Source organism: Mus musculus, chromosome 13 (assembly GCF_000001635.26).
Source record: "Mus musculus strain C57BL/6J chromosome 13, GRCm38.p6 C57BL/6J".
NCBI lineage: Eukaryota > Metazoa > Chordata > Mammalia > Rodentia > Muridae > Mus > Mus musculus.
In genome coordinates, this window is record NC_000079.6 from 52,709,366 (window position 1) to 52,781,454 (window position 72,089).

The window sequence follows — 72,089 nt, forward strand, 5'->3', positions numbered from 1 at the left end:
CTTTCCCGAAAGTCCCCTAAACCGCCCCCCTGCTCCCCCAGCCTGGGATTTTATGAGACCCTGTCCCTTTATAACTCTCAAAGTGACTGTCACTTTGGGAGTTTCCACAATGAAAGCAGAAGACAAAGCAAGCATTGCCTATCCACCTCCGCATGCCCCTTCCTCATTCTTGAGGGACCTCAGACTTGCTCCCGGGGCAGAGAGCACCAACCAGAGATCACGGTGGACCTGGATCTGCTCCTCCCGGTGACACTGGAGTGACCCCTCCCCCACATACTGTTTCCCCTCTGCAAAAACCCAATTACTATTAATCCCAACACTGCAGAAAGCAAAAGAGCTGTGTTTGCAGCTTCCTGGTAGAGCCCTTGCCTAACACCCTGGGTTGGATCAATTAAAAATCAGTCGTTGACCTCTTTCACACGGATCCAGTTCAAATCAGCCCCTGCTTCCCAGTGGGGAACTCCCTTGCTGTCCTGCTGTCCCTGTTAGAATCAGAGGCACACACCCAGACTGGACTCAACCCCTCTTGGTTCTCACCTCCCGGCTGCCTCCTCTATTCAAATCATGGGGCTGGATGTAGCACATGGTTTACTTAGGAGACAATGCCTCATCCCACAGAGGGGAGAGTCCATGTCCAGCTTTTTATGGAGCCTTTGGAAGCCGCTATATACCTGTTCTTCAAACACTCGGGTTCCCCGTCCCACCCTGAGCCATTTATCTACACACATCTGCAGCTGGAAGCCTCCTGGAAGGGCTCATGGACCTAATTCCGAATATCCCACTGCCCCAGAACAGGTTAAACTCCTGGCTTCATGCTGCCACCATCAGGGTTAACTTGCTTCTGGTAAAACACCTCAGTGGGTCACTCTGCTGAGGACCACAGTGCACCTGCCTCTGACAACCTGGACAAACTAACTTCTACCCACCTGCTGTATAATAACCACCACTGCCATCTCGGCCAATATGACCTCCCAGGTGTCCCATACAAATGTGAAAGAATCTATCCCAGGTGGACAGGGGTTGCCTTTGGTCTGTTGTACTCTGGCTACTGCTCCAAGCTTACTTCCAGTCTGTGGTCAATGCCAGGCCTCTGCTGGCCTTGCAAAAGACACGTTCCTGTAGTCTGAAGGTCTGGCCCTTAGGCCTGAAGGGAGGAGCATCTATTCCATCTAACCCCAAAGAAGGCAGACCTGGCGCCCCTGCCCATACAAAGTCACCGAGGCATCACACATTGAACCTGCAGTGAGCTATGTGTTACCTGTTTTAAAGTACCTACCTAAGAGGGGCGGCCAAAGGCATGCCTTCCTTTTCTGCTTCCATCTTGGGGTATGAGGTCTCCTGCTAAGGTGTTCTCTGCCTCTTCCAAAGCATGGCCGCCCCTCCTCTCCCACCTGACCTCAAGTGTAGCTGAAGATGTCCGAGGCAGCAGTGACAGAGAGAGGCATAGCAGCGTGCTGTCACCCAGGGCAGCCTATGGACACCCCTTAATCTTTTAGGGGCCTCAACTCCAAGCCAAGGTTCCATGCTACTGTCTTCACCCATGAATAGGATTCCAGTGGCTTTGAATCTGCTGTCTGTAGAGGATGTCTGGGAAACCTGACAGGGCTCAGCTGAGAGGGCCCAAGATCACAGAATTACAGAGAGGTAGGATATCTCAGTCTAGTGACTTCCAAAACACACCCAGGGGGAGAGGCCCTGCCCAGGCCGCCAACATTCAGACCCAGAACCTACCTTATTGCTACCTTATCAGTACCTGAAGATGTCTCTGTACCAAAGATCGCTTGTGTTGGCAACCTTCATGGTAAATACTGATTGTGTTGGAATTGTGTGTCCAGCTGGAGAGGGATCCCCCAGTGGATTTTATCCCTACAAGTATCCCTACAGGTTTTCACATCTTTCTGTCCTGCATCATGGGCACCTTGGGTCTCTCAGGAGTAAAGGTGGCTGGACTTCCTGATGGCCTCTGTCTGTCCGCACCTGCTATTCCTGCAGGCTCACCTCAGTTCCCCTGTTGTTTATCTCTGTCTCAGGGACTGATTCCCTTCTGTGAAGTTCTCTTTCAGACTGGAAAGCCACCCAGAATCCACTCCAGCCCCACTGCCCTTCCCTCCCCGAGGTCAGATTGCACTTTTGAGAATATTGTGGGTCATCTTTCTACTGTCTGATACAGGATTAATCCCTGTCTCCGGTTTACAACGGTCCCTCTCCAATCCCAGCCCATGCCTGTACAAGAACAATGTCAAGTCTGCCCATAACTTAAGTTTTTAAGGATTCCATCCCACACTGATCCGTGTGTGGATAATTATCAGCAGGGCCACAGGAAGGCTGTTGTCTTTTTGCCCCACACCAGGGGCTAGCAGGTCCCGGTCTCAGCCCACATAGGTATTTTGCCTGGCTGCCTCTATCTACCTCTAGGGAAGCTCTCTAGGAAGAGGCCTGTTAATAATTTACCCAGGATGCACTGCAGACCGGCAGGTGGCTGTAAGCGGCAACAAATGTCAGCCATGTGCCCTGAAGGCACAACTGCCTGCCAGGCAGAACTCCCTACCAAACAGCACGGACCTGGGGCCAGTCCACAGGAGTGTGCATGTGAGAGTTCTAACTTCCTGGCTGATGCTCATGGGGCATACTTTGCTCCCAAGGCTGTCCTCCAGCTCAGTAGGCCCGGGAATGTCTCTTAAGTCCTGTCATCCTGTCCTTTTCAGTTCTTTCCTTAGGCAGAGCCCTCTCTAAGTAGTAACAGCATCCTTCTTCCAGCTTTGCACTCATTTCAGAAACGGACACTAGGGGGCAGTCATCAGACATAGCACAGGCCACAGCTGGAGTCCTTTCTTTTTTGACTAGGGCACCGGGGTGACAACACTGAACATGAGCCCTTTACCACAGCCAGTAGGTTCTGTTGCCTGTTGCTGGCAGTCTTGATTCAAGCCAGGCTGGGAGAGAGCTTCCCACTCACGGGTCCCATCCCAGGCTCAGGGTTCACAGCCGCAGAGGGGAGTTAAGTGGGTTTAGGCAAACACACACAACTTGATTTCCACGTTGTCTTCTTCTGGCTCCTATGGGATGCAGCAAAAGAATGGTGTCTGGTTTCAGGGCCATAAAATGGTCCAGCTTAGGCTAACCCTGAGGAGGTAGGCAGGTTGTTTACTGAGGAGCCTCTTGGGCATTCTCTGAGGATGTCACTGGTAATCCACCTTCCCACACAGACGCAATGGCCCAGGACAGTGCTGCGGACATTGAGGGCCAGAACATTCAAGAATAGGACACAAGTCCTACAGAATGGCAAGTTAAAGAGAGACCTCCAATGAGGTTCAAAGGCAGCCTAGTGACATAGCCACTGGGTGACTGACTGCCTCCAGTCTGGTAGTTAGGACTTTCAGAAGCAGAGGACACTTGTGGAGAGAACAGTTAAGGATCCTACGACTGGGAATGGGGGTGAGGGTGGGGTATGGAAATGGCCCCTGAGGAGAGGGACCATGGCCAAATGATTCAAGGCTATGATCCCATATACATCATATACATACACAGGCCTAAGTCTCTAAAGGCAGAACTCTCCACAGGGTGACCAGGTTCTAATTATCATGCAGTCCCTGGGATGTCACCCTTGGTCCCCACTTCACTGCCTGCTCCTCAGACTGGAAAGTGCTGTCCCATTGAAGTCTGGCCAAGTTGGAAACATTCTCAAACCTCAGGCCCAGGTCACAGAAGCAGAGCGTGCTGACGGAGATGTGCGTTCGTGGCTATAGGAACACATGTCCTGTTTGCGGGTGTGGAGTGCCACTGTTGTGAATATATGTGCTGTGGGGCTGTGGGTATGTGTGCATACCTGATGTATGTGCAGGTAGTGAGTGGACCTGTCAGGGCTGTGACTGCCTGTGATGTGTATGTGCACGTGTGAGCTGTGTGTGCCTACAGGGTATAGTCACGGTCGTGAGTGAGTGGGTATATGTGTGGGGGTAAATTATGAGAGAGTGTACCTGCGAGTGTCTTCATGTACATGCGGCTGGCATGTGAGTATGTAGGCAGCAGCATATGAAAATAGGTACAGGCAAGGCTTCTGAGTTGGTAGTCTGGATGGGCTGCTGGTGTCATCGAATGCAGGCTGAAGATCCAGCCTGTGCACACCCAAGTGCAAGACAGGTGTGTCTTGCTTGTTGTCAAGCTGTGTCTTCTTCTTGTCCCTTTCCTCTGCTTCCTGCTGGAGTCAACACATCTGCTCCACAGAACCAGCAGCTCAGCTCCCTGTAACAAGACACACCTTCCTCCCCAGGACTTTGCAGAGCCACAGGAGAACCTGGCCTTATATGAGGGCCAAGGCTCAGGTCTGATGAGACAAAGCCAACACACACATACACATCATACACATATACATACAAATCACACATATACACATCACACATTCACATCATACACACACATACACATCATACACACACATACACATCATACATGCACACACATACACACACATATCCATCATACACATACATACCATACTCATCATTTACATACATGAACACATCATATACACATGTACACATTATACATACCCACATCATACACAAACACATACTCATCCACATACAAATACGCATCACACACACATCATAAGCACACACATACACACCCACATCTCTGAAAACCATGCCCACATACATGCACTCATACACTGCATACTCTTCTACCCACTCACATGCATGTTACACACAGACATCTCAGACATATGTTCATATTCCATGTACCATACACACACAGGACCACAGCACACACACACATGCCACTCCTCAATGTGATACCGAAGCTCCAAGGCCTTTCCTCATCTCCTCCTTGCTGGTCAATAAGATGCCTCCTCTGCCTTCAAGGAGGTAAGACAACACTACGGCTGGACTACCAATTTATGTCCAGCATCCAGCAGGGCAGGTTGCTTTTTGTTTATGGCACTACAGTACCCACCATGGGCCATAGACCCAAGGAAGGGATAAGGTTGCTGGGGTCACTGGTCTCACACCTCTGCCACAGGACAAACTCATTGTGGCCTGCCTACACATCACTGTGCACACATCCATTGGTTGGCTTTATATGTCACTCCTGATGGGCAGTGGAAGTATAAGCTCCACAAGGTCCTACAGGTGACACCATAATCACCACTCAGAGGGGCAGATGGTGTTAGGGGTTTCTCCAGCCAGAGGACAAGTGCATCCTGAATGTCCCAGAAAGTCATGTCCAAAGCTAGCATCTCTGTGGTCCAGGTCTTGCCTAAGAGACTTGCTACAAAGAAGATGAAGCCAGAAAGTTTAAGAGAGTGTACATGGAAGCGTACATGCATGCATGTCCGTGTGTTTGTGTGTGTGTGTGTGTGTGTGTGTGTGTGTGTGTGAGAGAGAGAGAGAGAGAGAGAGAGAGAGAGAGAGAGAGAGAGAGAGAGAGAGAGAGGAGAGAGCATTGCCAGGGAAACCAAGGCTTAAGTTCCTTTTAAACCATTGTCACCTTTGGTTTAGTTTGGTTTTTTTCTTTCGAGTCTCAGGTAGCCCAGGCTGGCCTTGAACATATAATCCTCTTGTCTTCATCTCTGGATTTGCTGGTATCACATTTACATGACCACACCCAGTTCCTGTGGTGCTGGGATGGGGATGGAACCTCTTGGATGCAGATGTCACACTGACTGGACTGTACCCTCAACCCCAGCAAGTTGTGATCCAATGCAAGCCCCTACCACTGAGTTAACCTCTGCATCACACCCTTGGACCACTAATCTCTTCAGTTATAATGGTTCTGCTGAGCCGGGAAGCACAGGCTTGCAATTGCAGCTACCTGATAGGCTGGAGCAGGAGGATGGTGAGTTCAAGGTCTGCCTGGGAAACTTAGTAAGCCCTGATCTCAAAAAGATAAAATGTAAGAAGATGCCCAGTGACAGAGCTTCTGTCAAGGACATGAGAGGCTCTGGGTTCAATCCCCACTATATTAGATGGCTTAGAGACCCTGCTATCCTCAAAGGCCTGTGGGAGTTCATTTGGGGCACCCCTGGCTGCACCTGATTCTGGTGCCACCAACCTAGCTCCATGACCAGTTAGAAAGGAATCCCAGCTCACATGACCTGTTCGATGTCTACAAGGACATCTTTGATGACATCTTTGATGACATCTATGATGCAGCTCAAGATTTCTACCTGTCACAGCTTTCATTCCTCAGCAGCGAGCAGTTTCCACACAGCTAGGGAGATGCAGAGAAAGCTTTCCTAGACCTTTCCTTGGCTATTGCTACTGTTTTTTATGTGCTTACATACATGCAGTGTGTGTGTGTGTGTGTGTGTGTGTGTGTGTGTGTGTGTGTGTGTGTGCGTGCGTGCGTGCATGCGTGCGTGCGTGCGTGCGCGCACGCGCGCGCACGCACATGCACATGTGTATACATTTATGTTACCATATGAGGAGCTCTCGAGTGTCTGTGTGCCTCTGTGTGGAGGCCAGAGGTTGACATCAGGCATCTTCAAAGGCTGCTCTCCATTTTATGAGGCAGGATCTCTCACTGAGCCCACAGTTTGCTGATGAGACTGGGGTAGCCAGCCTGTGCATGCCTTGTAAACTCTGGATGACGGGGTGGCAAGCCCACCCTGCTTCCCTGGGATCAGGGACTCTCCATTCCAGGACTCCAGCCTGCTTAGCAAACACATTGTCCACCAAGTCATCAGCCCAGCCCTGTCCATCCTTGTGTCCTGTTTTCTATATTGTTCCCTTAATTGTTGATTTGGAGTGGGCCACATTTGCAGTGTATGAATGCAGGTGATTTAATTTATTTTTTTTTAACTTTGAGAGAGTTTCAAACTAGTGCCAAGCTCTCTTGTCCATGAGTCCTTCCATCTGAGTCCTGCGTTTCCCACATTTCCATTAGCAGAGAGGTCTACTTAGTCTGAAACTCTCTTGTGAACTAGTCCAGAGAAAAGACGCTCTTACATGTGCAGCAGTTTTCACTAGTGTATCACTGTGGTTGTCCTGCTTTCTCGTTAGCTGGTGTTAATCTGCCCCTGGGCCTCATTTAGAAATTAAACTTTATCATATGTATTTAGAGGAATATCAGTGTACGGAGGCCTCAGCACTTTCCCTGGTCTTGAGCTTTTGCTAGGGTCCTATAATAGATTCCATGGATAAGAAGAACCACAATGTCCTCCCAGCCCCTCCTCCCCTAACCATAGGACAGTAGCATCGACAACTCTACAGCAGCCACCGCACTCTGGTTTTAGCAGGATTCCCACTAATGGTCTTCTGTGCCTGGATCCCAGGGGCTGGGACCATCATGCCCTGTGTCCACAGGCTCCTGTATCTTCATCCCCTCGACTTTGGCAGAGAACCAGGCAGCTAATCCTCAGCCTGGCCTGAGGTTAGGTTTGTCTGGTATTTTCCTGATTGGATTAGATTGTGGGGCCTGACACAGTATCTGTATTTCCTCTGCTCCAGGCATGGATCTACTTCCCAATATGTCTTCATTTTGCTTGTGGAACATGACTTTTTAAAATATTGCATCAAGGGCTAGAGAGATGACTTAGTGGTTAAGAGCACCAACTGCTCTTCCAGAGGTCTGGAGTTCAATTCAGCAACCACATGGAGGCTCACAACCATCTGTAATGGGATCCAATACCCTCTTCTGGTATGTCTGAAGACAGCTACAGTGTACTTATATACATAAAATAAATAAATCTTTTTTTTTCCATTTTTTATTAGGTATTTAACTCATTTACATTTCCAATGCTATACCAAAAGTCCCCCATATCCACCCACCCCCACTCCCCTGCCCACCCACTCCCCCTTTTTGGCCCTGGTGTTCCCCTGTACTGGGGCATATAAAGTTTGCAAGTCCAATGGGCCTCTCTTTCCAGTGATGGCCGACTAGGCCATCTTTTGATATATATGCAGCTAGAGTCAAGAGCTCCGGGGTACTGGTTAGTTCATAATGTTGTTCCACCTATAGGGTTGCAGATCCCTTTAGCTCCTTGGCTACTTTCTCTAGCTCCTCCATTGGGAGCCCTATGATCCATCCATTAGCTGACTGTGAGCATCCACTTCTGTGTTTGCTAGGCCCCGGCATATAAATCTTTAAAATATTTCATTAAGACACTATTGATAGTAATGACTAAGGTCCACCTCTCCAGCTGATTTTGTCCTGCATATGATTGTCTTGCTTCTTCATCTTAGTCCCAGGACTGCAAATGGTTCAAGCCCAGGCGCACATGTCCAGTTACAGGTATGAGAGACATGGTGGAAAGCCACCTTTGGGACAGGTGCTCACCTGTGGTTTCTGGTCTGCCTTCACTAACTCAATAGAGATGAGTTGAGTCAGTACTGGATGGCCAGATCTCTTCTGAGGCTGTGTCTCTCAGAGGTGGTGGGAGGGGATTACACTCAAGGCAGAGGCAACCTGGGGGTAAAAGAAAGAGGGTCAGACCAGATATTAGGCAGGTGGTGGTTCAAAGTACTGTTGGCTAGAATGTTCTACTCTGTGCCCTTCTCTGGGGCCCCACAATGATTGAAATAAACGGAAAATTCAAGTAGACAAGAATGCCTGCCTGTCAAAGGGGCCCCTTATAGGAAGAGCCTTGTGTGGCCATCATCTGGGACCCTCCACTGTGGTCCTTGAGTAGCATCCAAGAGCAATGGATTATACAGTACCTGGGGAAAGTATGCAGGGGTTCCAAAGTCCCCGCAGTGTGCAAAAGACTGAACATCTCAAAAAATAAGTTCTTGACTCTCCATCTCTCCAGACTTTCAGACTCCTTGGAAAATGCTCTGACTATGCCCCGAGCCGTAGCCAGCCACCTTGGCTGCTCCACCTTGCAAACTGAAATTCTCTGCAGAAGATCGCAGACTAGAATTGATGACTGTGGAGGGTTGGAACGTTGCAGACACAGAGTCAGATCGTCTTGGGCTCCCTTTAGTCTCTCTATCAGGCTGTTACCATCAACCTGTGTCTGACCTGACATCAGAATATCGGGTAAAATCTCCAGAGGATGAGCTCCAACAGCCTGGAAGCATATAAGGCATCGGGCAGTGGGTGAGCCCAATAGCAGAGTATTTGCCGTAACCCACCTATCATGCTACCTGTGGTTCCCAGCAATGAACCACAGTTTGGTCAAATGCTTTATTTACAGCTTTTACCAGTGATGGGGGAACCTGCCACCCAAGCTCTGCTCGCTCGTAGTTAGCACAGAAGAAAATCATCCTCTTTAGATTGAGAGCAGTGTTTTGTATGGACACTTCTCCATGATCTCCATCCTCCCTTCCAGAAGCCATAGCATGTCATGTCTAAAACAAGGGCCTTCGGCCCCTTGAGCCATGCCTTCACCACCTCTGCCAGTAATCTCTAAAGAAGAGAATCTCAGAGCAAGACCTAGAATGATCACACCCTCTCCAAAGAACCAGGATGAGACACACAGCCCTCAGCTTCGCCTGGATGTGCCCCCCTCATTAGTGGCCATGCCCAGAAGCCTGGAGAGACAGTGGCACAGAGAATGGCAGATTCAGATGTCTCATCAGCCACGCTGGCCTCTTGGCCCCAGGACTGCACTGGGTCTCTGTTTAGCCACAGTGTTCCCATCTGCACCACGTCAGAGTGCTGGCCAGGTCAGTACCCCAAATCTGAGTGAGTACCCCAAAACAGCTAAGAGCTGGTCTCATGGCAGTTCAAAGGTAAGAGGAGGAACAGGACTGGTCATTTCCTTCTCTGACTTCCCTGAAAGCACATGGCCGCCTCTGATAAGGGCATTTGAACTACAGGCTCTCTGACTTCCCGCATCTCAATTCATTCACACTGTAGAATGCTAGCCAGGCCTGCTGTGGTATCCTACTGTAGAGAACAGCATCTAGACATACTGGAAGCTTCATCAATCACTCTGAGAAATTAGAGGCACCCCAAGACTCTGCTTTTGGGGCTCTCTCTTTTCATTGTTGTTAGTATTGGAGTGGGGGAGGTCTGTATGCTTTGAGAAAGGGCCTCACTATATGGCCCAGGCTAGCTTTAAACTCACTATAAATCCCAGCTGATTTCTAATTTCCAATTCTCCTGCCTCAGCCTCCCTGGTGGTGGAATCCCAAGAGTTCACTAGCACAGCAGGTTCAGGTCTGTCCATCCTTGAAGGGTTTGGTTCGGTTTGGTTTGGGTCAAATCCTAAAAAGTACTCCGTCAGCTACAATGACACATCAAAGCCAGGGTTGGGGAAGCCACGTGGGGCAAAGGCACCCCTCCCCCAGGTACAGTTTTTTAAGTTTGCAAGCCGCAACTAAAGCAGTTTCCTAAGATCCTTGACCACTGGGTAAGGTGACTGTCTTGATGTCATAAAACACTTCCCCTACTCTGAGTGTGAACAATTGAGATTCAGGTTTAAATGGGTCAAGTTGCTGTAGCTGGGGCTGAAATGACAGAAACACATATTTATAAGGTGCTACTCTGTAGTAGAAATTATTTAGAATCCCAGTCCAGGGCTTCTACCCAGCCTTTGGTTACTGCCTGAATGAAAGGCACACTCAACAGCCTTTATATTTACAATAAGCCCTGAATAGCACAAGAACTGGGCAGATGCCTACCCTCCAATGCTGTTAGAATCTACTTTCCTATCAATAACCCTGAGTTATTACTTACTATTTACTATGTTCCATCTGGGCTGCTCTTAACTCCAACTGGGCATTCAGCCCATAGGGCAATGTTCTCTTAACCCTTAACCCATGGTGGCTTCTCCCTTCTCCTCTCCTGAACATTCTTCTCTTTCTCTTTTCCAAGCCCAAATCTGGGAAACCTAAAGCCCACCTGTGTCTCTTTTGCCCAGCTATTGGCTGTTGGCAACTTTATTTACCAATCACAATTAACTAGAGACAGGATCACTTAGCTAGTGTCTATGTGTGGACTCTCTCTCTCGAGGGTGGAGTGGGAGGGCATCCAATTTTGGGGGGGCCCAAATTAGCATTAGAATAGAAGTGGCGTCAGGCCAACCCACTACACTACTCCACGGTGGCCTATGCTCCACCACAGCACTGACCCCACAGAGAGTGACCATCCTCCAAGACAGACAGAGACACAAGGCTACATGTTGCTTTCATGGCATGTCTGACACCCGTAGATCACAAGTGACCCCTCTTGCTCAGGTTGGCGCATGGCTCAGAGGGTAAAGCATTTTCCAGAGGTCAGATCTCCTACGCCCACATAAAAGTCCAGTGAGCAGAGCCTGCCTCTTATTCCAGCAGTCAGAGGGCAGAAAGAGTGGATCCCTGGAGCAAGCTGGCTACACAGACCTTCTGAACTGGGGAGGTCTGGGTTCTGATGAGAGACTGTTTCTCAATGGACAACGTGAAAGTGATCCAGGAGAGACTCTCAGTGGCCCTCCTTGTTCTTGAGCTTCTTGGGATCTGTGGGGTATATCATGGATATCCTGTAATATCTAATTTTTAGTGAGTACATACCGTGCATGTATGTCCTTTTGGGTCTGGGTTACTTCACTCAGGGTGAAAATTTCTAGTTCTATCATTTGCCTGCAAATTTCATGGTGTCCTTTTTAATAGCTGAGTAGTATTCCCCTGTATATATGTACCACATTTTCTTTATCCGTTTTTCAGTTGAGGGACATCTGGATTTCCAGGTTCTGGCTATTATGAATAGAGCTGCTATGAACATAGTTATGCAGGTGTCTTTGTGGTATGGTGAAACATCTTTTGGGTATATGCCCAGGAGTGGTATAGTTGGGTCTTGAGATAGAACTATTCCCAATTTTCTGAGAAACCACCAAATTGATTACCAGAGTGGCTGTACAAGTTTGCATTCCCACCAGAAATGGAGGAGTGTTCCCCCTTCCTCCACATTCTCGCCAACATTTGATGTCACTGGAGATTTTGAGCTTAGCCATTCTAATGGGTGTAAGGTGGAATCTCAAGAGTCATTTTGATTTGCATTTCCCTGATGGCTAAGGATGTTGAACATTTCTTTAAGTGTTTCTCGGCCATTAGAGATTCCTCTGTCGGGAATTATCTGTGTATGGACCCTTCTGCTGTACAACCTTGCCATGTGTGTGTCCAAATGACAGGGCCAACCAATCTATCATGGCCCAAAACCACCAAAATGAAGCCCAGAGAGAACCTCATTCTTTCTTCTGTTTGAGCTTCTTTCTCTCTGATGTTTTTACATCAGAGATGTAATGCAATGGGGACTGAGCATCTGAAGTCACTCAGCTGGTGCTCAGTGGAGCCAAGCCTGCATCACTCGGCCGGAGCCTGTTCCACACCACACCATAGCGACGGGGCTGTACCACACCACCAGAAGTTTCACTTTCTGTGCCATGAAGATCAAGCACTGATAGAAAGACTACAGAAGGGAAACCAAATTTGGTTTCCTCTCCTTTCAAGTTCAAATTCATCTACGGAAGGAAACAACCTACCAGTTTTCTTTCTAACCTAAGGCCAGACTTAAATTTCATTCTTGAGTCTCCAGCTTTCTGAGCTGGAGTTATCAGAGAGTCGGGGGGGGGTGTGTCTTGGTCCTCCCAGTACCTGGGGTCTGCCTCAGAGCAGGAGATGTGTACTGTTTTTGTCCCTGCACCACCAGCAGAAGCAGAGTGACTCTCAGCTGTGTGAAAGTGATCCTAGAACTTACGATGCAAGTATGAGAGAGTCTGCCAAGCTCTGAAGCTGTCAGTACTGGGCTGGGACTCTCTGCTTCTCAGCCTTCTTCTGCTGGAGGTTTAAGGTCACCCACGTGTGTCGATGCCCTGACTCCCAGTCCTGGGAAGTCTGTAGGCAATTTAGTCAGTTACTTCCAGCCTTGGATTTCACATCTCTGTTAGATTTCTATTGTAATAAAAATAACGGACATAATTCATTTATAGAGAGAAAAGGGTAATTTGTCTCAGTTTGAGAGATTCTAGTCCATGGTCACCATGTCCTGCTGCTTTGGACCAATAGGAGGCAGATTCACATTCACAGTAGGAAAATGTCAGAGCCAAACCATTCACCTCATGGTCATGCAACCATGAGAGGTAGAGGAACTGGCTCGAGGGCTACTGTTCTCTCTGGGATGGGCTCTCAATGACCTAAAGACCCCCACTAGGCTCTGGGTGATGTGTTAGAATAGTGGCTCAAGTCTGAACACAGCACTCTAGGCCAAAACAGTTCCCCACGTAAGAGGTTTATGGGACAAGGAAGGTGGAAGCAGAAAGAGAAGGGGGGAAGAGAGAGAGAGATAATGAATAATGATATATGGATAATGATGTAACACAGGTAAAGGTGGGAAGTGAGCCAATTGGATTCTGGGAATATGGTGGCTGTCGTCTTGGCAACAGGTCTTCGGGTCCCAACTATGTGATGTTACAGATTTCAGAGGTCCTGATGCCATCACTGGGAACCAAGACTTTGACACACAGGCCTTTGGGGATACCCCAGATTCAATCTACCACCATTTCTAGAGGGGAAGCATGGTAGAAACACTCCACTTGAGACTTGAGAAGTTCAAGGGCATTTGTCTCTGCCTACTACTTCTCAGCCCAGCTCTCCCTTGGCTCAGCAGCTGGAAGCCAGTTTAGGGTTAAAGGAAGTCTGGCTGCATTAGATAACACAGAAATGTAAAACACCACTGGGTAGAACTAAGACTAGATGTGGGACAGGACCAAGTCATAGATTTGGCTTTCTTCTCCACAACCTGAAGAATAGCAATAGAATGGATTCCCGGAAGCGTGGGCATCTGTCCTAGGAAGAGTGCATGACAGGCCAGGAATAGCAACGTGTAAGGAGGTACACAGAGGTTTCTGGATCAGATGGAGTGCTCGGCTGAATCGAAGATACTCTCTGCCCCTCTGCCCCAATGATGCCCCTGCTAGAATTCTCTCAAAGCTGTGACTGTCATCCTTTTTTTTTTACTACATATTTTCCTCAGTTACATTTCCAATGCTATCCCAAAAGTCCCCCATACCCTCCCCCCCCCACTTCCCTACCCACCCATTCCCATTTTTTTGGCCCTGGCGTTCCCCTGTACTGGGGCATATACAGTTTGCATGTCCAATGGGCCTCTCTTTCCAGTGATGGCCGACTAGGCCATCTTTTGATACATATGCAGCTAGAGTCAAGAGCTCCGGGGTACTGGTTAGTTCATAATGTTGTTCCACCTATAGGGTTGCAGATCCCTTTAGCTCCTTGGGTACTTTCTCTAGCTCCTCCATTGGGAGCCCTGTGATCCATCCAATAGTTAACTGTGAGCATCCACTTCTGTGTTTGCTAGGCCCCGGCATAGTCTCACAAGAGACAGCTACATCTGGGTCCTTTCAACAAAATCTTGCTAGTGTATGCAATGGTGTCAGCGTTTAGAAGCTGATTATGGGGTGGATCCCTGGATATGGCAGTCTCTACATGGTCCATCCTTTCGTCTCAGCTCTAAACTTTGTCTCTGTAACTCCTTCCATGGGTGTTTTGTTCCCAATTCTAAGGAGGGGCATAGTGTCCACACTTCAGTCTTCATTCTTCTTGAGTTTCATGTGTTTAGCAAATTGTATCTTATATCTTGGGTATCCTAGGTTTTGGGCTAATATCCACTTATCAGTGAGTACATATTGTGTGAGTTCCTTTGTGAATGTGTTACCTCACTCAGGATGATGCCCTCCAGGTCCATCCATTTGGCTAGGAATTTCATAAATTCATTCTTTTTAATAGCTGAGTAGTACTCCATTGTGTAAATGTACCACATTTTCTGTATCCATTCCTCTGTTGAGGGGCATCTGGGTTCTTTCCAGCTTCTGGCTATTATAAATAAGGCTGCTATGAACATAGTGGAGCATGTTGTGACTGTCATCCTTACGTGACATCTTTCCTGGCCTCTGCCACAGTTCTATGACAGCAGGGCCTTCTCCTCGCTGTACCCCTGGAACCGTGTGCACCCAGGGTGAGCCCTGGAAAGCATTCAGCAGAGGAAGAAATGATTGTCTGGATGCTTCCAAAGATGCCTTTTAATCTGGAGTCTGAGACTTGAGGCCTCCTCGGCTGTGGTTTAGGACACTTTTCTAAAACAGACAGACAGACAGACAGACAGACAGACACACAGACACACAGACAGAGTCCTTATAGCATGGTGGGCAACACACACACACACACACACACACACACACACACACCTATATCCACAGACTGCATGACCTACTGTAGGGAAAATACGGATTAGCATACGAAAGAATCCAGTAGAGCTGGTGAAACAAGAGCTGACCACCGGAACTACCACACACTCAGCACTGAAGACAGGCTTTCACACTGAAACTCGATGGATGGTTGAAATAGCAGCCTGAAAGTTTAAAACTCACCAGCAAAGGTTGACTATAGACACGGGAGTGTGCCGCTGTGTGACATAGAGGGTGTGAATCCTAGGGTACTCTAACACAGAAGTTAGAAGATGAGAACTGTGTAAATACTGAACATTAAGGAGCCACACCAATGGGATCACACTGTGAAAGAGCAACAGTGATGGCTGAAGGTGTGGAGGAGGAGGGGGAGGGAAGAGGAGTGGAACTTCCTGGGTGACGAAAGTGGCTGTCTAATCAAGACCTCTACAAATGAAGGAGGCTGCAAAGAAAATGGCTCTATTTTTGCATGTGTATATGTGTGTGGTGTGCATGTATACATTCATGTTCACATGAATGTGGGTACATGTGTGTACAGTTGTACATACTTATGGGTGCATATGCCCATGGAGTCGCAGAGCCAATCACTCTCGATATATTATCAATTCAGATGAGCAACAGAGAGCGAGAGGGTGAATCAGAAGATCATTTGCAAACAAATCATCCAATCACACAGAGGGAAGAAGTAGGATTGGGGGAAGAGAAGGGGGAGGACTAAATTAATAGAAAACAACTAATAAGGCAGGCGTGGTGGCACACGCCTTTAATCCCAGCACTTGGGAGGCAGAGGCAGGTGGATTTCTGAGTTCGAGGCCAGCCTGGTCTACAGAGTGAGTTCCAGGACAGCCAAGGTACACAGAGAAACCCTGTCTCAAAAAAAAAAAAAGAAAGCAAAAAACAAAAAACAACAACAACAAAAAAGGAAAACAACTAATAAAACTGCCAATAATCCCCTCACTTATCTGTGATTACTTGAAATGTAAACGGGTTAAAATTCCAGTAAAACACACACAGAATAGAGACTGTAAAGGTGACTCCACAGACAAAGGCTGGGCCTTATAAGTCTGAAGGCTGAAGTTCTGGATCTCTCGAATCCATTATAAACCAGGCCTGTGACCCCTGCCCTCAAGAAGCAGAGATGGGCCATCCCCAGGGCAAGCTGGCTAGTGAGATTCATCTGAATTGATAAGCTCCAGGTCCAACAGGAGACACAGGAGACAGAGACTCAATAAGTAACACGGAGGGTGATTGGCTCTGTGACTTCATGGTTATATGCACCCATAAGTATGTACAACTGTACATACATGTACCCACATACATGTGAACATGAACATAAACATGCACACCACACACATATACACATGCAAAAAAAGCCATAGAATAATTAAGTAGATACTTTAATAAAATACCCAGCTATGCATTCTTTAAAGTAACTAATTTCCATGTAAGTACATGAATGAGCACAAAACCAGAGGACAGAAAGGATGTTCCGTGCAAACAGGAGCTCAAAAGACACTGGCCACCTGTCACAAAAGAGGCTTTTGGTCTAAACTGTCACAGGAGACAAGCTGCTCCTGCTGCTCAAAGGACCATAAATTCAGAAGGCCTAAGAGATATTTACATAAAGATAAACTCATAAGGAACAAATACGGAGAGACCTAGGGAGACGCAGCAGCATAAGGCTAGGGGGAGACCTCAGTATGCCATAGCCCATAACAAACAATGCTTGCGTGCCAGGAGCCACTATGGAAACAGCTGACTAAAACAATACAGTAAGCCACGTGGTCCAAGCAGGCGCTGCAACATTCCACCATCAGCAGCAGGGCACGCTTTCCTCCCCAGCTTGCATAGATCCGTGTCTCCTGTGTGTCAGGAAAAAGGAAGAAACTTAACAGCCTTCGAGGGACTCATCTTCGAACTTCGTGAGATGGCTAAGGAAAAGGAACTATAAAAAACAAAACAAAACAAAACAAAACAAAACAAAAACAGTGTGAGAAAGAAGCTGGGAAATTTACACACGTGGAAATTAAACAATGTACTCTTGAACAGCCCTGGATGGAATAAAGTAATAAAAACTAACAGCGTATCAGAAAAGAGGCCCAAGACAAAGGCAAACAACACACAAAAACTTGGGGTGAGACATAAACAGTCCTCTGAGGAACTTGTGGCCCTGACTGTCTACAAAGGGAGAGAGCTCACATCAACTGCCCAACTCCAGCCACCAAAAACCAGAAGGGGAAAAAACACACTGAGCCAGACGAAGGAAACAATGAAGATCAGAGCGGGGTGAACAAAACAGGAAGTAGAAAATGAGAAAATAGCCATGAAACTATGAATTGGCATTTTTTTAAAAACAAAGATTCAACTGGAAAATTCTCATTAATGTAAATAGGAAATTTTTTTTTTTAGAAAACACAAATAAAGTTAGAAATATAAAAACAGCACTGTAACAATGCCACAAGGTTACAAGTGTCATAAGAGAAGATGGATAATTACATACTAGCAAACTGAACAACAGCATAAGAAGCAGACAAGCTCCCAGAACCCTAACTCCTAAAGGAAATAAAAGCTGTGAGGGCCAGATCAAGGTTTAGACAAGATGGTGCCAGTGTGGATTTCCAGAATGGCGTAGTTACGACGGCCACTACCAGATGTTCCAGAACCACGAGTTAGCAACAATGTGCAGCCTGTCCTGTGTCCAGTCTGGCAAGAAAGTCACTTCTGTGTGATTCTCTACAAAATGCCTTTAGGACCGTGGACACCTGGTCTTGTTCCAAATAAAGAGTGTTGAGATGTCAATGGCTATGAACATCTTTAATCCCCCAGCCCCATCAGCCTCTACCTCTGGTTCCTACACTCAATCCCTTCCAAGGAATCATTAGTGGGTATAACAATCAAATAGACCAGGAGTTGGTAAAAACTCTCCACAGAAACAGCTCAACACTGTACCAGATGGCTTTGCTGGCCACGTCTCTCTCAAGACTTAAAGACTATTCCCCAAAAACAGAAGGTGGAAGAACGTTTGCTGACTCCCGAGGCCATAATGCTTTAATTCCAAAGCCAGAAAGAGACATGGGAGAAGCAAGCCTTGTAATTTTATGTTTATTGCTGATGAGATGCTGCAAAAGCCCTTTCCTCCCCAAATGGGAGACAAATCTTACCTTGTTTTGAACATTACACAAGACATCACAGGGCAACCTATAAAAACTGAACAAGTCTATGTGTCAAATACAAATTTCAATTATTTTTTAAAAGCACTAGCAAACCGAATCCAGTAACACATTAGAAGAACCATACCTTATGGCCAAATAGATTCATCCTTTAGGGGCACAGGGATCGAATTATGAAAATCCCATGGTCTGTAGATATAGATAGATAGATGTAGATAGATATTTGAAAACATCCAACCAAGTTCTCACCCAAAACTCTCAGCAGCCTGGTGAACTTAACCACAACCCAATAAAGACGCACATAGAAAGCAGACAGCCAGTAACCCATTCAGTGATGCAAAACAAGAGAGACTCAGCAGCCTTATTCAAGTCCTCGCCAGTCAGGAAAGACATGAAAATGTCTTACAGATTGGAGAACGAAATAAAATAACACCTTATGTTGATGACATACTCTCACAAATCAATGACCCTAAAACCACAGTGGGCAGAGGGAGGAGCTCTGATGTTGCTGGCAACTGTGTATGTGTGAATCCATCTGTAAGCTGTCTAGTTCGCCCTCTGGCCTATATGTTGCCTTCTTGTTTAGTGGGGACCCTTGAGACTTCTCCCATCTACACTGGGGTATCAACTGGTGCTGTCCTTGATCAGATCTTCTTTGAGTAGCCAGTTGTTGAGATTTCTTTGGTGTACGTTCCCTGCCATATCTAGAAGAAACTATCTCACAACAGACTTCCTGATCCTGTAGCTCCTGCACTCTGGCCATCTCATCATCTAAGATGTCCCCTGAACCTTAGATGGGAGGATTCTGTTGTAGATATATCAATTAGGGTTGGGTACCTCTGATAAGTTGTTTTCTGTATATTTCCAGTGATGGCTTTCTGTGACAGTCTCTGCTTCATAAGGAAGCTTCATTGATGAGGTGTTAGTGCTATTTATCTTCAGGTACCAGGATGTGTATTTAGAATGTCATTAGTAATTATGCTAGCTTAGAAAAAGCAGTGGTAGTACACTCTCCTCAGAGATTTGTGACCTCACTAGCTATCGGTCATTGATTAGGTTTCCAATACCAAGTATGATTTCCCTGCTGTTAAGCAGGCCTTCTGTCCAGTCAGACAGCTGTTGGTTACCACCACAGTGTGAGCACCACTATTACTCCTCTATGGCTCTCTTGTTGTGCTGGTCACTGCTGGTTCATAGTCATCACAGCCGGGTTGGGCTATTGATTACTTTCCTGTTGGGCTATTGATTACCTCGGCAGCCAGTTTAGCATTTTCTGGTAACTAAAGCTATTCCTCAGGAAGGAGGCTTTCAGGTTGATCCTTTGATTCCCATGTCCAAAATGCGCTCAGTCTTCAGAGATAGGGACTTCCCTTCGATCTTTGAGAGGCAACCAAGAGCAGCAGCAATTGGCTAAAATGCTTTGAGAGTCTCTCGGAGACTCAACAACTCAACAACCAACAACTCAAAAGGTTTTTCCATACCTGGGTGTTAGTCTATGGACTACAAGGTGATTATCATATACTTTGCATATGTCCAAACCCTCCCCCTCATCCCGGTGTTTGAGTGTGCAGTCCCTCACTTGGGCTGTGACAACAGTCTTGGCATCTGCAGACACCTTCATTTTTTTTTCTGCCTCCCTGGAGATTCCTGCCCCTCCCTTTAACATCTCACAGCAGTAAGAGAAAAGATGGACAATTGACAAATTATTCTCCACTTTTAGATGGTTAATCTCTTTGACTAAGGAGGGAAAAGAGGTACTAAGATGCAATTAGACATGACATGAAGCTGAAAAATGAGATGGCAACGACGTTATTTTTTTTAGACTAATACTCCAACTTAATTGAATGCAGGACTAGATGGATTTCAAAAGCTTTGTGTCATAGTGATTACTACTATTTCCATAGTTATTATTTTTATAAGCCATCAAAGCCATGGCAGTACCCACCACACAAACACGCTTTGCCATTTATTGTTTCAATTTTATATTCACAAACAAATATACTTAGATCTAGGTAATACCATTGTGGTTTGGTTACTAGTGCATGGTCGTGTGTGATGCTCACATTGCTCAAACCCGTGATCGATGATGGCCGCTCTCTTGCGGTTGTGAGTTAGTGTGCAAATTCAAATTTTATGCCAAAGTGCTGGTTTTACTCTGATTTTTACATTAGTGGAAGCTGATGTCAGTCAGTTACAGGTAAACAATTCCTTTGTTTTTTTCTACCCCCGGCCTGAACAAAATGAAGCATTTTCATTATGTAAGGCTTCCCTTTTATATTTCAATAAAAAACAAATAAACAAACAAACTGAGTAACCCTTTTCTTAAACAAAATGCCCAGGGTGTAGATGAAGAAGGAAATGTAATAGGCACATTTATTTAAATCAAATCCTCGGTAAGAAATGGAGAATCTGCTGTCTTTACTTAGAAGGCTACACAAATACTCATCTGTCAAATTTATAGGTGCAGTTCAACGATGTGCCTCACTGGAAATGAGCGTTTCCACTGCACAGTTTCCAGGGGAAATCAAAGGCTCAGATGTTTCCTTTATCGGTGTCTCTCTTCATTCCACCCATGCTTTACGAACGTCGTCATTCCCAGCCTGACATATTCACTTCAGAACGTTCCTTAATCCCGCACTAGGATCTGTTCGCGTCCTAGGAAGGCAGTTCTCTCTTGGCATTCACGTGGTTTGGTTGAGTGTTTTCTTCATTTTTTTTTAAACTACCTTCCACTGAGATGGGGTTCAGCCAATTGTCCACAATCACGGAGTGATTCAGGCCTTTGAGATGCTTTACCAGATCAACTGACCTCTGAGAAATGTACTTGCATTCTCAGTGGGAAAGGAACCTGATGACTCCCGTTAAGATTCCGCTACCCGTGTCCTGGACCACTCGACGCCTGACCCTACCTGCCCTTGGGGGGCGGGGGGGGGGGGGAGATGGAGCAGAATCAACGACACAGACTCCAGGAGCAGAAGAGAAACTCTTCAGAAAGCTCATCTGAGCACTGCTGCAAGCTCATTTAATACGCTCCACCTATGGCCCATTGGTCCCAAGCAAGCATCTCCTCTAAACAGCAGTTCCTGATTGGCTGGCATTGTCTGCAGCAGCAATCCTTGGTCTCTCAGGCAGTCCTCAATTAGGTCCTCCTGCAGGGGGTGCTTTTAGTGGCTGTGTGGCCCCCAGCGTTTACACAGAGGTGGCCCTGCTGTTCCTGCTACAGATAATGCCCGTTTGTACAAACTTACCTGATTGATCTCACGCATAAGGCTCGATTTTCACTGAGAATCCTATTGTAATGGAAACAACCGTAGCAGCTAGCTTTTCAGTGTTCAAGAAGGTCGAGATTCTTCTGTGGCTGCATCGTGGTCTTTATTTCTGTCTCAGTTTTGCAATTTTCTTCTGTAACGGGAATGTTCTTTTCCTGGTGAACTTTTCCAACAACACTTTTACCTCCTTTAGGAGTTATCTCAGAAGCCACGGGCAGTGGGGCAGGCCCTAGCTGCACACACGCACACACATGGGAAGCAGATCGGAAGGATGCCACTCAGAATGACAGGGTCTCATACTTAGCCCTGGCTGTTCTGGAACATACTTTGTAGACCAGGCGAGCCTCAAATCACAGAGATCCTCCCACCTCTGCCTCCCAAGTGCCGCCATAGCTGGCCTCCTGAATTAAAAAAAAAAAAAAAAGATTTTGAGTATTTTCACATAAAGGACTAATAATTGAATATTTAGGTGTTAACCTTATTTAACCATTTACAATGTATAGACCAAATAAAACACAGCAGTGATAAACAAGGGTAAACTTCGGGGTTTCGGTTTTTGGTTTTGTGAAGACAGAAAAGAAAATATTCTAGGGGGCTGAGAAGATGGCTCAGCAGTGAAGAGCACTTCTCACTCTTGCAGAGGGCCTGATCTGAGTCCCAGCACCTACGCAGTGGCTCACAATCCTCTGTAACTCCAGTTCCAGGGAGAATCCAATGCCCTTTCCTGTCCCCTCGAGTACCAGGCACATACATGGCACACACACATACCAGCAGGCAAAACATGCATTAAAAATAATAAAAACTAAAATAAGAATTTGAAACACTCTGATATTTTACTCTGTATGGCCTGGATCTTGGACTGTATGTAGCGGTTTTCTGGAACAGTGAGCAGAGTCTTGTTTCTGTACCCAGTGTCTGGGAAGGGTGACCTACCAATGGCCATAGGATGTAAATGGTTACTGTGGGAAACCATCTGAACAGACTCTCAATGCACAGCCACTTAAATAAGCCACTTTGCCACGGTCCCCTCCTGTAGTACACGGCAGACACATGTGCCACCACGTAAGGGTTTCTGAACTTGAGGGGAGCTGCATATCCATAGTCCAGGAGTGACTCTATAAAGCAGTTCCCCAAAAGGTGGGTCAGAGAGAGACCTCTCTGGAACACTCTGTGTGGGAACTGCTCCTTGGCTGTTTGGTAGAATTCCTGGTCAAACCCTCTGCTCCTGGCACTTATACCACGCTGAGCCGAGAAGCATTTATATCCTCCGTGCTAGTTCCTCACTGGTTTATGGTCTGCTTAGATTCACTCTTCAATTCCATTTTGAGAGGGAATTGTCTGGTTTTTTTTTAAAAGAGTTTCCTGTTGTTGTTGGGTTATCTCTGCCTCCCTTCCTCCTCTCTCCTGCCACCTTCTTCCTTTCCCCCTCTTAATAGCGTCTTGTTTTTGAGACGGGATCTCAATTTGCAGCCCAAGCTAGCCTCAAACTCAACACCCCTTCTCAGCCTCTTACGTGCTAGAATCACAGTGATTGGCCACCACCCCTAGCTTTGTGTTTGCTACTTTCTATTGTTTGGGTTTTCTGGGTCTCGTGTAGCCCAGGCTAGCTCCAACTCTCTCAAGGATGACCTTGAACTCCTTGCCTCTATACACCCCCTACCCCCTGTGCTAGAATCACAGGCCTGGGCCGAAGCCCTCCTAGATTCATAGTTGTGTGCCATTTAATCCTCAGTACAGTCTACCTGTGTCTTCCTGGCTGTCCCTAATCCCTGCCCCAAGTCAGTCCTTTAGTCTTTTAAAGCTGTGTATATGTATGTTCATCTTACATGTATGTGTGTGCACATGTTTGCAGTGCCCCCGGAGGCCTGAAGATTGTAGTTACCGATAGTTGTGAACTGCCACGGGGGTGCTGGGAATTGAGCCTGGCTTCTCTGAAAGCACAGACAGTGCTCTTAACCACTGAGCCATCTCTCCAGCCCCTATGGTAGTCTGTTTGTAATGGTTCATGAAACCCAGTAGATGTGTCAGTCTCTCATGTATTATATATAACAGTGTTCATCTGTATTCAAGTCAAAGAGATCTCGTGTTTGCTGTTTCACTCACCAAGCTGGACATTTCATCTCCATTCCAAGAATTTATTCTCCTCTAAACGTTGGAGCGCAGTTGTTTAAATTAAACACTTGACATAAACCCATGATTATCTGTAAAGAGGAACCTCAGTTGAGAAAATACCTCCATCAGTTGCCTGCAGGTAAGTCTATAGGGCATTTCCTGGGTTAATGATTAATGTGGGAGGCCCCAGCTCACTGCAGACAGTGATACCCTCAGGCAGGTGGTCCTGGGTTCAATAAGAAAGCAGGCTGAGCACGCCTTTAATCCCAGCACTCGGGAGGCAGAGGCAGGCAGATTTCTGAGTTCGAGGTCAGCCTGGTCTACAGAGTGAGTTCCAGAACAGCCAGGGCTACACAGAGAAACCCTGTCTTGAAAAACATAAAAGAAGAAAAAAAAAAGAAAAAAAGAAAGAAAGCAGGCTGAGCAAGCCGTAGGGACCAAGTCAGTGAGCAGTGTTCCTCCACGGTCTCTGCTTCGGTTCTGCCTCCGGGTTCTTGCCTTACCTTCCTTCAGTAGACAGTGACTGAGAGTACGTAAGCCAAATAAACCCTTTCCCCCTAAAATGGTTTTTTTGAGCCTTTATCAGAGCAACAGAAGCCCTAACTAAGACAACTGGCCCAGCTGTATCCCAGCAGCCCCAGTGCTCGCATGCTGCATTCTAATGTGTATTTGATAGGTCTACTTTTGATAGCCTTGGGTTTCGGTATCTCCCTCCCCTGAGAATCCACAGATGCTCCAATGTCGTCTGTAAAATGCTTAGTGTTGCAGACTATGCACGCCTTGTCACCATGCCTCCATTCTCTGTCACACACATAATGAAGGTAAGTACACGGATGGCTTATAAATCGTGCCACCTAGGCAAAGTGACAGGGGAAAGATCTGCACATAATCGAGGCACAGACTTGACCAAACGTTCCCTACCCACAATGGTTGGCTCCACGGGCGTAGAACGCACACAGGAGCACAGTTGGTGTCTTTACCTCTGGCACCCTGAGAGCATTTTACACTTCCTCACAACCAGAAAGTCAGTCAGAAAAATCACCTTGTGATTAGCAACTCTGTGAAAAAAATAAAGACTTGTGGCAGCATTTCTTGCTGTCGTATTCCATATGTACTAACATTAATTCTTTTGATCGTGTGTGTGTGTGTGTGTGTGTGTGTATGTGTGTGTGTGTGTGTGTGTGTGTGTGTGTGAGAGAGAGAGAGAGAGAGAGAGAGAGAGAGAGAGAGAGAGAGAGAGCTCAAACCTGTGCCTGTACACAGAGATCCAAAGTGACCAGGTGTCCTACCTCATCATTCGCTACAATATTGTCTTCAAGTAAACAGGGAGCTAGGGTCAGTCAGCCAGCCCCAGAGATCCTCCTGTTTCCACCCTTCACAGCTCTGGAGTTAAACCTGGCTCTGACATGCATGCCAAGGACTTGAACTCAGAGCCTCATGCTGGAAGGGAAAGCACACTTACCGGTTGAGCCACCTCTAGCTCCCAGTCAGCCTTAAGACCTGTCTGCTCTCCCTCCATGGAGCTTTTCCACAGGAGCCACCCCCTCTGAGAGAGCTGCTTCTCAGGTCTTCAGCATGAGCGCTGCAGGCCACAGGCATGAGGAGGTGCTGAATTCCATACCCGTCCATGTGAGAGTGCCCTGTACCCTCTATTCCCCATTGAGCTCTCCTGAGGCATTCACCTTCCCTGACCATGGGTGCCAGAGTGTCTGTGAAAATGTCCTGGGCATTCCCAAACTAGGAAATGGCTCTGTGGTCGCCATTCTGTTCAGCATCACTTTGAAAAGATACAAGCAAGGGGCTGGAGAGAGAGATCAACCTGTAAAGTGCTTGCCACATAACCATGGGACCCTGCGCTCCATCCCCTGAACCCACGTGGCAATGTAAGTTTGTCATCCCAGCCCTGGGATGACAGAGACACTCTGGCCAGCCAGCACAGCCCATGTAGTGAGCTCCAGGTCTCAGTGAGAGACTGTGTCCCAAACCAACAAAAAAGATGGCTCCTGAGGAAGGATACTGGGCACAGGTGCACACATATCCACAGATAACACAAACATCAAATGAATAACACATCTGAAAAAATTCTTACTCTCAACGATAGCAAACAATATAAAATTTCAAATCAAATTAAGGTTCAGTTCAAGCAAACATCAAGGAAACAACATTGACCTTAGGTCAACAGTAAGGATAATGATGTTTGAGGCTTCTCAGTGGGGCAGAGCTATTTACAAGTTATAAACTCTTCAAGATGTTACCAAAATTCTGTGGCGTGCATCATGAGCGAAAGCCAAACCCTCATCCACCAGGGACATTGACACCACCAACCTGCTTGCTCGCCTCTGTTCCATAGACACATGGACTAATTCAGTCTTCAGGCAGGCAGGGCCACATGGCCTGGACCAATGGGGCTGTGATACTGAAATGCACAGAAGAGTGGGTGCAGAGCAAGCCTGGGTCTCCCCGAAATGCTGGTATGTAGATTCCCAAGTTGGAGCTTCTTCAGGCTCGTTGTTAGCCAACCATGAGACACAGCTGGTACCAAACAGCCCCTGGCTTCAGTGGCTTAACAGGACAAGGCTTGCTTCTTATCCTCTTCTATACCCAGTGAGGGTGTTGATCAGCCCGTGCCAAGATGATCTTGGTGATGTGCCAAGATTCACATCAAATGAGGTTCACTGTAGCATTACTGTGATGGTATAATTTTTACAACACCCTAAATGTCAGAAAATAGGAGCTAGTGAAGCAAATTATGGCCCACGATAGAATACTGTAATAAATACTTTACAACCAAGAGGAGTGATATATTGAAGATCTTTAGTAGCAGTTGGGGAATTTTTCCCCCAATAAAATATTGAGCGAGAAAGGCACACTGTGCGATCACTTCTCTTTTTTTGTTTAAAACAACCGACATGCCCACAGAAGAGGGAGTGGTGAGAACCAGAGAGACGGCTCCAGATGAATGATGAACAGACCATGGGGGGTGGGAGAGGGAGGGGTGCGAGCAAGGGACGGCAGTGGAACGCTGAGAGATGCTCTTTCACGCAGTACAGAAAAGCGAAGAGTGTTTTCCAAAGCCTTGGGAGCAGCGGTGGGGATAAGCAAAGACTAGCTTCAGGCAGACCGTGTTGAGCAAGAGGCCTGCTGGGTGAAATCACTGAGTGGGCTCGGTGCCAGCATAACCCTTCTCCCTTTCTTTCCCCCAACAATGATCTCAGGTTGCAGCTCCCTACCAAGGTTGAAGGTGGATAAACAGAGGAGTGCCACTAACCACGCGGATGGACGTCCAAAAGCCTTCTCATGCTGGCTCACGAGGATCTTAGGCGTGGGTTCCGAGACATGCCATAAAACGGCTCAGAGAACTCGGACTGCACGTCCCCAGGAGTTTGAAAACCCTGCCAGACCTTGGTTGTCCAGGAACATGGTGTGCTGAGGGAGGGTGTTGGCTTACAGACAAACAGGACATTTTCTAAATGATCAGGGCCTGTTCCAGGAAAAAGCCTGAGGAGTGGAGGTAGGGTGGATCTCAGTGTTTTCAGAAGTGGCCAATGGGTTGACCAAAGCACTCTCCATGTCTCAGTCACAGTGACAAGCTCCAGAGAGTCCACCATTAGTCTGAGGAGCCCCTGCAACTACAAGGCTCTTCCTTCACCGTCCCGGAGTTTCCTGAGTCACAGCATCCCTGTCTCTGAACACTCTGGGGTGAGACATTCCTAGGGAGATGCTGAGAAGCCTGGGTAGGAGCCTATGAATGCCTCAGCAGCTACAAATCACTGATGATCTCCAACTCCTATGAGCAGCTAAGGGAATAGTAGTGTAGTCGATAGTAATATACGCGCAAAGAGCAGCCATTGCGAGCACTTGCTGCGCTTGCAGAGGACCTGAGGCCAGCTCTTAGGATCCACAATGGATGGTTTATAATGCCTGTAACTCCAACCCCACAGTATCTGACATCCTATTCTGGCCTCTGCAGGCACTGCCCACTCATGTGCACATAGACCCACCCACAGATATATACATATATGCACATAAATAATTAAAAATAAAATAACTCTTTAAAAAGGAAAGAAACGGACCCTTAATCACAGAGGGCACCTGAGAGAAAAAAAAAACCCAAAGGTAACAGGAGAGGAAGCAGCAGGTGGGACTGAGTTAGACTCCGCATAAATCAACATTTCCCATTCGTTACTCATATGATAGATTTCTATTCAGCACACACTGGATGGGTTATCTTAGTGCCTGGGAATTGCATACATCCAGTGGTAATAAAGGCTACCATCCGATGGAGGATAGATTCAAACTACAGGACTAAGAAGGCCATGGGGACCTGGGCAGGACAGTGAGCTTGAGCTTAACCCTCAATGACAAGAAATTCTGTGCCGTTCAACCAGGAATACAGCTTGAACACAGTCTGCACATGGCTTCTGGTTGGGAAGAGGTTCCCGGAAAAGGGGAAGGTGACACTGAAACACCCCTGGATGGACTGTCCCATGCTCTGTGATAAAGAAAAGTGCTGGCCCGAGAGGCATTCATTCCGTGAGATCCCGGTTCTCTGACTACGGAGATATTGAAGGTAGCTTTCTGTCTCCATTTATCTGATTATCCATCATCAAGCAATGGGCATCTTGGTTCAGTCACATCATCAAGTTAGCCCTTGCAGAAGCGGATGCCAAGACAGTTTGAAATGCAGAAGATCCCAAGGAACACTTGGAAGGAGTTGATAGGAGACACGTTGTTCAGAGAGGGAAGTCTTCCCACCAGGATCCAGCCAGAGATGGAGGGTGAAGATTAAAGTGTGGGCACCTCATCAGTCACAGCAAAGAAAGAGTCCTCACAGCCCAGTAGGAAGCCTGGTGCAGAGACACCAGACTCTGTCTGTCCTCAGTGGTGTCTGAAGAGGCATAGTTGGACCCTATCTGAGAAGGATGCAATCTCAGGTTGACTGTTGCAGAAGAATGTGGCAGCCGACTGGACTCTTTATGGCAGACCAGTTTGCCCCAGCAAAGAGCCAAGCACTGGGACTCTGTGGTGACCTCACAGGACCCACTTTGTTTATTTGTCATCAAAGTGAGGACTGATGCTGCTTGCAAAATTCGGAGGTGTTGACTCAGATAGATTGTGGTAATAAGGATTTCATCCGCGGTCCCTGCCCAGACGGAGGTCTAGAGGTTTTTGGCAGCCTGGCAGACATCAGGATGAAGGAGACTTAGCCTCTGTTCCAGACTGTAGTTGTACTGATACCTGGGAGAGAGACAATCCCATCTCACTGGATCTCAGGGCCCTGCCTGTGCTGCAGCGTCAAAAAGACCGCCTGCTTCTGAATAGAATGCAGGCATGCATGCACAAACGCAGGCTTCCTCCCTGGAATGCAGATTGTTGTGTGTGCCAGTGTCCTGTGACCCTCTCTGCAAATCCCATGGGACATGTGATCCAAAGAACCCTCTGTCCTCTGATTCTGAGCCAGGAGTCTCACCTTCTGCCAAGAAAGTATCTTTTACCCCCATTTGAAAGTGGCAGCTTAACCTGCATGCAGGAAACCACTGGAACTTTCTTTAGCTTGCAAGCACAGTACGAATCTCAGCTCCTGTTAAGTGAGAATCCCTGGAAGGGTGAGCTGAGCGCTATATGAAATCAGCATCATAATTATGGGTTGCCAGGTTCAGCCAACTGGAGGTCAAGGATGCAATTAGGTCTATAACAGTCCTCTATACTGAGGAGGCACAGAACTTTCCAGGACTGTCCCTAGGCAATACAGGTAGTAAGGTAGTACTGTTTGCATAGAACTTATAGTGGGCATTTCAAGCAATTAAGAGATGATTTTTAGCCCATGAGATTACATAAATTCTATACAAGTACATGTAAGTTCTAAAAGATTACATTGTAGCATGTGTGTGTGTGCAAATACATCATGGTACACATGTGGAGGTCAGAGGACAATTTATGACTTAGTTCTCTTTTACTTCCATGTAGGTCCCAGGAATCGAACTCAGGTTGTCCAGCTTGGCAGCAAGCACCTTTACTTGGTGAGCAGTTTCATCAGTCCATGCCATCACAAATTACGGAGCATTATCACCACACAGTTTGTTATCTGTGGAAGATCCTGGAGCCATTAGAGCATCAAAGCAGAGAAGATGAGGTTTTATTTTTAGCTGGGTAGCCAGGCCATAAAGGGGGCGGGATGAATCTGTCCTCACTGAAGCTGAGCTCCAAGAAAGGGAGGTCACCAGGCAGGGCCTTGTCAGGCTCCATTTCCTGAGCCACACTGGGGGAGATAATGAGGTCCTGGGACACAGTGGCCACCTCAATAACCTGGCTGTAAATCACCAATATTTGTTTTAATATAGTAATAGTGACAGGTTGTCCCGGGACCTCATTCCCAGGGTTATTTATAGGCTTTGTAAAAGACAGCTTAACAGGATAGATCACATTTTAATGTGGCAAAGCTCCTGGTCATAGGAGTGTCTGTCACAGAGGCCAGTGTCTCCCTGAAGGAATGGTTTCACTGTGAACGAGATGAGCACAGGTGAGAGATGATATGTACTCTCATAGAGGTCTGTTTCCTGGACACCAGAGACGGAAGGACCACAGCCCCCACAAGCACACTGCCTGACCCTGGCCACGGCTCAGACCCAGCATCCCTGGTCCATGTGCCTCTCTTCGGACCCATCATCTTCTATCACTTTCCTCCGCTGACGCTGCAGGTGGCCGTCCCAGCTTTCCACCCACAAACGCTAAGTATCACAGCAGGCTGTAACTGCCAGGCTGATCTCACACGCGGCTTTGGAAAGGTGGTGAGCTTAGCACTGACCTTGAGCTGTAGTAATAAAAACCACACGGCGCTGGCATAAAAACCAGACAAGTGTGGATCAATGGAACTGAAGACCCAATGTAAATCCACACACCTGTGGACACCTGATTCTTGTGGGGGGGGAGGGTTATTTCTTTTGTTTTATTTTTTATAAAGATGCCATAAATACACACTGGAAAAAAGAAAGCATCTTCAACAAATGGTGCTGGTCTAACTGGATGTTCCTATGTAGAAGAAAGCAAATAGATCCATATCAATTACCCTGCACAAAGCTGAAACCCAAGAGGATCTAAGACCTCAACATACAACCACATACACTGAACCCAACAGAAGAGAAAGTGGTGAATAACCTTGAACTCATTGGCACAGGAGACAACTTCCTGAACAGAACACTAACACAGCCACAAAGAGGGGCAATGGTATGGACTTACTTATATACGGATTGGCTTATATTAGAATGGCTGTAAAGCATAATCATGCTACAACAGACAGACCTAGAGAGGCTAAGCAACAAAGGAGGGCTCAACATGGGACGGATGGATCTCACTGGAAAGGGGAAACAGAACAGATTTCAGGGTGGACAGGCAGTGAGTGGGGATGGGAACAGGTGAGGGGATGGGGGAGGAGAGTACTGGGAGAGACACCTGGAATTGGGGATCATTTTGGGGGTGATGTAAAAACCGAGTGCAATGGAAACTCCCAGGAATCTACAGGGGTGATTTTAGTGAAAACTCCTTGTTAATGGGAGACACAGAGCCTGAACTGGCCACCTTCCCTAGCCAGGCAAGGCTTCTAGTGGAGGGACTGGGAAACCAACCCAGCCATAAAACCTTCAACCTACAATTTGTCCTGCTTGGAACCAGAGACCTAGGATAGAATGAAACACTAACGGCAAAACAAACAAACAAACAAACAAACAAACAATAATAAAAAAGTTTAGAAAGTCAATTCCTAATGATACTCTGCTACATTTGTAGACTGGCTCCTAGCATAATCTTCATCAGAGAGGTTTCATCCAGCAACTGATGGGAGCAGATGCAGAGACCCACAGCCAACACATTAGGTGGAACTCAGGGAATTCTGAGGAAGAGGAGGAGGAAGGCTTGCAAGAGTCAGACAGGTCAAGGATACTATAAGAAAATGACTCACAGAATCAACTAAGCAGAGCTCATAAATGCTCATAGACTGAACTGACAAGCAGGTAGTCTGCATATATGTTATGGTTATATAGCTTGGTCTTCTTGTGGGACTCCTAACAGTGGGAGTGGGAACTGTCTCTGACTCTAAAGTGGAAATTTCTGGTTTCTTTGGAGACTTGATTAGGTTATAATGATGGTTTTCTAGGCCAGACGGGTGAAAGAATGCTGAAGCAGACACGGGTGAAAGAATATTTTCCTATAGGAAACACATGAAAGAATGAATGATGCTTAGAAGGAACATTAATATGACCCAACAGACAGTGGGAGCTTGAGGTTTGGTTTGCCTCGATCCATTTTGCTACTCATTGCTGGTGAGAAGCTTGTATTGGTTCACGTTACAATTGCCGAGCTTCACCTATGGAGTCCTCTTAGAGAGAAACTCACCAAAGAACTTCTAGTGAGATTCCTGAGGCTTCTTGTGGTTTCTGAGGACTTGGGCAGGTTGGTGAGCCTCGGGGTTTCTTCTGGATTGAATTGCCCTTGCTGATTTGTGTGTGCTGTCAGCTGAATTGGCTGGACTGCAGCTGCTGATTCATGTTTGATGTTTGCTGGTGAATTGGACTGAGAATAACGAAGATTGGCATCACCCCAAAGAACAGCTTCACTTCCCCTGTATCCTATTATTCTTTCTTTTCCACTCCCTCTGTGGTGGCTGGTGGGCTAGAGGGGAAGTTGAAGCCTTATTAAGATAGGTTGTGAAAAATATATGCCTACAGACTCTTGTTACCTGTTTTGGGGACCCTTTTCTTCCTACTGGATTGCCTTATCCAGCCTTATTGTGAAAGGATATGCATAGTCATCCTGCAAGAAGATACACCATGTTTGGTTGATGTCCCTGGGAAGCCTGCTCTTTTCCAAAGGGAAACTGAGGAATGGATCTGAGGAAGAAGGGAGCTGGGAAGGGGTACTGAGAGGAGATGTGGGAGGAAAAACTGTAGTCTGGATATAATGTATGAGAGAAGAAAAAAAATTTTTTAATGTGGTGAGCTAAATTAGGTGGTGGTTACAATGCACACCTTTAATCCCAGCACTTGATAGGCAGAGGCAGGGGGATTTCTGAGTTTTAGGCCAGCCTGGTCTACAAAGCAAATTCCAGGACAGACCAGGCTTCACAGAGAAACCCTGTCTCAAAAAGAGAAAAAGAAAAGAGAAAAGGATGTTGATGTCCTAAGCTGTGCAGACAGTGCATCCGGTGAGGCGCTTGCCTTACAGGTGGGAAGACTCAGGGCAGGCACTGTGGTGCACACTTGTGATCCCAGGGCTGGTGAGGACAGAGGCAGAGGCAGAGAGGGGTAGAGAAGGACAGAGAGTCAGAGGCAGACAGACTCTCCAGGGCTCGCTGGCTAGCCAGCCTAGGCTGCTTGTAGACTATCTGGCCAGAGAGATCCTGTGCCCCCCCCAAAAAAAACGAAATAAAACAAAACCAGGAAGAAATTCTCAAGGTGGTCAATGCCTGAGGACCACCACCTCTGTCTGCACGCAACATATATGCATGTGCACCCCATATAGGAACATGCACACAAACATGCACATACCCATGTGCACATACATTGTGAGCCATGTATCCCATCTCAGAGTCCCCAGTCAGGAGATCGCAAGCCTGGTCCCTTGCTCTCTATACACCAGCTACTCCCTATACACCAGCTACTCCCTATACACCAGCTACTCCCTATACACCAGCTACTCCCTATACACCAGCTACTCCCTATACACCAGCTACTCCCTGCTACTTAGCTTGGCAAGGCTGCTCTTCAGCCAACCTGCAGTCCAAGGCACATTTCCCTGAGTGGTATGTTCCTTGATGTGGGGCCAGAGCTCTACACAAAGAAAAAGCCTTCCTTGGCTCTTGTGTATGTGTATGGGTGGGGTGCGGTGAGGGGGCCTTCAGAAGATGACTAGAACAGTAGTGACCAAAAGTCCAAAATTAGAAAAAAAAATAGCTGCGATATTGGCCACTATCCTAAGAATTTGTGGTTCACGATCTTGTTTTAAATAGCACCGATGCTTCAATTGATTTTTTTTATTCATAGCTGATGATAGATTTATGTGTTTGACTGTGTTTCTCCAATTTCATCATCTTGATAGAATACTTTCCTAGCAGGGATGTGACATAGGTATGGTCCTCTGCTGCAGCTGGGGTGTGCTGTTCTAGTCGGCTGGCATATGAGCCTTGGTATATCTATACCCCACAGAGCTCAGAGTCTGAATGTTTCAGATCCCTAGCACCTACTGTTCCATAACCACACACACCATTCTCCCTCCCAAAGTAAGAAATATTGACAGGAATATAAGACAGCTCTGTCCCTAGGTGAGAGTGAAACTGTTTCTCATGAAATAAAAATGTGCAGCTCCCAGGTAGTCCAGCCTGGGTGTTCCTGGACATTCGTTGGAGAGCTGAAAACCTTCATACAAAGAAGACCTTGTCCATGAGTGGTCCACAAAAGCAAGAAGGCTGGAAAGCATGTCCTTCAATGGCTGCACTGTTCAGCAAATGATGGTGTGAGCATCCACGACATGCTGGCTGGCCATAAGGAATAACTAGTATATCAAACAGCTTGGGTGAGTCTGGAAGGATTCATTCTGAGCAAAGGTGATGCTCAAAAAGTCACATATCTTTTTCTGTATCACTCTTAAAATGGACATGAGCCGCCTATCTTCTTGTCAGGACCGAGGGGCCAGTCATGCGTTTCAGGCAGTCGGCTCCCTTCTCCCAAGATCAGTGGTGATGCCATGAGGGTGCTAGAGAGGAGATCTGGGTTCCAGCAGAGCATGCTCTCTAGCAATGTGAGTGCCAGCCATGGCAGAGTTCTGCTGAGTGGCTGTGCTCTTTCATCCTCTCTACCCATGGTATTTGTTAGTTGGCAAGATTCCAAGTAGATTTCTTTTTAATTAAAATGTCCTAAAATCTGTCTGCAAAACACAGGGAATTTGCACAGAAAACCGTCCATGAAGAGCCTGTGGCCACCCAGCATGAGCATGAAGGTCTAGTTCAGCAGGGTGTATGTGGTCAGCTCCTCTGAAGGTCGGGAAGATATAACAGAAAGGAAGACCACCACTAGGAGAGCAGGCTTCCCCACAGTCCCCAGTCTCGAAAGTGCTGGCACAGGGACCTCCAACACATGAAGCACTGTGGGCTCCTAAAAGGTCTTCAAAGGATGTTGACAAAATGTGCTGGAGTTGGACAAGACCTGGTTGGATGATGAAATCCCCTCTGTTACAAGGAGAATGTGTTAGGAAGCAAAGACTTGCTGTGTCCTCAGTATAGACCAGTGCACAGAGTATCCATTGCCCAGGTAACAAGAGACTTGCCATTCAGGAAACTTACGCTTCTTAGCACAGGCAGCAAACAGTGGCCTCTGTTCTTCCAAGCAAAAGTAATTTTCTCCTCCCTCAGGTAACAGTGGTCTCAATGCATCCAGACAACAGTGGTTCCTCCGCTCATACAGGTACCTGGCATCAACCGTTCTCAGCAAAAATGGTCTCAGTACAGTTCGTGTAAGATTCCTAGATGACATGGGTAAGACAGGGCTCAGGTCTCTCAGGTAACTGATCCCCCAGGTTTGCTACCTGTCTCAGATCCCTATGTAACAATGGTCTCTGATGCCCTAGATTACAGTGCTCCAAATCCCCAGGTAACAGTGGTCTCAGCTCCCTTGGGTGACAACTCTCAGACTCCTCAGGAAATGATATTCTCAGAAAACAAGGCAACAGGGTCCTCATGTTGCCTGGGTTACAGTGTTCTCAAATGCCCAGGTAATAACAGTCTCACCATTCCAGGTTACAATGCTCTCAGATGCCCCAGGCAATAATAGTCTGTTTTCCCATGGAACAGTGGCCTCAGGACAGCAAGGTAACAGTTTTATTGGTCATCCATGCTGTAGTGCTCTCAGATCTCACAGATAACAGTGGTGTTAGATTCTCTCAGGTAATAACTGTTTTCATATGCAATGTATCAGTGCTCTAAGACATCCCCAGGTTACAACGCTCTCAGATCTCCAGGTTACCAGTGGTATACCTCATGTTCCAAGGGTCTCCAATACCCTGTGTTATTATGGTCTAAGATCCTCTACTTAATACTTGTCTTCACAACTGATACAACAATGCTTTTAGAACCCCAGTTTACAATGCTCTCAGGTTCCGAGGTAATAATCTTTAGACATGCCAAGTAACAATATTGATCCTCCAGGTTACAATCCCCAAGGGTCTTGATCCCCTGGTTTCCCCAAGATCAATCTTAGCTGGGACATCAAGGCTGTTGAGAGCATTGTAGACTATTGTTAGCTTGAATAATCTCAGAACAGTGTAGCCTGGTGTATCAAGACGATTGTTACCTTGGGCATTTGAGAGCATTTTTCTTGGTGTATAAATGCCACTTCCAGATAACAATTTTATCAAATTTCCCAGGTAGCAGTGGTCTCAGAAGCCCCACATAATGTTCTCAGATGCTCAAAGTCACAATGATTTTGATTCACCTGCTAGCAATATTTCCCCAGGTTGCAATGTTTTCAGATCTCCTAGGTAATAATGTTCTCAGATCATCCAGGAGATGACAGTCATGTTCCCTACAGGTAATAATGCTGTCAGATACCACCGGTAACAACGGTCTTACCTCCCCAGGTAGAAGAGTCTTGATACCACAGGTTATAATGTTCTCAGCTTCCCCAAGTGTTGGTGTTCCCATCTTCCCAAAAAAGTGATGGTCTTATCCCCGATGATCTGCAGATGTTATAACCTGGAAATCCAGACCCTTGTTACCTGGGGATCAAGATCATTCTTGCCAGGGGCATCTAAAAGTGTTATCACCTGAAATATCTAAGAGGATTGTCACCTGAGGGATCTGAAAACATTGTCACAAGGGACATTGAGACCATTGTTACTTGGACCACATGAGAGCATTGTAATCTAGGGGATAAGACCATCACTTTTTTTTTCTGATATCATCCATGTAACAATGGGCAGATGTCCCAGGTAACAGTGATCTCAGATAGCCAGTTAGGAGTGGTCTTCATCTCTCCCTCCCCAACACACACACACACACACACACACACACACACACACACACACACACACACGTAAGAGTGCTCTAAATTCCCCAGGCAGGAGTGATGTTGATCTCCCAGGTCAGTGTCCTTGATCTTCTAGGTTACAATCTCTCAGATGCCCCTAGTAACAATGATCCTGTGCTCGCTGATCTTTAAGACTGCAGTATTCTCAGGTGTCCCAGGTAATGATGGTCTTGATTCCCCAGGTACCCCAGGAAACAAATAGCTAAACCTCCCAGGTAACAAGGGTCTTTAGTCGCAGGTAATAATGGTTTTGATCACCCACATAAAACTGGTCTTCATCTCCTAGGGTACAAATCCTCCAGGTTAAAAGGTTCTCAATTCCCCAGGTAACAATTTGCTTAGATCAACCAGGTAACAATGGTCTTGATTTTCCGAGATTACAGTATTCTTGGATCAGAAAACAATGAATGGTCTTGATCCAAGTTACAATGTGCTCAGACCAGTCAGTAACAATGGGTCTTTATCCTTACAAGGTATATAGCCTCAGATCAGCCAGGTAACAATTGTCTTGATCTCCCAAGGTTACCATGTTCTTAGTTCAGTTAGGTAGGATGGTCTCTGCCCCAACAAGTTACATGTTCTCAGATCATTAAGATAACCATGGTCCTATCCTTCCAGGTTACAATGTTTTCAAATCAGTTAGAAAACAGTGGTCTTGATCCCCTCTAGGTTACAAAGTTTTCAAATCACTTAACCATGGTCTTGATATCTCAAGGTTACAATGATCTCATTTCAGTTAGGTAACAACGGTCTTTATCCCCCAAGTTACAGTGTTCTCAATTCAAATAGGTAACAATGGTCTTGATAACTGAATGTTACAATGTTTTCAGACCAGCCAAGTAACAATGGTCTTTAATTCCTACAAATCACAATTTTCTCAGATCAATCAGGTAACAATTATTTCAATTCTCTTTGGTTAAAATGTTCTCAGAACAGTCGGAGAAAATGGTATTTAAGCACAGCTTCTTTGTGCTCCCAGAAAACAATTTCCAGAAGATTTCACCTCAACGTTGCTGGTATCTTCTTAGTCACCACTAATTCCTTAGCTCCAGCTAACCAGCATCAATTTTCCCAGTAGTTCCTTCCATTCTTAACTCTAGAGCCAGAGCCACGTGGCTGAAGCTGCCGAGTTCTGCTGCTTACAGGAACTAGAATATGATCCCCTTGTACTATTACATTATCACTAGCTTTATGTTTTCTAAATCCTTCACTGCCTAAGCTTGGCTATCCTGGTTTATGCTCTGTAGATTGAATCTTGAATGCAGACATCAGCATGCCTGTCTCATTGGATTAAAGGTGTTCTAGATCAGTCAGGTAACAATGTTCTCCCAAGGTTACAATGTTCTCTCATCAACCAAGTAACAATGGTCCCTACAAGTTACAACTTCCTCAAATCAATCAGGTAACACTTGTCTTGATTTTACCAGGTGTACTGGCTAGTTTTGTGTCAACTTGACACAGCTGGAGTTATCACAGAGAAAGGAGCTTCAGTTGAGGAAATGCCTCCATGAGATCCAACTGTAAGGCATTTTCTCAATTAGTGATCAAGGGGGAAAGGCCCCTTGTGGGTGGGACCATCTCTGGGCTGGTAGTCTTGGTTCTATAAGAGAGCAGGCTGAGCAAGCCAGGGGAAGTCAGCCAGTAAGGAACATCCCTCCATGGCCTCTGCATCAGCTCCTGCTTTCTGACCTGTTTGAGTTCCAGTCCTGACTTCCTTTGGTGATGAACAGCAGTATGGAAGTGTAAGCTGAATAAACCCTTTCCTCCCCAACTTGCTTCTTGGTCATGATGTTTGTGCAGGAATAGAAACCTTGACTAAGACACCAGGTGACAATATTCTCAGATCATCCAGGCAATGATATTCATCACCAAAGGTTACAGTGTTTGCTGATCAGTCAAGTAACAATGGTGCTGATTCTCAAGGTTATAATGTTCTAAGATCATCCAAGCAAAAGTGGTCAGGATCTCCCAAGGTTTCCTTGTTCTCAGATCACACAGGCAGCAACGGTCTTTATCACCCAAGGATATAATTTTCTCAGAGAAGTCACATAACAATGGTTTTGGTTCTCTCCAGGTTTGATGTTCTCAGATCAGCCAGGTAACAACAGTCTTTATGCTAAAAGGCTGCAATGCTCTCAGATACATCAGGTAACAATGGTCTTTATCCTCACAAGTTCCTGTTGTCAGGCCAGCCTTGATCATCCAAGGTTACAATTTTCTCAGACCAGTCAAGTAACGATGATCTTGATTCCCATGTTATAATGTTCTTAGATCAGACATGTAAAAATTGTCTCTAGTGCATAAAAGGTTGAAAATTTTGAAGGTCAGTCAGGTAACAATGGTTTTGATTTTCTTAGGTTACAATGTTCTTGTATTAGTCGGGTAATAATTGACTATATCCCCACTTAACCATATTTCCAGATCAGCTAGGTGACAAGGGACTTTATCCTCCCAGCTTCAATGTTTGCAGATCAGTCAGGTAACACTGGGCTTGATAACTCCAAGGTTACAGTAGTCACAGATCATCCAAATTACATGGTCTTAATTTATCCCCACAAGTAACAATGTCCTCAGATCAGCCAGGTAACATGGTCTTGATCAACTAACATAACATTCTCAGATCATCCAGGTAACAATGGTCTTCATCACAAGTTCCAGTAGCCTCAGATCAGAAAGGAAACAATGGTGTCCCCTCAGTCAGGCAACAATGGTCTTCATCACCACAAGTCACACTGTTCTCAGATCAGTAAGGTGACAATGGTCTTGATTCCCTCCTGGTTACAATGTTTCAAGTCACCTAATGATGTTCTTTGCTCCCTCCATGTTACAATGTTTTCATATCAGGTAAGAATGGTTTGGTTCTCAAAGGATACAATGTTTTCAGGTCAGGCACATAACAATGGTCTTGAACCTTTCCAAATTAAAGTGCTTTCAAATCAGATAACAATGGTCTTGTTCGCACATAGTTACAGTGCGCTCAGATCAGCCAGTGAACAATTTTCTTTACCCCAACAGTTACAATATCCTCAGATCAGCCAGGGAACAATGGCCTTTACCCCTATACTTTAGAGCGTTATCAGATCAAGTCAGGTAACAATGGTCTTGATTCTCCTAGGTTACAATACTCTCAGATAAGCAAGGTAACAATTTATTCTCCATTGTTTCAATGTTCTCAGATCAGTCAGATAACAATAGTCAGGATTCCCCCCAAATTACAATGTTCTCAGATAAGCCTGGTGTGATAGTTTGTATATCACATTATAGTGCTCGGCCCAGGGAGTAGCACTATCAGAAGATGTGTCCTTGTTGGAGTAGGTGAATCACTGTGGGTGTGGGCTATAAGACCCTCATCCTAGCTGCCTGGAAGCCCGTATTCTGCTAGCAGCCTTCAGATGAAGATGTAGAACTCTCAGCTCCTCCAGCACCATGCCTGCCTGGATGCTGCCCTGTTCCTGCCTTGATGATTATGGACTGAACCTCTGAACCTGTAAGCCACCCCCATTAAAATGTTTTCATTTATAAGACTTGCCTTTGGTTGTAGTGTCTGTTCACAGAAGTAAAACCCTAACTAAGACACCTGGTCACCACTGACTTTATACTCCAAGCTACAATGTTTTCTGATCAGCCAGATAACATAGTTCTTTTCTTCCTAGGTTATAATAGTTTTAAGCCATCCAGGTAACAATGGTCTGAATCCCCAGAAGTCACCATGTTCTCAGATCAGTAATGTAACAATCATGGTCTCGATACCTACCCTTCACACTATAGTGCTTTCAAATGGATAACAAACCTCTCGTTCCTCCATGGTTACAGTATCCCCAAATAAATCGAGTAGCAATGGTCTTAGACACCGCCATACCCATCTACAAGGTTCTTAGATCATTTATGCATATCAGTGGTCTTTGTTCTCAGATCAGTCAAGTAACAATAGACTCGATTCTCCTAATTTACAATGTTCTCAGATCTGTCAGGACACAATAGTTTCATTTCCCAAATTTAAATGTTCTTAGATTAGTAAAGTGACAATAGTCTTTGTCCTCCAAGGTTAGCATGTTCTCAAATCCAGTCAGTTAATAACTGTCAGGATTCTTCTAGGTTACAATGTTCTCAGAACAGCCAGGTACCAATCATCTTGATTTCCACAAATCACAATCTCAACAGATTAGCCAGGTAACAATGGCCTTGATCCTTACATTTTACAGTGTTTTCAGATCAATTAGGTAATTAGATCTTGATTCTCCCAGAATATAATGTTTTTTGATAACCTTAGTAACACCTGACTTTGTCCTCCAAGCTGCAGGGTTCTCAGATCATCCAGGTAACAATTCAATTAACTATATGCCCCAATTTACCACGTTTCCATATCAGCCAGGTAGTAATGGTCTTTTACTCCTATGTTACAATGTTTTCATACTGGTGGAGAAACAATGCTCTTGATTCCCCCAAGGTTACAATGTTCTCAGACCAAACAGGTAACAATAGTCATTATCCCCCAAAGAAACAAAGTTCTCAGATTAGTCAGGTAACAATGATCTTGATTCTCCCAGGTAACAAAATTCTCAGATAAGCAAGATAACATTGACTTTATCCCCCAAGTTGTAGTGTTTTCAGAGCAGCCAGGTAACAGTGGTCTTGACTCCCCCTAGGTTTCAATATTTCAGATCAACTAGGTAACAGTGGTCATGACCCCCTCCAAGTTGCAACACTTTCAAATCAGGTAGCAATCAATGATACTGGTGTCCTCCACATTACTATGTTTTCATATCAGGTAACAATGGCTTTGTTCCCCCAAAGTTACAATGTCCTCAGACCAGTCGGGTAACAATAGTCTTAATCACCCTGGTTACAATGTTTTCAGATCATTAAGATAAAAATGCTCTAGATCCCCCAAGGCTACAATGTTTAAAGATCCCCCAGTAACAAAGGTTTTGATCTCCCCAGATTACAATGTGCTTAAATCAGTTAAGTAACAGTGGTCTTGATTCTCTCATGTTAAAATGTTCTCAGATCAATCAGGTATCTTTTGATACATATGCAGCTAGAGTCAAGAGCTCCGGGGTACTGGTTAGTTCATAATGTTGTTCCACCCTTTAGCTCCTTGGGTACTTTCTCTAGCTCCTCTATTGGGGGCCCTGTGATCCATCCAATAGCTGACTGTGAGCATCCACTTATGTGTTTGCTATGTCCCAGCGTAGTCTCACAAGAGACAGCTATATCAGGGTCCTTTCTTATAGAACCCAAGACTACCAGCCCAGAGATGGTCCCACCCACAAGGGGCCTTTCCCTCTTGATCGATAATTGAGAAAATGCCTTGCAGCTGGATCTCATGGAGGCATTTTCACAACTGAAGCTCCTTATTCTGTAATAACTCCAGCTGTGTCAAGTTGACACAAAACTAGCCAGTACAACTGTCCTCTATGAGCCAGGTAACAATGATTTTGATTCTCCCAGGTTACAATGTTCTCAGATAATTCAGATAAAGATGGCCTTGATCCCCCAAGATTACAATAGTTTTTGATCACCCAGGTAACAATGTTCTTTATCCCCACAAGTTACAGTGTTCTCAGATCACTCAGGTAAAGATGGTCTTGATTCTCCCAGGTTACAAAGTTCTCACTTCAGTTTAGTAACAATGTTTTTGATCTCACAAAGACAAGATGTTCTCAGATCAGACAGGTAACAATGGCCTTTATCCCTGCAGGTTTTTCATATCCTCAGAACCCCAGATTACAGTCTTCTCAGATCTCCCAGGTAACAACGTTCTCATATCCCCCAGGTAACAACTTTTTTCAGACCAGAGAATTAAGAATGGTCTTGATTTCCTGTGCTACAATATTCTCAGATACCTCAGGTATCTGAGCTTCCAAACGCAACAGTGGTCTCAATCCTCCTATGTAGCATTATTCTCAGATCATCCACTTAGTAGTAGTTCTAAACTCACCCAGATAACAGTGATCACAGCTCCTTCAAGCAGGTAATGATCTCAGCTCACTCAGGCAACACTAAGCTCTAACAGTGTTATCACCTCTCCCAGCTAGGACTGGTTTCCTCCATCATGGTAACAGCTGTTCTCATAGTGTTATTGCTCACACATCTAGCACACCATTGTTCTCCCCCAGGTACCTGCTCTTCTCACCACTACCCAGGAAACAGTTCTCACCTCCCAGGTACCAGTGTTCCTCCCCCCCACCCCCAGGTACCAGTGTTACTATCACTACCCTCCCCCAACACACACACACACACACACACACACACAGCAGAACAGTAACACTGATCTCACCCAGTCCCTCTCCCAGGTACCTGCTGTTCCCACCACCATTCCCCAGGTAACAAGGTTCTCACCTCTATCAGATAACCAGTCGTTCTTGGCTCCTCCACCTCACGGTTGTGTTGGTTCCTCCAGGCAACAGGTGTGTGAGCTCACCCAGGTGACAGTGTCCCAAGCGGCTCCAGGGATCAGTGGTTCTCAGCACCTCAGGGAACAGTTTCCTAGCTCAGCCAGGTGACCAATGCTCTCACCTCTCCCCAGATACTAATGTTATCAACACTCAGATACCAGATCTCAATTTCCCAGGGATCAATGTTCTTACAGTTCCACAAGGTCCTAGTGATGTCCTGCCCTGAGGTGTGTGTCCTCAACCTGCTATGTACCAGCGTTCTCACTTCTCACAGCGTAAGTTTTCACACCCACCCCCTTACTACTATCCTTCTGTCCCCAAGTTCCAGTGTTGTCACACCACACCTCTGCCAGGCAGCAGTGGCTCTCAAAACTAGAGCTGTATCATTTCCTCAGGGTAGCAGGTGTGTGAGCTTACCCAGGCGACAGTGTTCTCAGCTCCTCTGGGCAGCATCGGTTCTCAGCACACTAGGTAAAGTTTTCCTAGCCCACCAGATGAGAGTGGCTCTGGGTTCCTCCTGAGACAAAGGTGCTCCCTGGCTTCTTAGCCCGTTTCTCAGCTTACCCTAGTAACAACAGTCTGTGATCACTGGGTAACTTCCAACTTAGTTCACAGGTTACTGTGGTGTCAGGTCCTCCCGGGGGTCAGGGTGGAGTGGGATGCAGGCAGGAGCTGCTTTGGCAGAATTCGTGGATGGCGCCTTGACTCTTTGCCCTGTGAAGTGTCACTCCCTCTCTCGGATTCTACAACTCTATATTGAAAAGGTCAAGTGCCCTCTGAAGTGTTTGTGTTCTCCACAGTGCTGTGGGCTGATGGCAGCCCCGTTCTGCTGTCCCCACACCCACATCAAGCCCACTCACCCAGTGACACAGGCTCTTTACCTGATTCACCAAGGAATTTGAAACTGTGCTAAATTGACACCTAATTTGACACCAATTTGTACTTCTGTTGTGTTTTGAGTGGCCTCTCAGGCTTCACCTATGAACAGACACTACTGTGAGAGACATCAGCTTCCACAACTGCAATCAAACGTTTCCCCCCTCACCCCAGGGTAGTGGGTTAGTTTTATGGCCCACCCTTTCTGGGTACCTGGCTCTCCCAGGGCCCCTGTCCTAGGCTTCTACCCAAACTCTACAAGCTCTTGATGAAGCATGCCATGACACCCCCCAAACCTGGTACCACCCAAGCCTGGATTCCCAAACAGAGACAGCTATCGAAAAACATTACAATTCCAACTCTGGGAAGGTCAAATTCTGCTCAGCTGGAAGTTCTGCTCCTATCCAGGCTAGAGGACTAGCCTCCTTCCAAGTCAAGCAGTAGTACTACTGACTTGTAAAACATATTTAATCTCAGCTAGGGGCTTCTACCCTGCCTTTCATCATTTAGTTCCCAAATAAAAGACACACACAACCTTTAATTTATAATAAGCCTTAATCAGCACTAGAGTTGGGCAGATATCTATCCTGTATGGTATTATGTCTATTTCCCTGACAATAACCCTACTATATGATTTGTTATGTTCTGTTTGTCTGGGCTGTTTTTAACTCCAACTAGCCAACCCAAATGGGCCATTAGTTTAAGATTCTTACCCCTATAGCGGCTTCTTCTCTCTCCATCTTCCTCTTTCTCTTAGTGGTCTTCTCAGATCCCAAGCCCCAGTATCCTAAACCCGGCCTATATCTCTTCTGCCCACCTATTGGCTGTCAGCATCTTTATTTAACAAATAGTTTTAAGTCAAGGAGCAAGGTCACATTGTACGGGCAGATTGTCTCATTCAATACACATTACAATACACATCAAGAGATCAGTGTGCAGACTACCCCAGCATGCTCAGGGTGTGTCCAGTTAGAGAGGTCTTTGCCTGACACATCTAGGTTCTGCATATTGAGGCTGTTCCACCCCAAACTTGAGGAGTAGACGAAGAGGGAAGCCACTCAATGGTCCTCTAGCAGAACTTTGAGTTCCTGGCAAACCCCATGATTCAACTGGGCTGTTCACTTCACAGTCAGACAGCTACAAATGGGTCATTTCCTCCGCTCAGGGCTCCCCAAGAACAGAGCCATAGTCAAGTCCTCCATCAGCCAAGCATAACCTGGGCCACTGGAATACACTGGAATACAATGATTGTCTGCCCGGTGCTGTAGGAGAGAGGCTGGCCTGCAGGCACATGTTGAGAGTTTCAGAGATTCAGCTGACAATTGAGAGACAAGGACAGGGATGCAAGTCCCTGAAGAGTCAAAGACCTAAGCCCTCAGGGTGGCACAAGCCACAAGGATGAAGCAGAGGCAGTTAGGAAGGGCTGAAGAGAGACCAGTAAGATGGGCTGGTTGGTCTGGAGTCCCTGGAAGAGCCAGCTCAGAGGCCACCAGCCAAATGTAGGGGAAGCCATCCGGAGCGGGGAGCTCACACTTTTAGGCTAGCTATCTGCAGCGGCTGCTGTCACCTCAAGCAGGGCCAAGCCAAGTGACAGTCTGTTCTGTGCTGCTATGTCAGAGCGCCACAGACAGAATAATTTACAGTGAACAGAAACACCGTGATTCACAGTCCAGAAGCCAGCAGCATCTACACATGTTAGATACTGTACTATATCTATGGGAGAGGGTGGTGTGGCCTGAGGAGGAGGAGGGAAGGCAGAGAATCAAAGCAAACAGAGACTGAAAAAATGGGGAGGGGCTAAGCCCACCCCACAGTCACAGGCCTACTTCCACAGAGCGGTATTAATTTACCTCACCTTCTTGGACCATTTGCTTCTCATCAGCCCCGCCCCCTATCATCTTGAAGATCAAGTTCCCAGTATGCTCTTGGGTGATCCATCGGAACCATAACACAAGGGATGCAAGTGTGCTTGCCTTGTGTCCCGGAAAAATAATGAACTTGAGACTATTCACTTACAGAAACAAAATGCACACTGAGGTGAAGCATGGAGCAAGCACCAGCTCCAAAGGGGGCCCCAGGGCGTTCAGGCACCTGCGCTGTGTGCGCTCTTGCTGACAGAGTCCTAGGCCTGGGACCTTGACCTGACCCCAGAGACAGCGCTGGGATTCCCAACACTGTATTACCTTCTCATAAATTACACCTCAAAACAAGAGGGGGCTGTAGAGCTGAAAACACAGCTTCCCAGAGTCTGATACCAGTCTCATCTCCCTGTTTCCAGCATCGTCTGAACCAACTGAGGTAAGTGTGGATCTGATCGGTAGCGGTCCTTCCATGGACAGATAGTTGGGTGGCTGTCACTCAAGGTTAAGATAATCAGCTGGGAGACAATGACCCCATGCTAGGTGTTTCTAAACAGGGGCTGGCCGGGCTGAACAGACCCGGAAGCTTTGACACAGTTACTTGCAGTCCAGGCAAGGCATGCAGGAGGTGGAGACACAGGGCTGCATGCAGACAAAAAAGCCCAGGCTAAAACCACAGGAGGTTGAGGCATGCTGTCATGTGTCCCTCCATCAGTCTAGGCTGTGTTACTGTTTTCAGTTTTGCGTAGGAAAATGGCGACATGCTTCCTATGCCTGCGCCATGCAATGTTCTGGCAACAAAGGCCCGAGTATCTGAGTTCACTGTGTGGCAGCCCTTGAATGTTGTAAAACACATCACTCTGTGGAGTCATTAACCGAGGCATCTCACCACAGACACGCAGCTGAGATTCACCAATCATCTAAATTCCTGGCACAGTTAACCGACGAACAAGAACAACTCGAGTCCTCCTCGAAGCCTCTGAAAATGTCAAGTGCTCTTGTTAGCTCTACAGAAGTGTTGCTTTTCAAATGGCAGCCAGCGGCTGAGGCCCTGTGAGGATGCACTTCACTCCTGGGAGAGAGGGCTCTGCCAGCAAGATCTCTCACAGCAAGGCGCCTTGCAGGACTCATTTTACTGGCTGCCTCTCTGAGGTGACTCTCTGGGGAGGTCCCTCTCTGGGGGCACTCATTTTTGTAACAAAAGAAATAGTGAGCTTCTAATTTAGTGAGTGGGAATTCCTAATGGATAGTCTCAAGATGCTAACATGACTTCTTGGGGACAGGAGCCACCTCTACTGTACCAGCAAAGTAGGGGTGGGGGAGGGTTTGAGACAAGAAGACAGTGAATCACCCCAACCAACTGTCAACTGCTCCAGTCCTGAGGGAATAGCTCTCCATTCCTGAGAGCACGAGAGCTATGTAGCATGTCCACTGTGTGTGACCCAGAAAAGTGGGACCAATTCTGACCAGATACCCCTACCCCCAGCCAGGAATTTCCACAGGGGTTATTCCTCTACAGCCCGACTCAGAAGTTGGTAGATAACCTGGGCTGGGAGCTAGATTCTGGAATGCCTGTGGGATGGTAAGAGACATGGGACTCCAGCTGAAGGACCAGTTCTCTCCTTCAGTTATGGACCCATGAACAGAGAAAAGGAATGGCAATGTCAATAGGACTCTGCTGAGTTCCCAATGGAATCATATAAGTCACTTACAAATCAGGTGTCAGGCTGAGGGACAGCAGCAGAGCTTCACTGGCAGCCTTGATTCATAATGGTGATGGGAGTCGTTGTGATCATGGGCATTGCTCCAGGGAGATGGAGCGTGGACTTCAGGTAGCCAAGTGCTCTCGTCCTCCCTGCCGAGTGAATGCAGGTGACTTGCATGCAGAAGCTTGCCCCCAACTTGCAGTGGCCCTCAGGAAGCACACCTGCATGCCACAGCCAGTGCCAGCCATGTTCATCTGGTACCTGGCTGGCCCCACAGGATTGCCTCCCTCACAAAAGAGCTTGCTTCAGCACAGAGTATGCACAGCCAAAGAGGAATGGTCAGGAGAACACATGACCTAGCTTCTCTGTCCTCTGCCATTGAATCTTATACTAGAATCACAGGGGGATTCCAGCAGGCGAGGCTCCTCCCCTCCCACGGACCTGATCACTGGCCCTGCCTAGGTTTCTTCTTACTACTCCTCTCTTACTCAGTTGAGTTCCCAGCTCATCATCATCCAAAATAAATGATTCGCTGCTCTGACTGTATCTCAGGCTCTGCTTAGGGCACAAACTGATCATGATTTTTCGTTTAAAACTTTCCCCCAACCGTCTACTGTGAGCTGTTTCTTTAGGAACTGGAAAACTGGCAAGTGAACAGTCTGGAATGGCTGTTTCTATGCACTGATCTATTTTCGATGATTAAAAAAAATTGACTAGGAGATGAGCATCCTCCCAGAATCACACTCAGGGTGGCGACAGTTACTGATTCTATTTGGTGTAGCTACAGCTGCCATTCTCAGCCTCGGTGAGGAGGGTTGCTCTCCTATAAGGGACAGACCAGTACTAAGAGGCCACCCAGGAAGCAGAGAGCTAGCCCTGAGGGAAAGGAAGAATAAACAGTAAGGTAGCCAGTTGCCCCTAACAGCCACAAGAGGCCTCAGCTGCTGGGAAATAGGTTGCAGGGATAACTGTTATTATACAGTTATAATATAGTGGCTGTAGTGGAGCCATCCCCTAACTGAGCCACACCCTCCAGGATGGGAGAGAGAAGTTGCTGTAATTTTGCAGGTTCAGAAAATTACAGGATTCACAAGTTTCCCTGTCCCGCAAGGCTACAGAAGCACAAGCAATTGTTGGGGTAGGTAGGTGAGACTTCAGGCGGCTCTGCTCCCAAGCTGTGGAGCGTTCCAGTCTTGGGGGTGGGGCTTTTTGACAATTGCAGTCACCTCTGAAGCACCTAAAGCTCCTATAAGCAACCTCCATAAGCTCACTGCTCAGCAAGCTGGGCTTGCTGTCAGAGACTTCTCAGGGATGAAGAGATGTTTGTTCCTATCTCCCCGGGAAAAGTCACCTGCGACAGTCACCATCCTCGCACGGAACGTTACACTGTAAACTCCAAACCTCCCAGAGGTAAATTCAAGGTGCACTGTGGATTTGAAGCTGTTTAGAAAACACAGAGGAAAAATATTTGCAATCTGGGAAAACGGTTCTTCAAAATGACACCAGACGCAGAAGGCGTGATTGCGACGGTGGATGGGCTTGGTGTCATTGATTACAGACTTCTCTGCGAAACCTTAAGGGGATAGAAAGCTGGCTAAAGATTTATAAGGTTCTAACACATCACACAGCTATCATAAAGCTATATCTACAATATATGAGGAATGCTCAAAACCAGTAAGAAATGGTCCAGTGAGAAACCGGGTAAAAGGCCAGAGATGTAAAAGGCAAAAGAACTCTGATGCTCCGTGTCACGTGACACCAGTGAACACCCATCGGAACACTAAAGCGACCATACAGGATGCCTGCAAGAAGACAGAGGAACTGGGTCCCACACACCTGATGGAAATGGAAAACACAGGCCGACCCCAGGAAAACCTGTAGGCACTATGCAATTATCAACAGTGCAGCAGCTAGACTCTTGGGCATTTCCTCCCCAGAAGCAAAACTCATGGTCACACAAAAGCTTCAATACAACGTTCACAGCAGTTTTACTTGGTATGTCCAAGCTGGAAGTGTCTCAGAATGGCTATCCAGTGTGAGTAAACAGGTAAACCCACCATGATGGTACATCATACCAGGATATACCAGCCTGCAGAGCAAATGGTACCAACCGAGAGGAGCTGCGTCACTCTCCAGGAAGCTGTACTGAGTGGGAAAAGCCAGTCTCGTGGGCTTCATCTAATACTGTCCCATGTCTATGGCACGCTTACAATAACACAATTCCACAACAGAGACTAGATTAGTGGTCACTGGAGAGTAGAGCCTGGGATTAGGGGTGAGGCATTGGTTATAAAACAAAAACGGGGGGATGTCCATGGTGAAGGAGGTACGCTGGCCTTGATGTTGAAATGCTGCATTCACCAAATCTTTTCATTACAGACAACTGGGTAAAGGCATATGAGGTCTCTTGTGCGTTATTAGGACAAATGTGAGTGATCAACAATGATCATTGATTTACAACATTTAGGTGAGGAGAGCCAGCTCAAGTAGGGCTTTCCGCACGAGCTGGAGAACCTGAGTTTGTTAGTTACTCTAAGTAGTACTAATGTGGAAGCCACAGGGCCAGTAGAAAGAACCTATACTTCATTTCTTGGCCTTCAACCTTCGCCAGTATATGGTAGGATGTGTTAGATTAAAAGGCAAAAGAGGAAAGGTAGGTTCCATAGTAATGAAGCCAAGCCAAAATTACTGTTCACAAGGAGAATTGTAGGCTCACGGGGATAGGCAGACACGATGGAGTCTGACAGAAAGACCCTTCAGATCAGTGGGGAAAGGGGGTTTCTGACTCTTACAGGTTCACAGGGAGATAGAGCTAGATAAAAGGAAAGCTGTAATCTGGAGTTTACTGGTTAAGTCTTAAGGTTGCTCAAAGCTGCAAGTGGGAGACTATAAACCACTTTATTTATAAACCATCTTTATTGCCCCCTGTGTGTGTGTATATATATATATATATATACCCCTATATATATATATATACACACATATTTATTATACATTATACATAATATATTGTCATGTTATACGTTATATGCTATATGTTGTATGTTAAAAATTACATATTATATGTTATATATATTTTATGTGTTCATGTTATATGTTACATTATATATTATGTGTTATATGTTGTATGTTGCATGTTATACATTATTGTTATATAATGTATACAATATATTCTATATTCTATATTCTATATTCTATATTCTATATTCTATATTCTATATTCTATATTCTATATTCTATATTCTATATTCTATATTCTATATTCTATATTCTATATTCTATATTCTATATTCTATATTCTATATTCTATATTCTATATTCCATATTCCATATTCCATATTCCATATTCTATATTCCATATTCCATATTCCATATTCTATATTCTATAATGGGGATTTATTAGAGTGGCTTACAGGATGTGGTCTAGCTAATCCAACAATGGCTATCTATCAACAGAAGGTCCAAGAATCCAGTAGTTATTCAGTGTACAACTGGATGTCTCAGCTGGTCTTCACTGTATGTCAGAATTCCAGAGAAGTAGGCTGTAATGCCAGTGAAGGAATAGACTTGTCAGAGAGGGCAAGAGCAAGCAGACAAAGAGAGCAAACTTCCTTCTTCCATGCCCTTTAGACAGGCTCACAGGTGTACCCAGCCAATTGGGCTTTAATTAATTTCAGATGTAGTCAAGTTGACACCCAAGAGCAGCCATCACAAGAGATGTGGCCTGATTTCTGAGGTATAGAATAGGGCAACCAAAGGACCTGTTATCTAACAATGTGCTCTCAAAATGCAAATCACAGACAGCCTTGAGCGTGTGAGGGAACACCAAGAGAGACACACGGTCATTGATGCTGAGCTGTGAGTTATGGTAGGGTAGCTGTGTTCAATGCGTGCTGAGATATTTAATACCTAACATTTAAAGCAGTGGGCTATTGTTGTAATCTCTCTTCTAGAATGTTCTGTCTCAGGATACCTTAGTCAACACTCAGGTCTTCAGTTCCATTCATGGACGAATGCCAATGTCCAGTCTATGGTGGCATCTTCATTGCCCACAGTGGCTACAGGACTCGCTGCAATCTCTACACTGGTTAGAACAGTCTCTATGTACTACTCTCAGATAACATGCATGATTATACTTTCTGAGGTCCTGCAGGCTCAAATGGTGCCATTTTGTTCTAGAATGTTAAAAACTATAAATCAATTTTACTTTTCCTTAGTATGATTAATCTTTGAATGTGACTGCTGAGGCATCTGATGTTGACCTCATACCTACTCTCCCCTCTTTCCAATACCCTCTGCCTTCTCTCTTTGCTTCCCTTCTCATCCTTTATCATGCTTCTCTTTTTATTTCGTGGGGAAAGTCACTGATGTGCACGGCCTCCCGGACATGCCATGTTCTGCTCACAGCCCCTGAGCCTCTGTGAGGCTGCTTCTTCCTCAGCATAGGGCGTTCCTGCATTGGCCATTTAATGACTACTTGTCCACCTGTCCCCTTCTTCCTAGAAGGTCCCTGGTGCTCACTCTTGGCCTCCTGAACCTGGCATTCTCTCTCCTCCATAATTGCTCACTGGTGCTATCTTGGTTCTGATTTCATAAGACAGCTACCCCATTCCCCCTTTTCAAACCAGAGTCTCAGGCTTTTGTTGAAAGGTAGCTCTCTGCACCCCTATCAGACAGTCTTAATATTCAGAATCCATATGCTTATTTGCATGAAGTCTTCTGGTGGTGGATCCTCATCTCTGAAGGATGTCTTCCTGCCCTTTCTCGGGGTCTCATGTGATCTCCTCTATCTTCCCTCGAAAGGTACGGTTGGTTTGGTCCTCTTGCTCACATCCTCCTGATAGGGTCACAGTTCCCTTTGCCTCCACAGATCAGAAGAGAGTGCTGGGAATTTAAGCCCAGGTTTGAGGTGGCCCTTCCTGCCAATTATGGTCTACATGCCGGGGAGGCTGGGCGCTCAGCTGGGCACATAGTAGACTGGCTTTGTCAGCTCCAAAGAAAGTACCACCATCCAGCTTTAACCTGTTTGCTTAAAGCACCAAGGACCACAAGCTCAGGAATGGGGCCACCCACAATGAGCTGGCCCCTCCCCCATCAATCATTGATCAAGAAAATGTACCACAGGTTTGCCCACAAGCCATTATGGTGGGGGCATTTTCTCAGCTGAAGTTCCCTCTTCCTAAATGCCTCTAACCTGTTCCAGGTTAACACAAAGCTAGTCAGCACACCTCTTCTCTGAAAGCATGACCATTCTCCTAGACCTGACTTGCTCCACTGGCAACTGGGGACAATTCCTTAACCCATACCAGCTGGCTGACATCTACTCCGATTCCCTTTGACATTGTCTATCTGAACATACTAATGTCCGATCACACCGGATGAGGGCTCACGTCCCTAAACGGTCCTCTTTCCGATGCCAACCCCGTAGCCATAATGAGTGCTATAAAGTTATCACTTCATTTTGGCAGTTCATCACCAAAGGTATTTTATAAGGCTTGATTGGCAAACACAAAGCAAGGAGCAGAGTCTCTGAGCCAGTTGGGAGAGGGAGTGGAACTCCTGGGCCCTGCCTGGGTGCAGTACCCAATAGGCCCCAGCAGTGGCAACTCTCCAGAAGCTAGTGGCACTGGTGATCGACTCAAACCTCAGCCTCACTGGGCTCTAGAGTGCCCTGTCTACATCAACGTGTTATTTCTCATGATCTTTCTCCATTCTGTAGCAACCTAAGATCCTTCAAAACAGCGCATCACGGTGCTGATGACAAGGGCTTTAGGAATCCATAACAGAACAAATCTGAAACGTCCTCAGTTCAATTCCAAACGCTAAGGGCAGAGAGAAGGGAATGTGACGCTCGTTTTGGTCAACTTGTCACAACCTAAAATCACCTCAGAAGAATCATCTAGCTAAGGTTAGCCTTGTAGTCTGTGAGGGACTGTCCCCACTGTTCATGGATGTAAGAAGACCTGTCCTTTGTGCAAGACACCATTCCCCAAGTTTGTGGTCCTGGATAGCACAAGAAGAAAAAGCTAGCTGAGAAGAAGCAAGCAGCCACCCAGGATCCACTTGTTTCTCTGCACTCTTGTCTATGCGTACGATGGGACAGGGCCTTGCTTGAGTTCCTGCCTTAACTTCCCTTGATGAGAGACAGTGGACAAACCCTTTCCTCCTCTAAGGTGCTTTTGGTCAGGATGTTTTATCACAGCAACAGAACTGAAAGCAGAACCAGGAGACTCATCAGTTAACAGCTAAAGGGCCAAACCAACAAGGAGCTATTCCGCATTCCTGAACATGTGTCAAAAACCTACTAGCCACCACTGTACTCTTCTTAGGAAGACTTTCCCAGACCAGCCTTCTGATACAAGCACATCTGGGAGCTATGCTCCTATCCCATAGTATTCCCAACGGCATTTCTCTGCTCCTCCGGACCCACCCAGAGCCCATGTAGATGCGGTGTCAGTTTGTTTTCCTTCCCCAATTTTTCATATTAAAAAAATGGCCTTAGCCATATTACATCCATAAGGCATCCTTCCCACACCTAGCTAGCTTTGTCTGGAATTGTAGAGCTACCCAAGGACCTGGTACTTAGTACGCTGGCATCTGTATTGTTCAACAACACCCTTTATTTAAGAAGGAAAGATGGGAGACACACTCTTTGGCACCCTGGGCTCAAGATTTGGAAGGTTAGCTACACAGCAGTGGCTCTGAGCAAGCTCAGTTTGTGTCATAAGGCTCTGGCTGGAAGTACAGGAGGGGGCCACTCTGAAGCTGTTAACGCAGTTCTCTCTAAAGGTGCCTGGCTGGCTGACCAGCTAACACTTTCATTGTCATTTCATGGGCACAGTGAGGAGTTGTGGTGGCCCCTTGACCCATGTGCCATCTTAGTCAGTTCTGGTGAGTGGGCTTTGCCTATCACAGTTTCCACTGAGTGACCAACACCTGGCCTATGTTGAAGGCTCTAACACAGAAAAATCTCTCCTTTAATCCAGTGGCCCTCTGGCTCCTTGGGACCTCTGCTTTGGCTGTCCCATGACAGAGTGCCCCATACAGCTGATTCAAACTTATGTCATTCCTGAGCCCTCTTTGTGCAAGAAATTTATATATGACCTGTATATGTGCTTATATATACAAAGTAAACATTTGCTGAGAAAAAAATCACTAAAAATTACTTTAAAACTAATTTCTATACATGTAAATTTTGACCTATGTAGCCATGGGCTTTTGCCCTTTTAACAGGGCCAGGCACGAGTTCCATTTCATATGCCGAGCCTTAGATTGAATCAGAAAGCAAGTGGTTACCTGTGTGGCATCTGTGCCACCATTGCACCTATGTCAGCAGCCATTGTGACAGGATCATGGGTAGGTGAAATGATCCTTTCTCTCCTCCTGTGGCACACACTGTACCTTCCAGTACCAGGAGAGGTAGCCAGTTGGACAAAGGTCCCAGCTGAACACCAGCTTGTCTATTCCATCTTCTGTGACTCAAGCATGTGGCCACTTCATGCAGTAGGGTCTTAAGGTCAAATTCTGGAGGGTAGGCAAGAGTGTGAGCCTGTACTTGCTGCGGGTGAGGGAATGGTCTGTGAGACCCAACTCCTGACAGAGTGTTTGCAATCACTGAGCTCAGCCATAAGACAAAACTATGGGGCTATGCCCATAGTTTAAGAAGTTGGAGTCTAGAGGCATGGTTCCAACATCTGTCAAACTACCTGATCACACTATTTTCAGTCCTTCTATGGTTTAGATCAACTTCAGTCCAGACATTTCAATACTAAGGCATGTTGTATTATTCTAAGGTACCTGACAACCACGAACCCCTCCACTGAAGTGTATACATACCCCTTCTTGAGGTGACTACATCTTGATCAAGGTCACAAATTCTCATGGAAGATGATCATGTGCTGCCCCGAGATGCTGTAAAGTCTACAGTCCATCTTCTCTATATATTTATTTCTTCCTACCCCTCCCCAGTCAAGGAGCAGAACGTACAGTATTAGACCCTGGAAGGAGGGGCTGGAAGAAGTTCCTCTTTCCTGACTTGGAGGAAGAAGGCTAGGTAGCTGAGGACCCAGCCAAGAAGCAGTGAGTCTTACTGACTCTTTTACAGCACTCCTGCAAAGTCCGAACAGAAATCATGATCCAGGTGACAGACACCACCTGAGGCATGTCAACAGGAAGGAGGTGGCAGCTATGTACGTTCAGGACAGAAGGTGACATGGGAGGTTCTGCTAAGAGCTGGAGGAAGAAAGAAATCTCAGGCGAGAAGAAAAGCCAGCTAGCCCTGAAACAAAAGGCAATTCCCCAATAACCCAAAGGAGGGGAGGCCATCAGAAACGCTCTCTGCCCCCTTAAGTGAACGCATCTTGGCACTGCTTGCTCCCTAAGTGGAAAGAAATGCCCTTTTAGAGGCAGCGATTTGCTTAGAAAAATATTCCTTTCAAATGTCTTACGATTACTGACACTCTCCTTAGACCTTGGCAGTGGCCTCCTGTGTGTTTGCATGAGAATATAAATGTCTAAAGATAATGTACTCAAAATACACTCCTGGAAAAGCGGATGGCCCTGGAATCAGGAGGCTCTTCCATCTTTATGCCATCTCTATCCACCACTTCAGGGGCCTGACTGTTCTCTTAGCTCTCGTTCCTTCCCACCCTCCCTCCTTTCTTCTCCCTCTTCCCTCCCCCCTTCCCCTAGCTGGGCAGCCATCCAGATGATTCATAGTATATTCTAGCTAAATTCAGCACAAAAGCCATCTAAAGCATCGGAAGATCAAAGTTACATCAGCGAACAGGCACTGGGGAATTGACAAGCAGCTAAAATTAGGACATTGCGGAGCCGTGGCCTTTGACGGATGGAGTGAAATTTAGCCTCTGGTTCGCTATTTAAAGATTGGTGACAGCACCCTTTTCTGTAGCCACAGCAAGCACACAACACAAGTATTCGGGTCTGATTAAGTGTTTAATCATCTCTGGCCCACGGCTGGCTGCGGCAGATGGACGGACTCCTAAGAAGTTGGGCCTTCATTCCCACACCGAGTCTCTCCAGCCCAACTGGTCCCTCCAGGCACACTCTGTAAAGCTATTTTAATCACTTTTACAAGCATTCCTGCCATCACACAGTTCAGCCTCCAAATCCTGACCCAGCACAAGGGTTTCCAGATTCATCATCAACTTAATTAAAACAAACAGATCCAAACAGCTGCCAAACCAATTCGTCAACTGTCCTACTGGCCTCTTTTCTTTTTCTGGTTCCTTCCGGTTTAAATGCAGTCCTCCTCACAGATGGCAGGTGTCCTCCTCTTTGGGTGTACCTTTGTTTTATGGCCATTGTCACCTCCCAGAGACACACTGGCTTCTGGAAGGACAATGTGGGAGCCCAAGATGACCATGATAACTCTAAGAGCCAAGCAGAGAACACTTCCAGGAAGGCAGTCAGCAGCTGCCTTGTCAACTTTGAACTGACCCCACCCTTGTTATTGATCCTTAGGGCCAAGGACAATGGTTTCAAAACAACTTGCATAACTTTCCTCCCTTTCCCTCTGAAACACTGGCCTGCCTCTGTCTCCTCAAGCCTGACCTTGTGGTACCTTGGCACACATTCCAGATGTCCGTGTGCCACCCTCTCCTGTTCTTCCTTGGGTGGCCTGTTTGCTGATTGGCTAACTTGGTTTAGGGTGGCTGTGGCCGCCTGCCTGGCCAGCAGTGACCAGCTCTGCTTCAGTCACCTCTGTGGCCAAGTTTTACTTTGTGAAGCCCCGAAGGGTCAGTGTGAGCTGCTCAGACAGAGGCAAGATGGGAAAATGGGAGAGAGTACAAATGGGGTGTCAGGCTCTCCAACAGCTACCTGATAGCTCTGAGAACCTGTACCCCAAGAGAGTAGAGGAAGAAAGGGAAATTGGGGTGGAAGGTCTAGACCATTCAAGGGGCACTGTAGTAAGTGCACCTTACACAGGATACAAAGAAGTCCTTGGTGGGCTAAAATGGAGAAAGCTGGGCATGAGCTGGGGAAAGAATAAAGGCCAAGATAACCTTGAGGTAGAAGCCAGCTGCTGGTCATGCCCCTGTTTTAAGAAAGGAACTACCTTAGGGTTACTATTGCTGTGATAAGAAATAAAAGTTTAGACAGAAAGGGTTTATTTGGTTTCTACTTCCATATCATAGCCCATCACTGAAGGAAGTCAGGACAGGTACTTATAGGGCAGGAACCTGGAGGCAGGAGCTGATGCAAAGGCCATGGAGGGGTGCTGCTTACTGGATTGCTCCCCATGGGACACTCAGCCTGCTTTCTTACAGAACCCAGGGCCACCAGCCCAGGGTGCCACCACCACCCACAATGGGCTGGAACTTCCCACAATTATTACTAATAAGAAAATGCCCCACAGGCTTGCCTACAGCCTGGTCTTATGGAAGCCTTTTCTTAATTGAGGCCCCCATCTCTCAGATGACTTTAGCTTGTGTCAGGTTAACACAAAAGCAGTCAGTACAAGAACTGTTTAAAGCTCTAGGGAAAGCCAGAGCATGTATGTAGCTTGGGTACTGTGGCACAGCACCTGAATTCAGGCAGGAATGACTCCAGAGAACCTCCAGGAGAGATGCTCCACATGCCCAGGTTTACAGGACAATGCAGGGACACCATCTGAAATATGAGGACAGGGGCCAAAGAAGAAAGACCATCCATTAGGTCACCTGCCTGAAGGGACACAGGCTCCCCAGGCAGACTTTCCAGCCCAGGCCACCAGTCACTGGAATCAGCTCTAGAAGGCATCAGAGAAGTCCCTGCTTCCCCACTTGCAAACAGAGTAAGAGGGAATGGCTTTCTGTGTAAACTAATAAATACCCTCTGCTTAGGCCGCCATTATGATGGCCAAGCTCCTGCAGGGAGTAACCCAGAGTGTGTCCACCAATGAGAGAAGAGGAGGGAAGGCTAGTGTCCTTTACTGGTCTTCTGTGGCATGTACCTACCGTGGGATGCCAGACCTATGGGCAGGATGAGCCTCTTAGGCCTCTCAGCAGATTCCGGGGGCCTGGGTGTTCACTGAGGTAGAGATGAGAGGCATAGGGGGAGCAATGCTTCTGGGTTCTCCACACACGACCACCACATTTGACCTCCAGAATCCAAACTTGAGGAGCACAAGAACAGCAATGGTGCGGCCATTATCCCAGGAGCCCTGTGCGGTAAGGGCAGGAGCGAAGGCCCCACAAGGGAGCCTATAACGCCCTCAGGCCCTGAGCATTTCATGGGAGAGTTACGGGCAAATGGGAATGCGTTTCAAACTTTAGGAGGGTGGGCCTCATTTTCTCCTGAAGAGATGACAGCGACTCACGACAGCGGGACCAGGACATCTTAGCAGCATCATAAAACCTGTGTGTCTTTCCTTCCTGAGACGTGGCAAAGCTTTTAGTCCTGGCGCCATTGCCTTTAAAAGCTTTATGAGGCGCATGAAGGAAAAGCTGTGATTGCAAACCCTGCTCTGTGGGTCTTACAGGAGAATGTGAGGAAGCAGCCAACTTCCTTTCCCTGCCTTATCCCTGTGACCATGTTCTCAGTAATAAGAAAAAACAAAAGACTGCAGGTGACTCTGTGTCTCTGGGTTCAGCAAGTGAGGATTCAACCAACCCCAAGCTGAAGATATTCAGAGAAATATTTGCCACCAGATGGCCTTTCTAGAGACATTTTCCTCATCGCTACTTGAACGCTACCATGATAACGACACCACAGCTCGTGCACTGTCCATATATGGAGATCTACAGATGACTAAGGTGTGAAAGGCTACCCAGAGGTTATGTCCAAATACAACAGCCATTTTGACAGATTTTAAAATTAATTCAATGTGCAAACATATGGGGTGCCAGGCAGTAACTGGGTACCTGTGCGGTGTAGTAGGATCAGCATGGTGACCATTTGTATGTCTTTAAGCACTTTTTTTTTTTTTAATGAATGCTGACAGCTGTATATTCAGGGCTCGGGGTGAGAGCTAAATTGTTTATACCTTGCTCATACTCCCTGCTGGAGTCGCTTATGTCTCTGTCTCCTTACTGTCTTTACAGCTTCTGAGCTCTCTTCTCCGAGTCACACTGCGTGCCAGTCTTTTTATACAAGGCCTCTTGCAGCCATCCTCCCAGGGACCATCTATGCTGTGCTCTATAAGGCTCCTCCACACACGCTCATTTTTACCTGTGGCTCTGTTGCACAGCCCACCCCGTTTCCATTCTTCATTCCTTCCATTTGGTACGGCCTCCTCTTGGAGCTTGCTCTGCAGGACTCCTGTAGTGGCTTCGTGACAAGCCCTGAGGCCATTTGTGTTCTCTTCCACCTGAGAAGTCTCTTATCTCCATACCTTGCTTCTAGGGCCTTCCTTTGGGAGTTTCGTTTCCCCATCACCCACTCGGTTCCTGTCATCGATTCACAGAAACACGGGTTTGATTTTCTAGAGTCTCGTGCTCAACCTTGGGCGTGGTCTTGACCTGTATTTTACTGCTGGAAGTTTACTGTTCATTTATACTCTGTGTTTGAAGCATCACTTCCTGGTGAAAGAATTGCAGCTGAGGCACTTTGAGAGGAAGGGGCAAGCTAGGTGCACGTGGAAAGGGAAATCAGGACCTGTTTGTGCAACACTTCATTCTGGGGTCTGTCTCTGCTTGGAAGTTCTGCCGTCTTGAAGCCATAACATAGCCTGCTGGGCCAACAGTCCTTGATGAGACACCATCAGAACTTATGAGCACTGGTGATGCCTTCTCGTTCCTCCACTTCAGGTCACCTTACTTCCCCCAAGAGATGGCAGACAGTGTCCAAGCTTGGCTCCCATCTTTGGCACCTTGTTTGGTCTGGTCCTGCAGGGCTGTGCCTAGTTCCTGATGTAGCAAGAGGCTACTACCTACCACCATCCAAAGTCTGCCCTGAGTCTTTTGCCTTTGGAGGCTCCTCTCTGAACCGAACCCATGGGAGGTGGTTGCACCATCTCATCATGGAAGACTGGTCTTCACCACTGCATTACTGTTCTAGCTCTGTTTTGTGGTTGCCAATTAGCTGACACACCTGGATCCACCCCTCATTGTTTTTCAGGTCACCCAGCTTTCAGCGTGAAGTTATTTTTGCATGTGTTTAACTGAAATGCAGTATGATGTAAAAGTGCATGTGTCACACTGCACAGCCTGACAGATCTTGGCAAACAGTGTGTGTTCATGAAACCGGCATGTTGACGGAGACACAGAGCCCTGCCAGCAGCTCCGGGAGGCCCCTCAGTCTGTTCCATCAGAAGCCTTTTAGATGTAAGATGTTCCATAAATTCCTGCATGATAACACATGTACTTTCTGTCATAGACTGGAGATCTCCAGAGTAAACGAAAGCCAGTGCATCCGGGAGGCATGAGTGCACTTCACACCGCTGCAGCAAGCCCACGGTGCCTGATAGAAGCCGCTGAAGGCAGGGTGGACTAAGCAACAGCCCATCATGGAGTGAAGAACATGGAACTTGAGGAAGCTAGTCACACTGCTTCCACGGTGAGGACACCGAGCAATCAATGGAGATGACTTCCTCCTTGTAATACAGCCTGGGACTCCAACCCATCGGATGCATCAACCACGCTCAGAGACAGGTTTTGGGGTTAAACCTCTCCGGAAACTCCCTCAAACACAAGCCCAGAGCTGCATCTCCTAGGGAAGCCCAAATGCAGTCAGTGGTGATTAATCATTACACAGTTTAGGAGGCCTACAGAGAAGGCGTGGTGCCCAAACAAATGTGGGAATTCGCTTGCTCTGTCACCCAAAGCTTCCAATGCAGTGGGACAGATCACTAGCTATCAGCTTCCTAATAGAGTTCAGAACTCCCTATGTGCCATCTGTACTCTTACATTCAGAAGTCCTGGGCTTTTCCGCAAAAATGGGTTCAGATTTCATCCACCCAGCCCGTGAGCAGCGAGCCATACACAGACACACACTGTATTAGGTTTCATCAATGGTGTTAAAATGAAATGAAACCAAGGCTTCAGCCTGACAATGTTCTCCTTCAGGACCCCCACAGCCCCTGTGTGAATCTTGATGATCCCCCAAAGGTCATGGGAAGGCTTGGTTGCCAACCTACTGCAAGACTAGGAGCTGGTAGAACCTTTAATGGGTGAGCCCAGTGGAAGCAGGTTAGGTCACTGGGGGTATGTCCATGCTCAGGACAGGACCCTAGTCCTTTCCCCACCCTTTCACCCTGTGCTCCTTGACTGTTCTGACGTGTTTCCTCCACATCCCCAAAGCCACAGCACCACAACCCCACGAGCTGAAACTTCTGGGAACGTGAGCCAAGATAAACCTTCCCTCTTTATAAGTTGACTATCTCAATATGTTATAACAGCAACTAGAAGATAAGGAACGCATCTACTAACAACTATAAAACTCAACGAAATGCTTATGAGTCAGACTGTAAAAAGAAGTGGACCTTAGAGGCTGATGAGAGTGGTTCCCAGGGGCAGGGAAGGTGCTTGGGGTGTGGCGAGGGGGGAAGAAACAGTTAAGCCTGAGCACACTGCATCATCTTATAACCTCCTGGACACTTGCTGTCTGCCCACGCGTTGCTGTCTGTGGACAATTGAGATGTAAAGGGAGAAGTGTTTAGGGATAATGGATGGGTAGATGGTGGAGGGACAGGTGGACAAACGGCTGACTGGATGCATGGGTCTCTACCCGTCTATCCAAATGTTCACCTACCCATCCATCTGTCTACTGTAGGGTGTACACAGGTCTTAGTGCACATTTGCAACTCAGGCACCATGGTGGAGAGGACACCTGTTGCTGGCTGTTCAGTGTGGTTGAGGTTGTATAAGATCCAGTCAGCACTTCCATCTCCTGTAACATGACTCAGCACTAAGTGCTAGGAGCTTCCAAACTCTTCCAGTCCTTCTGAACGAACATGACTGTGTCCACATTCTCCTGATATGATACCAAGACCAGAACTAACATCTCCTCTCAGACTATATCTGGATGCCATAATCTAATTTCCTTACCCCCCGCCCACCACTGATGCTATGGAAGCAATGAGGGTCATTATGCTAAGAGAAATAAGTCAGACTCCTAAAGGACATGTAACAAGTCACCTCACTCATTTAAAAAATTCCAGTTCACACCTTCACTTTCCCATAGCAGCAGGGAACTTCAGGGGTTGCTCCATTCAGGGCTGCGGAAAAGGGGAGAAAGATCCCAGGAGACCCCAACTCGTCTCCATAGCTGAACATTAATGGGCCCAATCTCCTACATATAATCACAACTGCTTGGAATCCATGAGGTCAACACTCACTCTGCTGTCCTTGGCTGGCTAACCTTGGCCTTCCATCCTTTAGAACTGAGCCAATAAAGTCCTGTTTGTTATAAACGACCCAGTCTTAGGTACATACCAGACATAGCAGACTTTGTTCTCTGATCCACACACCATGTTGGTGGCCTGAGGCACCTGAATGTGACTTTGGCTCCCAATGGATAATAAGAATGCCACTGGGTCGGTTAATGGGAAGTCAGAACTTCAGCTTCCAGTGGCCTCTTTCTCCAAGTACCAAGATTCTGCACAGTTCTTGGATTAAAAAGAACATAGGGGTGACAAGCAATTGGGGGTGGGGGGTCTGAAGGTGGGAAAGAGGAGGGGAAATGACATTAACATTATAATCTCAACACAATAATACCTTAGTTACTTCTCTCTGGTGGAAACCACAAGAGGTGACTACTGGGGTCTGGGTCACCCCAAGTTAAGTCAACTCTGAGGCCTGGAGAGTCCTCATCAATAATGAACAAAGTATAAACAAAGAAACCAACATGTAAGACAGTATAGAATGGGGGATTCTGTTTCATGCATGCACATGTGTACTCTCTCTCTGTCTCTCTCTGTTTCCCTGTCTCTGAGTGCGTGTCTTTCTGTCTCTCTGTCACACACACACACACACACACACACACACACCATTCAAATATGGATGCCACCCTGACATAGACTCTCTGAAAGAGTGTATTTAGCCACTACTCATGTTTGAAATTACAACCATAACTATTGAGCCTCACAGTAGAATTGAGTGTGGGTCTGACAGCAAATTATCCTTTCCCACAGGAGGAGCAATTCAGATGAGAGGCACGAGTCAGCGAAAGCCGTTACTGACGCTTCCAGTAACACCTATTGCCAAGCTACTGAGCCAAGCAGTCAAATGAAGACACTAAAGGGGCTGGGTCTCGACAGCGTCATTCCACTCTAACCATGGGCTTTAAACCAGGGAGTCCAGCTCCACTCAGGAAAAGAAAATACAGGAGTCATTCTCTCACTTCCTCATCTGCTTTCCCTGTAAATATAAACACAGCAGAGCATAATGTCTTGCCAGGAGATTTGAACCATGTTTTCAGGAGCATCCGTGGAAGACAGAGTGAGTGAATGGCCACCGTGCTGAGCACCGTAAAGGAACTCAGGCTCTTCCTGCATCCTTTCCCTCTTCCACATTCAGAGCCAGCACCCTTGACTGAGAAGTTACTCTAGACCACATCGGCACTCGAAGTCAAGAGTTAGGATCCAATCTGATGTAAGCTTTTGTTTCCACTGCTGAGAAGAGCTCAAAGCCCCAGGTCCATGCAGCTAAGAAGTTAAACATTTGTGTTAAAGACCTGGGGAAAGACACTGACAGACCTGACAGACAGCACAGTGGTGCACACTCTCCTGGTCTACATGGGGAGTTTAGGCACACGTAGGACTTAAAGCCTTTGCCTGCCTAGGTCTGAATGTGGGTCTTTCTGCTGGACTCTCTCTCCTCTCAGCACTGATGCTACGTTTTCAAGCCCATAAGTGACTCAGTCAGAGGCCCAGGCAATGCACCAGGCATTCCCTGCAGCTTGACACTTGCTATGGTTCAACTATCAAGCCACAAAACAGGCCCAGTGTGTATAAAATGTCTCGGACACTTAGCGCAATCTATAGAAAGGACAGACTTCCCACACAACTGAGCTTCACAACAACTATGCTGTTATATATGTTATATATGTCTCAGTTGCAAGCGTGCTTCCTCAACTTGCATGAGACCCTGGGTTCAATTTCCAGCATCACATAAACTAGATATTCTAGCTCACACCTGCAATCCCAGCACTCGGGGGGCAGAGACAGGAGAATCAGGAATTCAAGAACATCTTCAGCGACATGGCGAGTTTGAGGCCAATCTGGACTTCAGCCCTTAACTCAGAAGAAAAAGATTTGTCTTGAGTATGAATCCCAGCCACAATCACAACTCAAAGGAAGTGCAGAGCTATGCTACACAAGCATCAAAGAACCAGTCCCTGAAACAGCAGCCTACCTCTGCCACCTACCTCAGAATCCCAATCTAGGTCATCTCCGAGATGCTCCCGAATTGACTGACTGGAGATGGGGGGGTGTGAGAAGCCGCTAGATCAGGAGGCTGAACCACAAACAGCACAAAAGCACAAGCGGGATGTCACACAGAGCCCTGGGCCACAGACCCTCCACGTCCCCTGAGTGGTGTTCAATGCATGAGTCAAGAGGTAATTTTATGGGAACACTTCAGTGTACGCTTTTGTACAGAGTTGTCCAGGGAACTGTAGGTAAAGCTTTAGGTGTGGAGACAGGCAACAAGGACAACATTAGAAAACATGCTGACCTCAGACATGCTGAGCTCTGGGGTACCAAGTCTCTGTAGCACTAGACTCTAGAGTACAAGGCTCTGCAGTATCAGGCCTGCATATGTGGGCTAAGGACACGGGGCAGGAGGCCCCTGTCTCAGGCACTGGTATGTAACTTTAATTTTTCCAAATACTGTTCTTAATGATGGTTCTTGTGATGGTTTGTATATTCTTGGGCCAGGGAGTGGCACCATTTGGAGGTGTGGCCTTGTTGGAATAGGTGTGACCTGGTTGGAGTTCGTGTGTCACTGTGGGTGTGGGCATAAGATCCTCACCCTAGGTGCCTGGAAGTCAGTCTTCCACTAGCAGCCTTTGGATGAAGATGTAGAACTCTCAGCTCTGCCTGTGCCATGCCTGCTGGGATACTGCCATGTTCCCACCTTGATGATAATGGACTGAACCTCTGAACCTGTAAGCCAGCCTCAATTAAATGTTGTTTTTATAAGAGTTGCCTTGGTCATGGTATCTGTTCACAGCAGTAAAACCCTAACTAAGACAGTTCTTAAATGCTTTAACCTTCCTTGTAACCCACCACCCACCAGAGGTAGTGGCAAAGAAAGGATACAGTGGTGGTGGGGGTGAGCGCAGGGCGGTGGGGAGGGCAGGGTGGACCTGTTTAGAAAGGTTCTTTGGAGCAACTCCGGACTGTGTTGTCTGGAAATCAGCGGTTCAATTCACAGGTTAGCAGGCAGCAGCAGCTCAATCCACTCATAAACACCTCATGGACACACCAGGTTCACGGATACCAGTTCAGTAGAGTGGGGCTAGCAACAGCGGTGACATGACCTAGCAGAGACAGCCAGGCCTCAGCCTCAGCTACAGTCAGCAGGAAGAACCTGGAGGGACACCAGAAGTTCTCAGCTGTGCCTCTCTCAGGGAAGCAAAGATCAGCGAAGACACGAGACCCACAAGCGTTGCACAGCTAGCTGTACCAGCAAGCCAAGCTCTGTCTCAGTCACTCTATGGAGTCCTATTCATAACCTCCAAACATCACGTGTCGTCCACATGTGTCGCCTCAGCACGTGCATCCAATCAGCCTGAGTCCTTGGAAGCAGCAACAAACGACAGCACACCACCACAAGTTGTTTGGTACATTTCTCTCTAAAGAGTCCCGACAAAGGCAGCTCACATGCATAATGTAATGATACATGTGTATCGTTAGCTAAGAATCTTTCATCACATGGTCTTTCATGTGCTTGCTTTAGCAGAACATCCTCCCTCCTGTGTCTGTTTTAGCAAAATGTCCCTTCACGAGTCCGCCTTAGCCTTTCACACCTGTGTCCAATTTAATGAAACACTCCTTCATGTGTTTGCCCCAGCAAAACACTATCCAACTGACTTCCCAAAGAACCCTTAGGTTTCCACTTCTCCGGGACACCAGGTTCTATGGCATTTAAGCTCTGGGACAGCAGGACCTGCTAAGCAAAGCCCTGGGTAGCAGGTTCGGTACTGCACTTTGTAGTCTAAGGCTCCAAGCACATAGCAATTTGTAGTGCCTGGCTCTGGAATCTGAGACTCGAGGGTACCAGGCTCTGCCGTACCAGGATTTGTGGTCTGGGGCTTTGCAATACCACGTTTTTTGCCTTCAGTCTCTGTGGTACTAGGCTGTAGGGGAAGAGGGTCTGGGTACCAGGCTCTGGTATATAATAATCTACAATAGACTCTTGAGTATCTGACTCTGTTGCACTACGTTGTATCACCAGGCCCTTGGGTGGCAGGCACTGAAGCATGAGGCTCTGTAGTTCCGAATTCTGTGATACTGAGCTCTGTGGTACTAGGTTCTAGATACAAGACCCTAAGGTGCTCAGCTGTGGTCTTAGCTGCCTGTCTAATAGGCCAAGTCTGCAGTATAATACTCTTAGTACCAGGTTCCGTGATAACAGGGTCTGCTTTAACAGGTTCTGTGGTAAAGGTCTGTTTTAATAGGCCCTTCTGTGGTACCAGGGTCTGTAATACCAGGCTGTATATACTTAGTGCTATAGTATTGGATTTTACTGTATCCTGCTTTACGGTACATGGGCATCAGACAAGAGGAGCCAGGCTTTTGTACTGGGCTCTGTGGTATCTGATGCTTTAGTATAGGCTCTGTGGTACCAGACTCTGTAGTGCCAGACTCTGGGGTATCAGTTTCTATTGTACCAGGTTCTGCTGTAATAATTAAGCTCTGTGATGCCAGGCTCTGGAAGTACAAGGCTCTGAGTACCAGACTCTGGGAGTACCAGGCTCTGCAGTATTAGGCTCCGCAGTAGTACCAGGTTCAGAGATGTCAGAATAGGTTTTGAAACTCCACACTACTAAGCTTTGGGCACCAGATTCCATAATCTCTGGTACAAGTCTGTGTGGTCTAAGGTCTAGGGTATGGCAGACTGGTATGTAAGTCCTTGGATAACTGATTCTAGAGTACAATGTTCTGGGGTACCTGGTTCAGGGACAGGCTGTAGTGTACCAGGCTTTGGGGTACATACCTCTGGGGTATGAGACTCTAATACCAAGCACTTCAGTGCATCTCTGTGGCACAAGACTATGTAGTACCAGGCCCTGGGATGCTGAGATCTGAGGGATAAGGCTGCAGGGGACAGAGCCTGAAGAACTGTGTCTGCAGGATCAGTGCTAGGAACCTTCACTCAAGTTTCCGGAAACTCGTGCTCTGAGCAGCCACACCAGATCGTTCCACCAGATCGTCCCCGGAGCTTCATCCTGAAGCTGGATCCTGTTGCTGTAGTTGATTAGCCCTCTCTCCCTGCCATACTTGGGACGTGCCCCTGACTCCTGCTTTCCATAGAAGAGATGGTTTCCCTCTGTGATGTTACCCGTTGGCATCTATCTTGAGCACTCAGATAACCCAAACCAAAGACTAGGCAAACATCCAACCTCTCTAGCCCATCCCTTCCCTCTCCAGTTAACTGCCTGCCTCCATGCAGGCTAAGACGATAGCCATTTATCTGTTGAGCCCAATAGGGGAGCCTGGGGTTTCTGAGGCTTCTGGCTGCTGTCCCAACCTCACACAGCTGGACCCAGCTTCCCTTGAGCACAGGACACTGTAATAGCCAGCCAGCAAGGATGGCTCTGGTTTACAATGTCATGCCAAAGGGGGTGGGGAGTGGGGCACAGGAGTGGGGTGGGGCATGGTGCCAACACTGTTGCTTCTAATTTAAATCCCCATTTCTTATTCTATTCTGAGATTCCCCTCTGGATTTTAGGAATGTCAAGACGTGCCTGTAGCAAAGCCTCGAGTACAGACGTATCCCCAGGGCTGGGCACAGGCAGCTCTAATGAGAACAGATCACTGCCCCTGTCCAGCCACACCTTGGACCTTCATATGAGAGCTCAGCATGGTAAGGGTGGTTACCAATGATGAAGGCTTTGAGGCGACTCTAAAAGGCAGAGCCAAGCAAGAGGTTGAGCATCCAAGGGCAACAGCAAGCACAACAAGAAACAAGACTCACTCAGCATCAAAGGAGCACTGAGTGACACAGGAGGTGGTCTCTCTTGGGAGAGATTGCAGCCTAGAATGCCAACTCAATGACAAAAGGGACCTTTCCTCCAGGAAAGAAAAGAGGGGAGGAGAGCCAAGGGGCTAGCCAGAGAAGGGATGGCTTCAACATGGTTGACAGAGAGGTCATGTGAGAGTCAACCCTCTGCCCTTCGCCTACCTCTCCTCAGCTCTTGAAGCCCAGCCACGGCAGCCTGGCCTCAGGCATATGTATTCCAAAGGAATTTCCACACATGAATAGCTATTTTGCATGGTTTTTCTAAAATTCCCCCATGAGGCTATCCAGTGTTTTTCTGCATTCTTTCTCTCATCTTAGCTGCGGAGAGGGCGTTGCAAATTCCAGATTTCAGGGTTTCTGAGTTTAACAACCCCACGCTCCACCCGCCCCAGAGGAAATCAGCAAACCAATGTGGAATTGAACACCAGCAATGTGTGAGTGTGTGCGTGCACACGTGTGTCAAAATCATTTGTGTTCTTGGGTTAAAGGCAAACCAAGGAAGGCCAGCTTGGTCTGTGGATGAAGCTGTGGGCTTCAGATAGAAAGCAAATCTCAAGTGTGAACTGTCACCTTACCTCCTGGTGCAGAGAGCAAGTTATCAGTGTGTTGGCCTGGTCTGTCTGGCTCAAAAGAGAACAGAGATGGGACGTGGGAAGAACTCCATATCTGCCACCTTCTCTGCCAGTGTGCCACACCTCAGAGAGCAGGAGGCAGACCCCTTGTCTAGAGCTTTGTGTGGTGGGTGTTGAAAAGGAGGCTGAGAGGGGCTGGGTCTCCATCACTCAGAGGGTAAAGTGACTGCAGGTTTGCAGAGGAGAGGTGAGGCCCTTTGTTGTACAAAAGCTCCGACTGCTGCTCTCGTGGAGCATGAGTCTCTGAGGCACTAAGGTTCTGTGTACCCCCTCCCCCCTTCTCAGAGGAAAAAAAATGTTCTAAGTATTCAAAGGTCTAAACGTGGCCAAGAAATCCACACACTCCTATTCAAAACTAATGTCATTCCATTCTAAAGTTAGAAGTGAGGGAGTGAAGTCAATCTAAACAAATGATGCCTGTGATCATTAACTCCTTGCTGAGTGGTGTTGGGGTTCACTTGTCTCCAGTTTGTTTTAATGATCATTGATGAGTGGGGGCGGGGGAGAGAACACATGGGATTCCCCCCTGCACAGAGATAACGAACCAGGTCTCAGGGGAAGGACAGCTGTCCTAGACTATGCCATAGCTAACACTCAAGGCTGAACCTCAGAATGTGGGCTTTGATTCTCAGAATGGAAACTGCAGGATGGAGTTTTTGTGCTTTGGCTGTTAAGAGAAGCACCGGGCATGTGTGCTTTGGGTATCCCTGTTTGCTGAGGAATAAAGACTGGGGTGTATACAGTTTTGTCACCTACTTGGTGGTGGTGAATTGCTATTTTTCAGTGTCGCCAGAATGCTAAGTTTGGTCGTTAAGTAGTTCAGCTCTCTGTAAGTCAGAAACTGTCACAGAGGGCAGAGTTTGGGACAGCTCGGGTACAAATCTGCAAACAGACCCTTCAGCCCAAGATTCAAGTAACACCCTAGCATCCTGGACCAAGTGATGGCATCTTTTCTCAATTAGTCAAAAATCTCACATCCTTGAACGTTCAAATTTATTTCTGATGGACGGCTAACTTCCAAGGCTGAGAAAGTGAGGCTCAGTCCCTTGTTTACAGAGGAGAGGTGAATATGCCAAAGTATTTTATGGGGGCTCAGCAGAGCTCAAAGGAGCAACACCTGGTTAGTAGGGATGAAGCCCTGAGTTCAAGCCTAGAACACACAAAAAGTTACATCTATGAGGAAAATACAAGGGCTGACTCTTTTCCCATTTGGAGGATAAGTCCTTTAATATGCTTTCCTATACTGAGCCATGCATATGTCCATATGCGTTATAATTTTAACATCCAGGATATGTATATGTATATATATATATATGTATATATACATACATACATATATATTCATATATATAATAGGTAAGATGAGTAGTTTTATTATTTTTATTAAGTGTGCATTAAGACTGTGTATATTCTAATCAATGAACTGGGATGTGTGTCTCACTCTCCATTTACTGAAAATTATTCATTCCATGCACACTTTGTAAGGCCCATGCTTCTGCAGGGAGAGTTAGCCCCATAAGCAATCCGTCTGCGGCTAGAGGCTAGCTTCCCACTTAATCCCACCTCTGTGCCCATGGGTCTTGTGGTTTAGATCCTAAACACCACACATTTGTGTGTTGGAGGTCTGGTGCCAGCCTGAAGCAGTATTTGGGGGTACACTTTAAGGATGTGGGGCCTGGCAGAAGAATGGGAGGTAGCTGGGGCATGACCTTGAAGGGACTCTTGGGACTTGCCCCTTCCTGTCTCTGTCTATGCTCCCTGGCTGCTGTGAAGTGATCCGCTGTGTTTCACCCCTCCCTCGCTCCACCCCGCCATGCTTCCTTCTTCTTGCCTTATTGAGGGTTTATCCTGGATTCCTGCCTTTGCCAGTCTGTTGACAGTAGCACTGGCTGTCCCACTCAATCACACATATTCTGTTACATGTATAACAGAACTATCAGCCATTCCGACCTTTTTAAATATCGACTCTGTCTTTAGGAGCAGACAGGGTAGCAATGGCTCCAAAGGGTTCTGCTGAGGCTCATTCACCAACATCTCTCGTCACACAGACTCCCTGTTACTGAACAAAACATGCGCTAACTTCTGAGCAGGTCCAGGCCTAAGCAGGGACCACGCTCACACAGGATCACTCCCAGGCATGGGGCTGGCTTGGTACCCAATAGCTTTTCAATTCAGATTCACTCTGACATCTACACAGGGATTCCCACGGCAACCTTGCCCCAGTCCTTGCAATAATCTCTCGGGAAAATCCTGCCTCCCAGCTTCAGACCAGGCAGGTTTTGCTCTGCATGCAGAAGGTGCCCACCAGGAAGGAGGAACTGTGAGGACCTTGTGCCTATCACCCAGGACTCCAGAGCGCTGAGATGTTTTTATGGATTTTTGGGGAGAAAGCCCAAGAGTCAGAGAGCAAAGCAGCCTCACTAAATGTGTCAGGCATTCAGAGCCAAGGCCACCACCCCTGTGTGACCCAAGAAGGTGACTGAGATTCTCCAGCTCCATGTTCTTGATCATCAAGGTCTGCTTTGCTGTACAGAGGTCCCAGGGAGACACAAGCCCAGGACAACTGTCTACAAACGTGGAAAACCCAAACCTCTAGGCCTGACCATGTGATAGCATGTACACACACACACATGCACACATACACACATGCACACACATGCCTGTGTACTTCCTCCTGTTATTGTATCAGTGGAAACTGATGGTCCAGACTCAAGTTTATGATGGGGAAGGTCACTGTGAGTACAG

At 46.8% G+C, this 72,089-nt stretch overlaps 1 long non-coding RNA gene across 1 annotated transcript; it reads right to left on the minus strand.

Annotated features, from left to right (window-relative positions):
• Window positions 1–20,004: 20,004 nt before the first annotated feature.
• On the minus strand, window positions 20,005–47,840 carry BB123696 (expressed sequence BB123696). The gene is made up of 3 exons (NR_027893.1): window positions 47,591–47,840; window positions 23,667–23,764; window positions 20,005–21,964 (listed from the first exon to the last, which is right to left on the minus strand). It is a non-coding gene; the product is annotated as an expressed sequence BB123696 (long non-coding RNA).
• Window positions 47,841–72,089: the final 24,249 nt, after the last annotated feature.